At 32.6% G+C, this 72,089-nt stretch overlaps 2 long non-coding RNA genes and 1 pseudogene across 2 annotated transcripts; 1 reads left to right on the top strand and 2 right to left on the bottom strand.

Annotated features, from left to right (window-relative positions):
- Positions 1-1,963: 1,963 nt before the first annotated feature.
- LOC133178715 (uncharacterized) lies at positions 1,964-22,008 on the bottom strand. Its single transcript, XR_009720010.1, has 3 exons — positions 21,840-22,008; positions 16,773-16,817; positions 1,964-2,079 (listed from the first exon to the last, which is right to left on the bottom strand). It is a non-coding gene; the product is annotated as an uncharacterized LOC133178715 (long non-coding RNA).
- On the top strand, positions 3,046-5,726 carry LOC133178610 (uncharacterized; annotated as a pseudogene).
- Positions 22,009-48,449: 26,441 nt separating the features above from the next.
- Positions 48,450-64,837, bottom strand: LOC133178877 (uncharacterized). The gene is made up of 3 exons (XR_009720060.1): positions 64,794-64,837; positions 61,337-61,378; positions 48,450-48,490 (listed from the first exon to the last, which is right to left on the bottom strand). It is a non-coding gene; the product is annotated as an uncharacterized LOC133178877 (long non-coding RNA).
- Positions 64,838-72,089: the final 7,252 nt, after the last annotated feature.

The raw sequence follows: 72,089 nt of genomic DNA, 5'->3' as shown, positions 1-72,089 counted from the left end.
ATAAACATGTTTACAGGGCTTAAGTTGTTCATAACACCATGTTTATTGAAACATCGCTGTTTATTACTTATATTTGCATTTTTTTATGTTGTCCAGAATGTCAGAGGAAATCCTGAACTGGATAAGTACACAGCTGCTTGCAATTGTCTTCTTTGTGGAAAAAAAATGATAACCATTAAATCATATCATCAGACTTGATTAATCCACTTTAATTTAAATAAAGCACATACAATATACATGATATTTGCTTCTTAACCCCCTATATCTGGCTATAAATCTTTCTCGCAATTTTTTGTCTAATGCAGTTGTGACGTCATCATTCAAAGTAATGAAACTCTGTGAGGAAATTTACGTTATTTTGAAAAAAAGAGAATGCTTTTATCTTGCTTTTAATATACGACGGTTGATCAGAAAGTTCGCGAACTAATTAAATTACTTCCTTAAAAGAAATAAAATGAGGTTTTAGTGTTCATTATCTTTTAAAGTAGTCCTCTCCGATTTAAATGCACATCTGCCATTGTTCTGCCCATGCGCGAATCACATGATTCGTGATATGCTTCGTAGCGATCTGTTCACGGAAGGTAAGAGATTTTTCCGAGTCTTATATTTCTTACCATGCAAGTAATTTTTTTTTTATAACAAGAACAGATCATCTGTCAGAAATGGCCAAATCTCGGCAATACAGCTGTAAGTTGGGTGGATAAGGATATTCCTCCCCAGAATTAGCATGGCGACCATCATAACCCGAGTCCTCTGTCTCGGGAGCGTCGTTTATCCAATGTGGAAAAAGTATGGGCGCCTTCATTTTTTCGTATCCCATATGTTTAAATTCTAAAGTAAACGATATTTCAGAGGTTTAATTATTATATTATTGCTCAGATAATCAACCATTTTTCTTACTGTAATTTGGCGATCTTTCAAAACAAATTGCTCAACTAAGGACACATCTTTTTACCGGTTTCCTTTCGCTGGGCAATAGAACAAACATCATTTTTAACCATCTCCCTGCCTTCACTAAAACATTCAATCCAACTAATGATTGAACTACTGGTAAGTCTTTTGTCTTCATAAACCATGTACAAATTATCATATTCTACTGCAAAGGAATTTCTGAGATATACGTTAAACTTTACAGCCGTTCGTTGCTCGACTACGACTGAGTCAATCATTTTTTGTCACAAGTGACCTACATACTGACGTCATTTTCACATTGTGACGTCACAAACACGGAGCAAAACATTATTTAACATCTGCTATTTAAAGAACATGTGTATGACTATATGTGTGCCAAATTTCATTCTGATCTGAATTGTGTTTTTTTTTAAATATAGAGATAGTTGGCGAACTTTTTGATCACCCCTCGTATGTGTGTTTTTTAAATTCATCTAAAGAGCGAAAATTTTTCTTGAAATAGCAACAGAATTTTTTACTTTGAACTTAAAACATCCGGACGTGAATAATTTTTGTTCTTTAATTTGCAATTATATAGAAGCTTTGCTTAATTTGGGGGGAAAAGTTTTAGTATACAATGAAATACATTGTTGAAAATTTCTTTTAAAATAACTTTAAATACACCTGGATCAGTAATTCTTATCATAACTAATTTCTTTTCTTTTTTTCGGAGGATTTCATAAAAAATTACAATTTATTCACTTTGCATAATCTTTTGTATGTATACTTCTTAGCAATCTTCCATTTTTTTTAGCACTTTGGTCGGTGTGAGTGTGGAAAACGAAATCATAGGAAAAGGCTCTGCATTTTTAGCGATATGAATGTAACCAGTGAGTTAGGGTTTACGGAGGGAGAAAATACGTGTAGACGGTATGTATATATAAACCATTAATCTACGAATTCTCGATTCCTGTATATTACATGCAACATAAATGTAGCCATTTTTTGACATTTCTTTTTGATTTTGTATAACATAAAACTCGTTGAATAAAAAAAACATTTATTATGTTGAACAAGCTCAAGTTATAAGACATTTACAAATACACTGGGAGGATTTCCCTTGGTAAGCTCCATTTGGGCAGAATCCCCGAAGGTTTTAGGCAATAATGAGAGAAGACGAACCAAGTCCTTTCAAGAAAAAAAAATACATATTTTAAGGTGCACTGCTAAATGAAGAAATAAATATTGAATAAAAGTTATTAAAAAAAATATAAGCACTAGGTTAATGACAACAAAAGTTACAGTTTATTTACCAAAAAAATACCCCACTTATAAATATAGTTCATAATAACAGTTATTATTTTGATACTTTGATATACATGTGCATGTAGTATGTAAACAGGAAATGCTTATTCGGGTTTAACTTATATTCCGTGCCCAGATCTGCAATATCTGCGCAGTTTTGGCATTAGGATGTTTGATCTACATCATTTAACTCATACCTGACTCGCACAACTATTCTACTGATTACATTTACAGTAGTCTCACACCCACAAGAAATACTAGGGTTAGTCCTCGTATACTATATATATGAGTTGCGTCAAACGAAAATTGACCTTAGTGACATGAATGCAAAAAGTTCATTATAGCACTCAAAAAACATGACGTTTCGTCTGCATGTTTGCTGGAAAAAACATATGATGAGATTAACATGGGCAACATATAACGTTACATTTTGCTGATATGTTAATATTTACATTACCAATTATTTTTTCCTTAAGATTCTTTGCAAATATAGAAAAAGTTCATGTCCTCATGAACTACTATATCTCAATTGTGACGTCATAATACCATACTTGACGTCAAAACTAATGTTCAAACTCTTTTGCTTTAAAAATGGCATTGATCTTTAGATGACATAAATTGTGGCAAATTTTCAGAAAAATAATGTTAATATAAGATCTGATTTTAAGTTATGAGAATTCATGAGGTACATGAACTACAACGCTTCACGCCTGCATATTTATCATGAAGCGCTTCGTTAAATACGCCGGTGTGAAGCGTCGTAGTTCATGTACTCATGGATTCTCCAAAAATTAAATTCATTTCTTAAATATATCTGTCTGAAGAAAACTTGAGCATTATCTTATATACATGGATTTACAGGTAATCTATTTTATTGAGTTTAAACAATGTATAAAAGTAAAATACGCGCCTTTAAATATTGACGGTTCCTATGTAGGTCTACACGCAAAATGTACAATATTCATGTAATATACCCTTTCAAACAAAAATATATAATTTACCAAAGCTTTTTTAGACCCAGATAATTGAGGGTTATCAAAGCTTGTTCAAATGTCTAAATAATGTATATCTATCAGGGAATATTACATTAAAAGTTGTTTTCATGAGTAATTCGAAGCAGAGACGTAAAGTTTGCGCATATGCAAGGTTCCGTCACACTGTGTTCCTGATATAAACATATTGATGTTTTCTTAAGCGAAAGTCGCTTGATCAGTGCGTTTTAAATTAATATAATTGATGAGCACTTTAATTAAATTCAATAAACCTATTAGTTGCGGATCTTCCACGCCATAGATCAGCTGTAACCAGTGTATCATCTGATAATTAAAACAGCGATTTAGAAACAGAGGATTTGATTTCTAGTATCTATGTCTGTTACGAAGCTCAAAGAAAAAAAATACATGTTGAATGAAAAATATTACACTAATAAAACAACGAAGAGATGATAGTGCAGGGTAAGACAACGTTTTATGCAACGGGAACAATGCAGATTTTAAAAGAAAATGTTTCTACATCCTGTTCCTATGGAAAACACATGTCCCATTAGAGGAGGTTCTCAATGCAATGTTGATGTCAAATGAACTCTCAAGAAAGGAGAGGGACAAGTTTATAACGGGAAATCTTTCGTGTGTTGGGGATGGTCATAATACACGGCGTTAGAATAAAAAAAAAATATGCATACTACTATTTTAATTTTTAATTTTTTTTTATTTATTTATTTATTTATTTATTTATTTATTTATTTATTTATTTATTTTTTGCACGTTTACGGTGTCAGGACTACACGAAGAACATTGTTTTCCGACTGAATCAAAATTGATTTATTCCATGAATTCACAAGAACAAAAACAGTCGACCAAATAATGCGTCCAGCTTTGAAGAAATCAAGAATGCAGTTGATTATATCCAGAAGTATACAGAAGTGTTTGGTCTTCTTCAACCTTATATAAAGAACCAAGGGAATACATGTATTTTTTTTAATTTTATCTGGCAACAAGTCTTTACTGCATTACTCGTACGAAACATCATGTACTTGTCCAGAAACGAACAAAGGGCGTGTTGGTCTTACCACGTTCAAACTTCTTTGGAAGGACTGCTGTCTGCATATTAGGTACATGACTCCTTGTTCAGATCTTTGTCCAAAATGTGAAGAATGTCAGAGCAAATATCTCTTCAGCAGCTGGATTACAGGAGAAACAGGATCATCTGCAAGCTTTTACAAAACATTTGTCAATGATGGCACTGGAAATAGTTTGAAAGAAAATGAACTAATTTTGTTTTGTTCATTAGTTAATGCTTTAACGAAGTTGATTGATGTAAATTGACTACTGCAGGTCTATAATAATGTTGTTACGAATGCAAAGGAAGAAAATGGAATCACGTGAGAGGCCTACTGGACTCACGCCCTTGTTCTACCAACATTATCCATGGCTACTACACCTTCGACTTCTCCCAGCCTCTCTCCATCCGCCACCTTGGGAGACAAGAAGGGCAATCATACTTCCTTACGCCCCGCAAATTTCAAATGTTTGTGTTGTCACTGAAGGCAAGTATCGGCAAATGAATTACCTAATCGATAATGATCAAGGGATAGGGAAAAACGGAACAAACATTTAAGGTGCCAATGGTGTTATTTCAATGCTCCACCACTACCTCACAAACTACAGCTCAGTAGAAAAGACGTGCGTGATTCACTACGATAACTGCGCAGGTGAGGAGTTGTTTTTTTCTCAATATGCTGCATGATCGAGGTAAATCATCCTTTTTATGCATAAAATGCTGAAAATTTGAAAACGAGAAAAGGAAAAGTTACGTGCTAGGAAATCTGATGTGGCGAACAATTCTAGGCTTGCACATTGAAATAATGCTTTCCATCCAGGTACAATACAATGGCCGATGACTTGTTGATGCTGGTTTCGCTAACATTAAGAGGCTTTAGCACAGGATTGATGTTGACAGTCTCTCCAGTCTTGTTGATGTTGTTAGAAAGAATGCCAAATCCAACGCTCCCGTGACGTACATGAACGACGCTGGAGGACATAACTGGAAGTGATATGACCTGAAGTCCTTCACTAGCACATTTTTCACATCTGTCAAAGGCATCAGGAAGATGCGACACTTTAGATTTTCTTCATTAGATCTCTATATGCATATCTTCATAAACTATCATAGTTTTATTGATTGTTTTATAAATCTTAATAATTGATAGCAAATATTTTCTATGATACTAAAAAACAGTTTTATAAATGAATGTATTACATGTGCATTACTATTCATTTATGTTCTTCCACTTGATTGTTTGAATTAGTTTTATATACAGTAAAACTGTTTGTAAAATGTTGATGCTGATGGCATGGTAGGGAAATCCTGCTTTTGAAGTCCACTCGTAGCCCGGAGGATCTGAAATCAGGGGCAGTGATGCGAGATACAGTCTCCCTCCTGGTGCGATAACTTCAGAGAGACAGCGGTACTTGTTTTGCATGCTCCGTACCCTTCGTCGGCAAATCTCACAAGTACATTACATTTTTTAATGTTGAAGATTATAGCGATGATGCCGAAAAAAGGAAATTAATTTCATTGACTTTATATGTTCGAGTGTCAAGGTTTTTTTTATACCCGCACTTTCTAAAGAAAGTTCAGGTATATTGTTGTTACTCATGTCTGTCCGTCCGTCCGTCCGTCCGTCTGTCACACTCTTCTTTCTCAAACTCCTCTTACATTTTACACACTAGCCTAATCATCTTTTGGGAGATGTTTGGTGGTGTCATGTAGATGTGCAGTAAGGTTTCGGAATTTTCATTTTCACCCTGGGGGTCAAATGGGGGTCGAAAAATGACGTTTTTTATGCAAAAAGCCCCTGGTTCCCTGAACTCCTCTTACATTTTACACAGTAGCCTAATCATCTTTTGGGAGGTGGTTGATGGTGTCATGTAGATGTGCAGTAACTTTTCGGAATTTTCATTTTACCCTGGGGGTCAAATGGAGGTAGAAAAATGACGTTTTTTTATGCAAAAAGCCCCTGGTTCCCTGAACTCCTCTTACATTTTACACAGTAGCCTAATAATCTTTTGGAAGATGGTTGGTGGTGTCATGTAGATGTGCAGTTAGGTTTCAGAATTTTCATTTTCACCCTGGGGGTCAAATGGGGGTCGAAAAATGACGTTTTTATGCAAAAACCCCTTGGTTCCCTGAACTCCTCTTACATTTTACACAGTAGCCTAATTCTTTTGGGAGATGTTTAGTGGTGTCCTGTAGATGAGCAGTAAGGTTTCGGAATTTTTATTTTCACCCTGGGGGTCAAATGGGGTTCACTTTTTTTTCTTCTAAATATTTAACATGTTTAAACACCCTGGTTCCCAGAACTTCCCCTTAAATATATTATGCATTAGCCTTAAATCATGATCATTTGGAAGATGATTGGTTTTGTCATGTGGATGTGTAAAATGGTTTCAAAAATTGCATTTACATTTGGATGGCAAATAGGGGCAGGAAAAAAATGGCCCCTCCCTACCCCATAGGGTCATGATGTGTACAAACTTGAATCTACACTTCTTGAGAATGTTTCCATATTAATCATGCTCTTGTTGTTCCTGAAAAGAAGAATTTTGAAGATTTTTTCCCCTTTTATTCCTATATAAAACTTCTTGTGGCCTGACCCTACCCTTGGAGGTCATGATTTGAAAACTAGAAATATGTCCAAAGGACATGAATGCCCAGCCGAATGTATATTACTAATGCAACATGAAAATTTGTATGAGTGTATGAAGTTTGATGAGAATATCTTGAACAGTTTCTTTAAAATTGAAACTAAAATCTAAAAACAATTGGATATAGATGATAAATTCTCACCAAAATATGTATAAGTGCATGCTTACATAAAAATATCTTAAATTGTTTCTTTAAAACTAAGAAAAACACAAATTAAAGAGAAGGGAGGTCCAGGTCACAGGAAAGTGCAAGGTGAAAAGTTTTTGATGCAGTTGAATAGCTCTCAATAATACATATCAGCATACTAGGTTTGATAAAAATTCTGGAATGATTTATTTAAAACTGAGCTTAACACTTATTTAAGAAAAGAGAGGTCAAGGTCAAAGGAAAGGTTGAGGTCAAAATGTTGATGCAGTTGAAAAGCTAACATCAGTATGTATTTACTATTAGCATATGAAGTTCGATAAAAATATTTATGATTTATTTAAAACGTATATAAAAGTGAAGTCAAGGTCAAAGAAAAAGTCAATGTCAAAAAAGTTGATGATAATCATAGCTCTCAGCAGTATGTAAAGTCCCTGAAACGTTCTACTTTCCCATTTTTCCGTTCGCTCACCGTTCGTTCACCGTTCGTTCAGCGTGCGTTCACCGTTCGTTCACCGTGCGTTCACCGTTCGCTCTCCGTTCACAGTTTTGCGTTCACCGTTCACCGTGCGCTCGCGTTCACCGTTCACAAAGCGTTCAGCGTTCGCTCTTCGTTCCGTTCACTTTGCGTTCACCTTGCGTTCAGTGTTCACCTTTCGTTCAGTTTTGATTGTCATTCGGAACTCCGAAGTGAAAGGACTTATCTTTTTGTAGGTAAGGAGTTACAGGTTTTTTTTTTATTCAATAACTAACATATCGTGTTTGAAGAATCATTATTTAATGGGGGAAAATATCTACGATATATATATTTATTATTCTAACTTAGCTGTTCGGTTATTTATTAAATTACTCTGGAAAATAAATGTTGTTATAAGCACATTCTGTACCTATGTAGACCGATGCTGAAATATTAAATTTAACTAAGGGCAATGTGCAAATACTTCAAGCTCTGCAACAATTTGTTGTTTTGTTAAATTAAATGTTTATGATATAATTATCCAAGTAAAATAATTAGGCAGCAAAATTACGAAAATATTTATTTCTAACACCTTTTTTTTCAATTACTATAGAAAATATGATAGAACTAGTTCTGAGAGTTATACATAGTACTGCGGATATCCTGTTAATTTATTATCTTTGGAGCGAATGAAATTGATAGTGTGGTTAAAGGAAATATTTATTTAAAATGTAATACACTACAGAATTTTCTCTACTATAATATGTTAAGTTTATAGTTATAGAGAAAAAAATTCTTTCTTCACCGTAACTTTATATGTTTGCCATTCGATATGATTAATACCCCCCCCCCCCTTTCCCCCTAAATCGGTTACTTAGACAGTACTGTATTTCCAGAATATTTTAATTAACATTTTTTTAAAAAAAAGTTAAGGTCTTTTTTAGAACAAAAATTTCAGTCTCAAAACAAACATGCATCTAAAAAAAGTCACAAGACAATAGTAGTTCAAAATGTACACATGTCGGCGGTGGTATTTGAAATTGGCAGAGAGTATGTTTCAAATTCAAGTGTTAATGCCCAGTGTATTTTATTCATTTATTATCTAAATGTTGGAATCAAATCTAGAAATGATAAAAATAAATGTTATAACTTGTTGGAAATACTCGCACTTCGCCTTCGATGTGACGAAACTTTCACACCTGCACAGTGTCGAATGATTTTGATTGACAGCACAAGCACGTGGACTTCGACATATTACTTGAAGCAGGAAAATAAAAACGAGTATGACTGTCAAACAAATGGATATGATTTGTTGATAAAAAAAAGTTACTTTCACTGTCTGATATATTTAGAAAAAAAATTCAGAGTTTTTGTTTGATATAGGTACAAACATTTAGTAAAGCCTGAAAGGAGGGGGGGGGGCTAAAACGGAATATCTCTCTCTCTCTCTCTCTCTCTCTCTCTCTTTCTCATTTGTCTGTTTAATAAACACTATAACAGCATATTACTTAAATATCAAGTTCTGAAAATTGAATTTATAACAAATAATATGAATATGCATCTTTGTATTATCTTGTCCGAGTATAATCACGGCCATCTACAGATACATGTAGAAGTCTGCTCAATAAATCATCATGAAAAATAGAGAAGTGACACAATATATTATTGTATTAAACATTTAAAATACGAGCGTATAAATGCAAAACGTCCACTGACCTTTGTAATTATTATTTTTTTTTTCATTACTTTACACGAAATCGCATTGACACAGAGATATATGAATGGATGTTACAACCGCTTTAATTCATTCTGTAAGTCAGAAGTTTTCTCTGATTTGTTATCAAATGAGAATAAACATTTTTATTTTCCAACTAAAAAAACATCTTTTATACTTCAGCGTTCGGCAACAATTACAATGTTTTAATGCGATAAAAATCGTGTGATTAAAAACTTAATGTGCATGCATCGTCTTTCTTAGGACAATTTTGGAGAATTTATTTTATTGACTTATTTATTCATTCATTTATTGGTTTACCTATTTATTATTTATTTATTTATTATTATTATTATTATTATTTTGCACCTAACATTATAATACAATAAAATAGTTTCAATGCAAGGAAAAGATCAGAGGCATTCCGAATATATCGTTCATCTTGCGTTCACCGTTCGTTCACCGTTCACTTTGCGTTCGCGTTTGCGCTCCGTTCGCGTTCTGCGTTCGCTCACCGTTCACCGTTCACACATCGTTCACCAAGTTGCGTTCAGCGTTCACACATCGTTCACTCACCGTTCGCTCTGCGTTCGTTCAGCGTTCGTTCACCGTTCGTTCAGCGTTCGCTCACCGTTCAAGTGGGAAAGTAGAACGTTTCAGGGACTGTATCAGCATATGAAGTTTGATAAATATATCTTGAATTGTTTATTCAAAACTGATCTAGACACTAATTTAAGAAAAGTGAGGTCAAGGTCAAGGTCAAAAAGGTTGATCCAGTTGAAAAGCTTACATCAGTATGTATCAGCATATGAAGTTTTATTACAGTAATTTGAATGATTTCATTAAAACTAAGCTAAACACTAATTTAAAGAAAAGTGAAGTCAAGGTCAAAGAAAAGGTCAAGGTAAAAAAATGTTGATGCAGTTGCATAGCTCTTATCAATATCTATCAGCATATGAAGTTTGGATGGTTTCTTTGAAACTGAGCTTTGAACTGAGCTAAAAGCAAAGTGCGACAGAAGGACAGACGGAAGGATGGAAAGACGGAAGACGGACATGACAAACACTATATGCCTCAGCCATATTCATGGTGGGGCATATAAAACTTGAAACTACACTATATGAGGATGTTTCCATATCAAAATGACTAGCAAGCAAATTCAAAGAATTGTGGTCCCCTGCTTTCCATGTCCTAGTGGATGGGATGCCATTATTTATGACATATTGTTTCAAATATGCACGCCCTATCATATGTCATTCAAAAGTAATCACCAAAGTTAAATTTTTTGAAAAATAGGTAAAACACCAACGTCAAGGGGTAAAAAATCATAGCATGCTCGGAAACACCTTGTTACAGGTAATGTACATGTCAAATATGAAAGTCCTATCTCTTCTCAATCAAAAGTTATAAGGAAATATAACATTTTTGAAAAGTAGGTTAAACTTCAAGGTCAATGTCACAGAGTCAAAAGTCATGATATATTTAGAAAGGTCTTGTCACAGGTAATATACATGTATAATATGAATGCCCTATCTTTTCTCTTTCAAAATGATCAATTTAAAATAATGTTAATTTTTTTGAAAAGTAGGTCAAACTTCAAGGTCATGGTCATGGGTTCAAAGGTCATTGTATATTTAGAAAATTCTTGTAGGTTATGTACATATGAAATATGAAAGTCCTATCTCTTATTATTCAAAAGTTATGACCAAGGTTAAATTGATTGTGACAGATGAAAAGACTGACAAACAGACAGACTGACAGACAGATGAGAATTAATGTCCCCTAGGTCCCTTTCGCGAAAACGGGGGACAATAATGCCCTTGCTGTTCTTGAGAACAAGATTTATGATGGAAAAAATCCCCTACATTTTTCTATGTAAATTGTTGGATCCCCATATGTGGCCCCACCCTACCCCAGTGGGTCATAATTTGAACAAATTTGAATCTACACGAAGTCTATGTAAAAGAAAGTTTCAACTTTTTGGGCCCAGTCAGTGGTTCTTGATAAGACTTTTTTAAATGATACCACCAAATTTTCACTAGTTCTTGATTATCTCCCCTTGAAAGAGTGTGTGGCCCTTCATTTGAACAATCTTGAATCCCCTTTACCCGAAGATGCTCAATCTCCTTTGCAGAGTTGTCGTTCGTTACTCTCTCAGACACCTCTGCAATGGGCTCGCATCAAGATTTTCGACATAACGTAAAAAACATAACATTTCAAGGATTATTTCAAATTAAACTAATAGTTTTACATCTAATTAGTAAATATCTATCTTTATGGACTATCATTAGCTCAGACATTCAATTATAATGAATTAATACAAACGCACTATTTCTCGTGCTTATCACAGTGATATAGGCAAGCCAACGACAGAGGTGAATGTATGAGCCGATGGTAGAGAGTGGAAGGTGCTTTGTGGCAAGGTTGGTTAAAATTGGCCCAGTGGTTCTAGTGAAGAAGACAGAAATGTGAAAAGTTTACAGACGGACAGATGGATGACAGACAAAATGTGGTCAGAAAACCTCAAGTGAGCTAAAAACTTATGATCACAAGTACTTGAAAAGAGTTACAGTATTTGAAAAGCAGTTTCTTTTTCATGCATTGTTTTAAGAAGCTGAAAATGTATGACTTGTATCCATGTTGAAAAAACTGCACATTTTAGAAAATAGTATGATAAAAAAATAATAGCAAAATAAGCTAAAGTGGTATAGCTAATTCAACCACAGAGCTTAGGCTAAGTCAATTTTAAGATGCAACCTTTTCAACTCTTAATCATTCTTTAAATATTTATATCATCATTTCTGATTCAAGGGAGAACTAGAGATATGACTAGAAGTATATCTGTTGACTAATAAACATGTACATGTATATTGTGTTTTTTAAGCCATTTGTTTGTTTGTTGTTAAATGTCCCTCTTGGGAATTTTTCACTCATATGGAGAAACCACCACTTAAAAAATAATGAAGACGTACTAGTCGGATTAGAGGTTAATATTCATTTTAGGAGTTTTCAACAATTAAGACGTAAAGAGATAACTCCTTCCCCTCGCCCCTTCCCCTTCCCAGACCCCTGTTTGTTCATGTATGCAAGCTAATACTTTGTTTTGACATAAAAAATGTGAATATATACAAATAGTGTAATGGTCCATCTCTTTGAATGATTTTCATTCCTAATTCTAGGAGGATACATGGGTTGACCCAAATTATTGAATGAAATGTCAAGCAATCTTATCATTGATGCACTTTTATTTAATTTGATGTAGTCATATTGTGAACATTTCCAGTTCATTAAGAGAGTGGTTATGAGAGCGGCTAGGGAGATTGTCCCCCCCCCCCCCAGGAATTTGCAGAGTTTTTTAAATAGGACTATGATTATACTGATTTACAGAAGCAAATTAAAAAATGACTGCCCCCCCCCCTCCATAAAAAACGGACCCCACCATCATTGTTTTTATTTTGTTTGTGTGTTTTTGTTTTTGTTTGTTTTGTTTTGTTTTATTTTTGCTTCACAGGAAATTCTGGGCTGGAATTTTTTTTGACTGAGGTGTGCCCCCCCCCCCCCAAAAAAAAAAAAATTCCTGGATTTTTGCATGTAATTGAATGTAATGTCAACAACGGGAGATAACTCTTCAGATTGTGAAATTCGTCTACTATGGCATCCGATGATCTTTGATCCTTTTTAAATTTAACCTAACCATTTGCATTTCGGTTTATTTTACCCCAGTCTATACTTAAATTTGTACTTACTGACTGTCATATGTCCTGTCAACTTCATGAAATATAATCCAATTAAAACACAAAATGAATTAATTCCTACTGATATACATGTAATGATGTTTTCACCACACTGCACCATGTGTAATCATTCGGCACACCTCGGCCGATTCGTACCTTATCTAACGTTCTAACGTTTGATGAAGGTGACGGAATCAGCCAAGGTTTGCCGAATGCATGTGCAATCTAAAAATGATAATGGTAAAACTAGTACTAGTAGGGTGACGCAAGCCCAATGTGATGAAGAAATTTTCAAAAAGGTGTTCACATACATGTACAGTACAAGAACAAATTTTAAATTATCATAACAAACGATGTTTTTAACATAACTTTGCCATCTAGGCCTATTTCCAAAAACAGGCAAATTGTGTGTGTGGGGGGGGGGGGGGATTGATTGGGTATGGCTTTTCAAGATGGTTTTTGCCTAATTAAATACTAAAAAAATGTTTACACATTTTGATAAATTCATTAAAAACGCTTTGTACTAAAATAATATTATTTGTTGTTGAGAAAATAAATTTAAAAAGTTCAATTATGGGCCAAAAATTTATATCCCCCTTTTATCAAAACCTAATTTACATCATTAATTAAATTCTGTTATTTCAGACTGGTAATGAATTAAGTAAAGGAAATACCTATAAGAGGCTCACAGGTCACATGGTCACCTGAGCATTTTATGCTCGATTTGACAAATACATGTACATGTACTGTGTAAATTATCGAATTATTTTGGCTTTTTCCTTGGTAGGCCCAATATGAAGGAGTGTGCATTCAGAGGCAAACACCTTAGTGCGGGTATTACTGTCTCATGACAGCATCTAGTTTTAATTTGCATAAACAAACGAGGGCACTTTTGATTGGCATTCGTCAGGAATCTAGGTGTACTTGAAAAGTTATAATTCCAATGATCTGCCACATGATATTTAAGCATTCTTTAGGTTTATCAGGTTTCTGTGAAAAAAAGGAAATATATTTCCGATATTGTTTTTTGATTTCCTTAAACATAACTTGAATATTGGCTAGATGAGTCCTTTGGTACAAACTGGTACATTTTTAAACACATTTTTTTCCCTAAAAAATCTATTTCTGGGTCATCGCTCTATGATTTTAAAACGTTTGTTGAGTGTATTTTAATTCAGAGATACAAACAAACATCTGTAGAAAGTGAAGAGAAGACCCAGAGACCATAAAAAATGAATTTTTTTTCCAAAAACAAAAAAAAAAATCGAATGTATAAATGCGATGCTTCATTGTCGTTTCAAAAAATATATATATTTTATGCATAGCGATGATAGCTCCGTAGAATGCATTACCCGATCAGTGCAACCGGACTCTATTTTTTGGATCTTCAAATGAAGCGTTAATGATTTAAAAAAAAATACAGTCAATTCCTTTGTCAAATTTGATTTTATGTACTGATTCATTTTAAAACGTAAAATAGATATATTTTGGTTCCGCTCTATTGAGAGCGAAAGCATTTCTTCCAACCTACTATTTTAATATCGACATGTAATTGCATTTAACTATAACCTACTATCTTACATATGTTCATTATTTAAGTAAAGCGTTACTATGTTATAGTGATTATTAAGATAATCGGACTTAAACATTACAATTTGACAAGGTTTTTCAAACTAAATGAAACATTTTCCTGTCAGTGTAACTTTGTATAGTTTTCCAGTTGTGAAATTATTTTCATTAAGCAAACGTTATCACTTTATAAACCTCAATAATTTTACACTTAAGTTATTAATGTACTAGAATTGCGAAAAATCTACTAAAAATTATTAAACATTTTAAATACCTTAAGTAAAATTGTACTTCTACATACATAAATGTTGTTGTTTTCTTTATAAAGACAATCCCATGGCAAGAAGTTATCTTGTAATCCTTGCTTTCATTTCATTTTAGATTTTTTATAAGGTCAAGTTAAGTATTAAACGAAATATTTGGTATCAAATTATTCAGAAGGAATGGTTCTTTCAGAATCCATCGAAAACCAATTTTCGGTAAAAGCTAGTTTTAATTTATCCATGAAATGACCCAGTACATATACCAATTAATTGATCGAGTCACAGTGTCCTATAAAGACATCAATATAAAGTAGATAATAAGTGTTTTCATTTTCTATTATCAAGTTCCCTCTGATAGTCTAGGTTTTAAAAAAAACTGGCTTTGTCAAATTGCAATGTTCTTGAACTTTGATAAAGATCTGTGCATTTAAGCACCCTCAGCAAAGAATTAAAATACGAGCCCTACCCGCGATCTAACACATAAAAAATGGATTACATATTGCAAATGTATCACCTTCTGAACAAGTGCTTTCAGTATATAATAAAACATATTAGACCAGAGGATGGGGGCTATAAAATACATTGAAAAACAGCTTAAAGTTTTTATCATTTTTAAGAGATTTTATAGATTTGAGGATAATGACATAATTTACATTTTCATAGACATTCAGTCATGAAGAGTCCAATAGAAAATTAAATTTTTAATTTCCACTAAAGCTCAGCATTTTTGATTTTTCAGAAATTCACAGGGCCAAAAAAGGTCCAAATTGGACCTTGTTCTTGGTCTGGTAGGTCCCGCTTGACGCAACTCATATTTGACTGATTCTTGGTTTTCTTAGAACTTTGGGTTTTGTCAAAATAATATATATATATATATATATATATATATATATATATATATATATATATATATATATATATATATATATATATATATATATATATATATATATATATATATATATATATATAATGTGTGTGTGTGTGTGTGGGAAGGTGGGTGTGCGTGTGGGAAGGTGGGTGTGTATGTGTGGGTGTGTGGGTGGATGTTGGTGGGTGTGATTTTTGCAGTTCAGCGTCATTTTCATCTACTTAGTACTGATGCATATTGTATGATTTTTTTCTTAATTTTTAATTGATTATAGGAAAATGATAAGCCAGGTAAGAATGTGGCATGAACCAGGGCCGTCCTGGAAACAGGTAGTCATTCATTTGTTACTTTTCTTTACTCGTAATTCCGTCCTTTAAGTAAATCACACATCGCCACAGTATAACAAACTGACTAGACGTGCCCTACGGTGGTCTGGCTTCGTTCAAAATTCAAAATGTAAAAGTGTAAATAAATAGGATTCAGTAGCGTAATAGTAGTGCTAGATTTTAATGTTTTCATTTGTTTTGTTCTTTTCAACCTTTACTATGTCCCGAGGAAGTGACAGGGCGTCCCGAAAATTTGACAAGAGTTCACCTATGAATTTGCCTAGAAGCGGGAATCCAATCATACAACAATTACAAAAGCACATATCACTCAGTTTCCTGAAGTTTAATTTTATAGAGCAAATGCATTTTCATTCTTTGTAAAGTAGGACATCTTAAAGTAGAATTGAATTTTAAAACCTTTTTCAAGTAACCTTAAGGGACGAAAAAAGGGTAGGAAATTACCAATTGAAAGAGTCAAGCGACTTAAAAAACACAAAAGTATATTGTTACGCCATCATGACATGCAGAGCTCGATTCAATTCGCTTTAAGCGAAAGTCGTAAATATTATGTTAGACAACAAAATAAGTGAATAAAATCTTTCATTCTTTTCCTGAATAAAATTTTTGATTATCATCCAGGAAAAAAAAAAGGAAACAAAAACAAAATGTGACAGAATTTGATACCAAAAAATAAATAAATAAATAAATAAAGTTAATGAGTCATTTCTTTGATACAAAAAAAAAATTCAAGAAATTGATTTTTTTTTTCAGGAAACCTAAAAAAAACTCACCAAATTTCCTCTTTAGTTTTGCATCTAATTCTCCCTCTGTGTTTTCTAAAATAGAAGCAATTCAATGAAACTTAAATACAAATATTCGTATAAGTTTTCACTTAATGAGTCTTTATATATTTCACTAATTCCCAAAATGGTTCTTCTGATCAAAACAAATCGTATTCAAGTTTCAAAAAAAGGAGTACAGCTTCAAGTTATGATACACTGTAGAAATATAATAGAGGGGCTGCTTACTCGTATGTATCTCGTATCTTCTATATCTTGTAAATATATATATATATATATATATATATATATATATATATATATATATATATATATATATATATATATATATATATATATATATATATATATATATATATATATATATATATATATATATAAAATGATGCATATGGAGACAGATTGTAGATTGTACTTTTGAAAGCTGTAAAGCTAAAATTGTACCATGCATCAATCATTGCCAAACTCTCTCACTCTCACTCAAGGAGTAGTTAGAATTTGATGATTGAATATACATGTACTTTTTGATTTGTATCTTCACTTTTACTTTTTTTTTTTTTTTTTTTTGGTTCAATTGAAAAATAAAATCAAGCAAGATTTATTTGTAAAAAGTATGCATAGACTTAGCAATATGGCATAATATAGAAATATTAGCCTGTGTACAGGAAGATGTGTTAAAAATTGAAAATAAATTTTATTGACGTTATCAAACAACTAGTTGAAGGTCAAGCTAGGCACTTTGACTTGCATATGCAACTAATTAGCACATATAACTTTCGTAAAATAGTAAGTTTTGATATAATTTGTTTTTATCTACTATACGATACCTGTACACGTTTTGGATTGTTGTCTTAAGAAAATAGTAGCAATAGTAGCATTTATCTACGAACATTATGGACAACCCTCGTTTGTTCAATAACGTGTTTTGTAGTAATTTCATGGGATTTTCTTTCTTAGTATCAATTTGTTACATATGTATTATTTAATTTTTATTTTTTTTTTTTATCTATTTTGCAAAATGACAATGTTAATCACGATTGAAAGATGTAGTCAATAATAAAGGACATAAATTCCTTAATTAATTAAGTTAAAGGTTAAGTTCAGTTTTTGTGTCTTTAATCACAAAAAAAAATCATACATGCCAATGCAAAGCACAACAGCAACCACAGGTGTTCGTACGATACATGTATTTGTCTTCATACCTTACACTCTAAGATATATTTTACAGTGTAGTTTTGTAGTATAGGCGTGGTCAAAAACAAAGATTGATTGATTGATTGATTGTTTGTTGTTTTACGTCCCATTCGAGAATTTTTCTCTCATATAGAGACGTCACCATATACCGGTGAAGGGCTTCAAATTTTGACATTTACTCGGCACTTACGGCCATTGAGCAGTGAGGGATCTTTATCGTGCCAACGCCTGTCGTGACACGAGGCCTCGGTTTTTAAGCTCTCATCCGAAGGACCCGCAACTTTCACTTCAAAGTGCCGAGCGCATGGCGAAGGAACAGTTGCTACCCATTTTTTATCGACTTAGGTCAGTCGCGGTCAAGATTCGAACTCACGACCTCCCGATCACGGAGCGAGCGCTCTACCGACTGAGCTACCGTAAACGGTCCAAAAACAAAGAAGACAGGTTGATAAAGATCGACAATTCGAAATCTCCACATGAACAAGTGTGGCTCTTGTCGGGTTAAAAGATCTGCAGTATCCGATCTACTCACTATATTCTTTGTCGTCATGAAAAGTAGTTTATCACCCGTGGTTATTGCAAGTAGTAAATTGTGTCTTAAAAAGGGAGTTGTTGCAATTGTTCTTACCAAACCTATTATCAAATGCCATATCTTTTATTGTTTAGATTGCTCCCGGTGAAGGATTTCGAAAAACGGTATATATATATATATATATATATATATATATATATATATATATATATATATATATATATATATATATATATATATATATATATATATATATATATATATATATATTCATTCGAAATTAGACATATTTGAATTGAAAAGTAAAAAAAAAAACGCCCGGAAGGAGTCAGCAGGTATATATGTTGTTACAATTTTTTTTCTACTCTTTCTATAGCTAAAAACTACAAACATGTAAAAACTACAAACATGCACCACCAACTGGTAAACGGACACGTAGACAATGCATCATATGAACATAAGCCATATTGACAATCCAAAAAGCGGATAGATTTTTTTGTTAATTAAATAAGCATAGAATTACATTCTTATGTATGCAGGACTCTTAATGTGTATCATAAAGAAATCAAAGGAAAGAAGACGGTAACAAATATTTATATTTTTAAAATGTCAGTTTGGCAATTGGGGTTTTCATTGTATAGTACTTCAAACATATCAATCTTATTTAGAAACTGATCTTGAAAAAATGTATGGGTCAAGCTCTGACACTCCTGTATATGACCAATCTACACAGTCCATATAAAATACTACACGGAGTACAACTGTTAAGTCAGGTTCTTTTCCAAGTGAGCCAAGGAGTTCTAAACAAAGACAACCACCATTCATTCAAACACAGGGCCAAAAATTTAGTCTCCCTGAACTGAAATTAAGCTCCATGAAAAGTCAAAATTTTATTTCTCAATTATTTCCAGTAATTGCAGAGGCAATAAAACCATCCATTGAACAAGCTGTGAAGGCAGTCTTCAGTTCTTCAACTGACATCATCAAAAACCAGGCAGAAACAATATCTAAACAAAACAAAGAAATTGAAGATCTATCAACAAGAGTTAAAGGTTATGAAAAAAAAATTCTGAACCGCAGTGTCAAATATGGAACTTAGAGGACATAGTTGATGATCTCGAACAATATGGTAGAAGAAATTCTCTGAGATTTCACAACTGCCCGGCACCAGGAGAAGGAGCAGATACAGATATTAGTGTCATCGATATCTGTAAACATCATCAAGCAATCGAACTCAAAGATGATGATATCTTCAGATCACATCCAATAGGTAAACCCAACAAGGATGGTCACATACAAATTATTTGTCGTTTCAAGAACTGGAAGATAAAAAAACAAAATTTATGTTTTCTTATTAAAATTTCTTATGTCGATACGATATATCCAGGTGAACTTGAGATAAAAGATACCACAGAGTCTGACACATCTGTTTCATTTTTGGATATTTTACTTGAAAAAGACGTTAATGGTAATCTAACAACCAAGCTTTATGATAAACGTGATGACTTTAACTTTTCAATCGTCAACTTCCCTTACTTATGCAGCAATATACCTTCATCACCTGCATACGGGGTATATATCTCTCAGTTGATTCGATACGCAAGAGCATATTGACAAATAAGTTGATGAAACAAGAATATCAGCTGTCTCGTTTAAAGTCATCATTTCGTAAGTTCTATGGTCGATACAATGACCTTGTCAGCAAATACAATTTATCATTGAGTCAAATGCTGACTGACGGTTTTCATACTAATTGTTAGGCCATTGTTTACACACTGAATTGTCGACGGATTTTTCCGTTGTTTCCCGATCGTGACAGGGGGCGCGCGGCGGGTGTGACCGGTCGGCGGTGGATGCTCGCTCCTCCATGGCACCTGATCCCACCTCTGATGTTTGGAGGTCCGTGTTTGCTCTGCTCCTATTTTGTATTGTGTGATGGACTTTTTAGCTTGAATACTGTTCGTTATCTCCATATATTTCATGCAGCAAAACGAAACCTGAAGAACTCCGGCATCTTTATTACCGAAGACCTGACCAGATACAGACAGGCCATAGTAAAATAACTTGAAAATGCCAAACGAGCCGAAAGAGTGCATTCATTCTGGACTAGTGACGGTAGAATTTTCACAAAGCTCTCTGATAAAGGTCACAAATACCTAATCCGATCTATTAAAGAGTTGCACGAACTTGCTCCACCTCAGTGGACAACATCTGACCCAGAAGCTGAAACACCCGATAACCAGTATTAGCGACTTCACTATCGACTTGCGATTAAAATGTGTCTAAAATAGTTTACCATGGTTACTGACTTCAGCTCTCATTAATGAAAACTAAATAAGAATACCTAAAATAAAGTATGAATTCACTACACGGTAACAGTTTGAAATTAAAAAAAAAAAACCCTTCTCTCTCCTTTCATTATTACAGTATGACCACTGTTTTTTGGAACGCCGTGTATATAGTTTTCATACTGTTTATATTCAACAATTCTGCCCCTACGCATCTTCTTTTGTTTAGTGACACACATTTGTCACTTTTGTTATCCTTGTTTACACTTTTTATTTTCACTTTGTTTCCTTTATCTTGGTATATACGCTTTTGTTTTTTGTTTTTGCTTTATTATTATTTTTACTCCTTATTTTGTTGTCACAGTTTATCCAACATGAATTCAAATGATTTTGATATTTGTTATAATATTTGCTTGCGGCTCTTACAATCAAATTTCTTCATTTGTTCAAATTTTTTTACCAATGGCAGGTAAAACAGTGTCACAATATCGAGCTGCAATAGGAATTTATTACTCAAAAACCAGATGCACAGTAAATTCAATGCTACGTTATATACTCTGTATCTTTGATTTTAGAAATGTACTTTTGTATCTATTACAGGTGTATAACTATTACTTTCAAATGTTCAAATGTATAGCCAACCAGAATATGAAAAGCTCTATTCATGTATATTTTTGCTTGTAAATTATTCATCTACTATTATTATTGTCTTGCAACATTGAACCAACCCTGGTCCGAATGGTGTTCCTATTCATATTTTAGATATTTTCACCTTAACATTAGGAGTATTAGAAACAAAATAGAAAGCTTAACCTCTTATGTAACTGACTTCGATATCCTATGCTTTACAGAAACACACTTGGACGCAAGAGTAAGTAATTGCGAAATTTCAATTGAGGGATTTAATACACTATTTCGAAAAGATAGGAATTCGCACGGAGGAGGAATTCTTGTTTATATATCTGAATCTCTTCGAGCCATTAGACGCGATGACCTTGAACCCACTTTAATAGAATGTATCTGGTTAGATGTGTGTGTACCTACTTGTAATTTTTTTCTGTGCTGTGTATACCGTCCACCAAATAGAAACAAATCCTTTTGGAATAATCTTATGTGGTCTATAGAAAGAGCTTCTGATATTTCCAGTAAAATAATTTTAGTTAGAGACCTTAATGTAGATTTCTTTAACATTCCTAGAACACACATCATGAATGAAATTCTGTTAAAATACAATCTCACAAACACTATCCACGAATCCACTCGTATCACGAGCTCATCGAATGCACTTATTGACCCAAATCTAGTCAATCCAGGTATTTCAGTTCTTCACTCAGGCGTGTTACACACAGACAGTGCAATAAGCGATCACAAAGGGACATATATTTTTCTTAAATCAAGCGTTAATCTAGACCAATCTGATGAACGTAAAGTGTGGGTATATAAAAATGCGGACATAGACAAACTAAATTTACTTATTGAAAATACCGACTGGGCAAACCTCATTTGTAATGCACAAAATGTTAATCAGGCAACTGAAAACTTCTCTTTGGCATTCATGAATATAGTTAGACAATGTATACCTGAAAAATCTGTTATTATACGGCCGACAGATAAACCATGGTTTGATTCTGCATTGCGCAAAACTCTTCGTATAAAAAATAGACTTAAACGAAAAGCCCCAAAAAAGCAAAAAAGACTCTGATTGGACAAATTTTAAACAAGTGAGAAATGAGTTTAACAATATGAAAAAACATGCAATTGAAAATTACAACAATAATCTAGAATTACATCTTACTGACGCTAGTAAAAACAACTCGAAAATATACTGGAAATTATTGGAGGATGTTTTTAAAACCAAAGTTACCTCTGATATTCCACCATTACAATATATAACAGATACTGGTTGTAAAAATATTGCTTATTCAAATGAAGATAAAAAAGATGTACTCAATAATTATTTCACATCTGTATCATGTGTTGATGATAGTGGTTCAGAATTATCTGAGGCATATAATATATGTAACAGTGAAATTAGTAGTATATGTATTACTGAGCAAGAAATAATTGAAATTGTAACAATACTTCCTACAAACAAAGCTATTGGTCCTGATGATGTTAAAATCTGCAAAGTTTACAATTGCCAAACCCCTTTCTTTACTGTTTAATAGATCTCTGAATGAATGTATTTTTCCCTCCGGTTGGAAATGAGCAAATGTACTTCCTCTTTTAAAAAAAGAAGATCCTTCTGTGATATCTAACCATATATAGACCAGTTTCTTTGTTGAGTCGTGTTGCAAAAATCATGGAAAAAGTTGTGTTTAAATATATTTATAACTATTTTCATGACAATAATTTTTTTCTTATAAATACCAGGCTGGTTTTTTACCTGGTCACTCAACAGTGTACCAATTAATAGCAACATATGACGATGTAAAAGCTAATGACGATGGAAAATTTGGTTGTATGGTATTTTGTGATCTTTCAAAAGCGTTTGATCGTGTTTGGCATAAAGGTATATTATTTAAACTTAAAACATATGGAATAACTGGTAGTTTGTATAAATGGCTTGAGAACTATGTTGAATGTAGATATCAACGAGTGATGTATCGTAACTTATCAACACCAAAACCCTTATTTGCTGGTGTTCCTCAGGGCTCCGTTTTAGGACCACTTTTGTTTTTAATTTATGTGAATGATGTTGTTAAATTATGGTTACTTTTTGTAGATTATTTGCTGATGATAATTCTTTGCAGGATTCTTCTCATAATATGAAAATTATTGAAAGAGACTTAAACAAAGATCTAAATGCTCTGGAACTTTGGTCTAAAAAATGGTTATTGAAATTTAATCCCTCTAAAACTAAAGCAATAATGTTTAGTACAAAGAAAAACATAGAATATCCCAAGCCTCTTTTTCAACAATGTCAATCGGACTTCATCTCTGAACACAAACACCTCGGAGTATTTTTTTCACACGAGGCTAGTTGGTCACTGCATATTGAAAATCTACTGTCTAATGCCTACAAAAAATTATCTCTTTTGAAAAAATTAAAATTTAAAGTAAATCGAAAAACTCTCTCACTCATGAATACGTCATTTATAAGACCGGAACTTCAATACGCTTCAGTGATATGGGGATGCTGTCAACATAGTGATTACAATAAGTTAGAAAAACTGCAACTTTATGCTGCTAGAATTGTAACAGGGTTAACAACTATAGCTTCTATATAGCTTCTAAAGATTCACTATACTTTGAAACGGGATGGGAACCTCTTAGTTGTAGAAGACAAGAAGCTAGAATTAATACTATGTTCAAGCTTCATAATAATTTAATGCCTGAATACTTAATGGACATACTTCCAGATATGCGCTGTAACACATCTATCTACTCTACAAGAAATTCTCAAAATTATGATATTCCAAAATGTCGATTACAAAGTTATAAGTCTACAATTATTCCAACAGTATTAATGAACGGAACTCAATTCCACTCGAAATTCGAAATTTACAGTCAATGTCAAAATTCAAATCTAAAATTAGTACTAAAAAATCTGCCCCACCTTCATACTTTGATTACGGTAACAGACGACTAAATGTTCTTCAAACCACACTACGGCATAATTGTGTATTGAATAGTGACCTTTATAGATGCAATTTAATATCAAGTCCTTTATGATCGTGTGCTAAAGTTGAGGATACATATCATTATTTTTTTTGTATGTCTAAACTATGAGAAAGCCAGAAAAGAATTTTTAAATAATTTTTTACAATTTGACAAGATCCACATTCTGGATACACATGTCTTATTATGGGGGGGGGGGGGGTAGATTCATTGAATGCTGCAGAAAATGAACGTCTCTTTTCTTTTGTTCAAACATTTATTAAACATTCTGATAGATTTCCTTGTTAGCATTAATTAATGTATCAATATATGCATTTGTACAAAATTAAGTGTATCTAAATATCAGCAAAATGCATCGATTTGTAAACTTTTGCAAAAAATGTATACTTTAAAACTTCATGTTTAACTGTGACGATTTAAATGTGCAATTTACATGTAGGGAGAGGGCGTAATAATTAATAAGAACATGTGCCCAGTCCCATTGTATTTATAAACTACAATAAAATATGTTCAAACCAAACAGTATAGTAAAATCTAAAAAATGTTCGGCTTTGAGGCATTTTTTCAGTATTTATCCGATTTAACAAAAGTAAGAAAGCCCAGGTTTAAAATACTAATTACATTTGCGAAGAACTATTTCTTTAATGAATTTTTTCAACTGATAGCTGGATTGACGTCGTAATCCCTAGGCGTCAGCAAGGGCGGCAGCCAAAGAAAGAAGTAAGCGGAGGCAGTGAAATGGGAGCCTTATGCGCCAGTGGGCACAAAGAGGATAGGTAATGAGAGTTGATATTGTCATGGTGTGTTTGTGTGGTTATGATAAACTGAAGTCCTGTAAAAGAGTGTCTTAAAAAATATTAAAACAAAAATGTAGAAATATATGCTCCTGAACCTTGTAATGCAGAAATTTAAAACTCTAACATTATTTTTCAAGTATCTTTTTTATGAATCAATAGTATCTTTCATATTTTGTTGTACTCTGTAAGAGAAGGAAATCTTCATTTCTTCTGTTTATTTTGAAATGCCTCCTCTGAAGACAATAGTATTTTGTGTTTATCATACATAATGTACAATGTAGTACACATGTGTAACTCATCAAATGTTATAATTTGATTGAAAAGTAGTATTTGTAAAATTTGATTTTAAGGGCAAAAAAAACTAGCACTTTCCTGTATAATCCCATAGTACATATGCAATTTTACCTGTATTTTGAAATGGTCCACAACATTTATTTAGCGGTATATTTTCTCTAAAATGGGCATGCACATTCACTACTAAGTCAGAAACGTAACGACATTCCCATTTTTTTACTGACAAACTTAGACAATTACTGACAATGAGTTGTCTTTACTGCAAAACTTAGACAATTACTGACCTTTTTACTGCTAGAACTGATAAACTTAGAGAATGCAGCACGGTTAAGGCTGCAGTAAGGAGGCAGGGCCTAATTTTTACGGTAAATGCTTACTATGACATCACACAAAAATATAAGTTCTTCAAATTACAACAAAATGAAATGACTTGCTATTTTAAACTGTTGAATAGCTTTAAACTACATCAATACTAACTAGTGTATGTATTACTGTCGTTGGTTAAATCCCACACAGCAATATATAAACATTTTACTGATCGCATTGCACTTGTCAATGTGACGTCATATAGCAAAATTTGACACAGTTTGTATGCAGTGAGAGGCGGATCAAGTTATATTTATACAATGAAAAATGTATTTTGTAATTAAATAAAATATAAATTGTAGATATATAAGAGGCCTTAACTTGGATGCGATGTCTATTTTATGATTTTATTCATATACTTCCCGTACATTCCCTAGACAAGCGATACTGTCGTATATTTGTATGCAGATTCATTGAAGGGTAATAGAAGGGTCGTAATATATCGATCTATTGCAAGGGCATACCCTCAATGAATTATGACACGCTTTTACACATAAACTCAAGAAGAATGAAGATATTTGAAAAGTGCTGCAAACCTGTTGAAATCTTGCAAATGAATTAGTTATAACTATATTCAACGTACTTGACCAGCGAAATATTCAACATACGGTCTAACAAATGTAAGTTTAGCAATTAGATAGTAGAATCTATATAGGTTCGCAGCACTTTTCACAAACTACAAAGAGTGTTGAAAATAATTATAAGTTAAACTTAGATTTTTATCTTGGTTAAGCCCTTGCAATATTAGAATTTATAGAAGACCTCAATACTTCAGATATATTTGCTAAAATCACGTGACTGCCACATCACCTGACAAGTCTAAATAAGAAATCTAATCGTCCTCAACATGTAGTTTTCAACCATATTGCATTTGTCCGATAATAGTAAAGTCCTAAAAAGAAACGCCCATCCTTGTAAAGAATGTATTTTCTATCTTAGAAATTCGCCGATATTTCCATTTGGCACCTTAACTGTATACTGCGAAGTGCTGATAATCTTAGTCGGTGCTGATAAACTTAGAAATTTACTGACCCGGTTAACTGTCCCTGCTGAAGACCTTAGACAAGTGCTGACATTTACTGATAAGTACTGTCCCTATTGTTCTCGCTCTCGAGGAGACTGCAGATGTGTGAAAATATTTGTGTGTTATTACGCTTTTAATTTATAAACAGTCTTATTTTCTTTTACTTTTTAAAATAAAGTTTCAGTTCCCAGACAGTTAAAATATTTTAACCAAGAATTTTATTATTGATATTTCTCAAATAATTCATAACATATACGATGTGCAATTTACTATGTGTGAATCAAGTTAGAATAAATGTGTTGAATAATTGCACTTTATCCCTACCTATCCCTGTTCAATGAAATATATGGAGATAACGAACAGTATTCAAGCTCAAAAGTCCATTATACAATACAAAATAGGAGCAGAGCAAACACGGACCTCCAAACATTAGAGGAGGGATCAGGTGCCATGGAGGAGCGAGCATCCCCTGCCGACCGGTCACACCCGCCGTGTGCTCCTTGTCATGATCAGGAAATAACGGAAAAATCCGTCGACAATTCAGTGTGTAAATAATTGCCTAACAATTAGTATGAAAACCGTCAGTCAGCATTTGACTCAATGATAAATTGTATTTGCTGACAAGGTCATTGTATCGACCATAGAACTTACGAAATGATGACTTTAAACGAGACAGCTGATATTCTTGTTTCATCAACTTATTTGTCAGTAATTTACCTCGTTTTAGAAATTGTACATACGTAGAGCATGCTCTTGCGTATCGAATCAACTGAGAGATGTATACCCCGTATGCAGGTGATGAAGGTATATTGCTGCAGAAGTAAGGGAAGTTGACGATTGAAAAATTAAAGTCATCACGTTTATCATAAAGCTTGGTTGTTAGATTACCATTTACGTCTTTTTCAAGTAAAATATCCAAAAATGAAACAGATGTGTCAGACTCTGTGGTATATTTTATCTCAAGTTCACCAGGATATATCGTATCGACATAAGAATGAAAATAGCCGTTGTTAATTGACAATACGTCGTCGATATATCTAAATGTCGAGTTGAACGCCACAGCAAGTGTTTTCTTCTTTTCACGTACAAGGTTTTGGACAAATTCTGCTTCATATGAATACAAAAAAAGGTCTGCTAATAACGGGGCGCAATTGGTACCCATAGAAATTCCAATAGATTGCTGGAAGACCTGGTCTCCAAAAACCACATACATATTGTCAATCAGAAACTCAAGCATCTTTTTAATGTCAACTTCAGAATACTTGTGTGTACAATCTAAAGAAATAAATTATTTAATCAAGGAATTAGTTTTCATCATTTTATTTTTCCTTCACAGACGGATGCTAAATATACCCGTCTTTAAACATATAGTTTGAATTATTTTCCATTATATATGTTTGTATTTTTTTAATCAACAGGACAGACACCTTTTGTTAAAAAAAAATCTAAATCTAATAAGCCTTGATTAATTACTGATCGGTAATTTCATTTCTAAATGTTCTTGGACATCTGTACAAGTTATATATGCCGCTGTTTTGGATTTCCGGTTTCAATCGATCATAAGCGAGTTTTCTCTCGAGAGAAGTGTGTAAAATTTCAAAATCTTCAAAAATTAAACTGTGCCTTGTTAATTTTGTCACTTAAACCATTATGTCTAAGAAAACGATTTATCGCTTTAAAATATAAGCACACATGTATTTTCTCCAAGTTACATGAAAAACTCAATATCTAGTACATGCATATATGAAAAGGATTTAGTGCTATTTCGCATGGTGCAGTTTTTTTACCACTTCGTGCAATTTACAATAGGAATCTTTATTATAAGTGTTTATTTATTTATTTGTTCATTTGTTGCAGTTTTGATTAATATTTTATCACTTTTGTTTTTTTATAATATTAAGAGTATATACAGTAGGTCCCCACCATCTCCCGTGCGGAGTTGCCGTTTCTCTCTCTCTCTCCCTCTCTTAAAAAAATCAATATTGACCAAGGCGAAGTGAATGTAAATAGTTTTATATATAGTATAACTCCAACTGAAAATAACTTTTTATTGTTATGATCTGGTTGCTTGTAAATTGTTTTCGAATAATTTTTCTTAAATTTTTAATGATGTTTAGAAAATATACCTGGAATTAATTTCGTTTTTTTAATTTGATACACAAACTTTACGTACAGTACCAACCAGACCCAACCTGACACAAAGCAGTCCCAGAGCAGTCCCAGAGCAGTCCCAGAGCGGTCCCACTAGTCCCAGTGGTCCCAGAAAGCAGTCCCAGCAGTCCCAGTGGGCGGGGTTAATTAATTTAATGGGCGCAGCTTACTCAGAAATGAGATTATCAATAAACAATGTAACTATAAAAGGCAGTTGAAATTGATGATCATTTCTTTTTGAGTAGTATCAACAAATATTTACAATTCTTACACGACAGTCATTTCTGAACTCTTAAGAAAATTACAGTACGCGTATAGAAATAAATAATTATTGAACGAAGAAGACATTCACACCCATTAATTACATGAATATTTAAACACAATTATTTGGTATATTAATTTTTCACCAAAATAAATCAATATCTTAATTTTCTGTGATTGATATTGGTTTTTGTATTTATTTATTTTTTTTTATAGAAAATCAAATTTGAATTGTTTATTTTCTACCACAATTAGCATCAAATAGATCTTATAAATATAGAGCAAGGCCAGTTCCCATACTATACTCTGAATGTATTTTCCTAAGTATTGGAGCTTTTGAAAAATTCTTTTATAAATTTTGCCGAGTATTTTATTTCGGTCATGTTTATTTTCAATGACTTGTCATTGAATTATCGTTAGATTCTCAGTTTTAAGTGTTTTACTATATAAATATTCAAGTGTACATCTGTAAATCACGCGAATGGAACCCTCAGGTTATATTCAAAATTAATTAATCCTGAAATAAATTCATACACAATTATTGAAACAAAGATTTTTTGCAGTACATAGATTGAAATTGTTGTCATTGTTGACAAGCGTGATCAGTGATGTGTAACACTGATACCCAAGTAACATGCATTGACTTTCTGCTAATCATGCCCGAAGACGATTGGAACCTCAGGTGTTGACACCATTTTATACCATATTGTATTGCTTTTTATTAATCGGCCAGGTAAAAGCAAACAAAACAAATAAGAAATAAGTCACAATTCCCGATATTTTCAAATGTTTATTTTTTAAATAAATGTACTCTTTTAATAACTTGTTTATAAATTAAAAACTAATTCATGAATAAATCCCCCAATAATTATTCACATTGTTTATGTGACAGAAGAATGGTAGATTTTTATTTTTTTATGGTCATTTAATAAATTATTAGGTTTTATTTGAGGGCGGTAAAAAATAGCATGGAGTGCTCTTTTTAAGCATGGTATTAGCTTTTTCAATTAAGAAAAAAAAATCCAGTACAGTACGTCCCTCTGAATATCTTACTGAAATGACAAGTTTGTTTGTTTTTGTTTGTTTTTTAATAGTGCTAATGCAAGCTTTGAGTACATAATTTAATAGCATTGATTTATTAAATAGGCCTAGATATTTTTTCTTAAAATACCTGTATTGAAGTTTAATTCAAGGGAAAAAAAAATCATCCCCTAATGTCCCTTTTTAACTACTTTCATTTTTTTAAAATTAATTCTAGACTACAATTGTGTAAATTTGCAGCCCATGAAGACATTTAGTAATTACATGTATAACTATCTCTTCTTATTTAAGTTTTGTAAGAAATACTAGTCTTTTTTTATTTTTTTATCTTAAACACCTCTCTGCAGAAAGTAAACAAAACAACTACAGGGAGCCTGCAAATTCAGAATACACAAGGGGCGGAGCTATCTTGTCACTCAGAACCTTTTTCACGCATGAGTGAACAAAGCAGTCCCAGGGACTGCTGGGACTGCTGGGTCTGCTTTCTAGAGCAGTCCCAGGCAGTCCCATAGCGGTCCCAGAGCAGTCCCACAGCGGTCCCAGAGCAGTCCCGGGGACTGTACATGCATGCATGCGACAACACATTGATTCCCTTATTGTCCTGTCATTCTACAGTTTTACCGTCCCTTGAAATGTACATCGCACTCTAACCCGACTTAACAGAAAACAGGAGGAAACTCGTAAAAACCATATTTGTGCAAGACTTTAGTAGTGATTTCCTTTCTTTTCATCTATTTAGTTTTGTTTGTTAGAAATTGCAGCTAAATTTTAAAAGTTTGTGTCTTTCCAAAGTTGGATTTTCACATTTTATTTTTAATCAATCATTCATTTCATTTATCTAATATAAATCTGGTAAATTGTGTTTTTTTTTTTTAGAATAACGTAATATTTATTCTAAAAAGAGGGAGATTGTAAATTGCATATTAATATGTATGTGTGGAATTGCTCAAAATTGTGTTGAAGAACAGAGAGGCCTTCCTGTCGACATAATGTTGCGTAAAACTTCCTGTGATATCTGGCGAGTACCCTTCTGTATAATCAGCAGTGACACCAATTGTCTTATTTTCATGATACCGTACAGACTCAGATTGCCTCAGGCGATTTCTTATACACACAGGTGCTTCACAGAGTTTCCGAATGTGTTATCAGCTAACAGACTTGAATCATTTTGGACGAATAATAAGCACAGTGTTACCGTAAAATCAATCTGGTTTACATAGTGAATAAAGTTCCCAACCACGCTATGAAACGTCGATTTAATTTTTCTGTTGAAATGGCGTTGAGCTTGATAAAACATTTACTGGTAATTCATAAAATTAATCTACGGAAATTAAAGTTTAATTAACCACAATATATTAAAATAATGAATTTTTAATAGAGTTTTAAAAAAAAAATATACAGATATAGGATATGAACATCATCTGTTACACATGTAAATACGATTTGTTTTGAACATTTTATCATTTTATATACAATATCTAATTAGAGACATAAATATTTGTATGTCTGCATGCACATGATCTAATGCACCATTTTTTGTGTAAACTAACAAAACGTGCACTCCTCAATACAGCATCAAAACCTTACCATTCAATCAACAGAGAAACTATCAAAATAATGCTATAGATTTTATTGACAAACCAATCGCTCGCACGCAATTAAAAGATACATATGATTGTTTCTGGCTCAAAATTTTTACAGACCTCGAAAATTTTCACCTAAACACTCTTGAAAAAGATATAATCGGAATACTCCCTCGTCCATGTATTTTATTAATTCAAACCTTACAAGGTTTACGCCAATTTTTTCTCGCTTTCTGTGTTATTAACAGCAAATTCTACCACCTTTAGGATATCATTGAGACATTAAAAGATAAAACGTAAGTACTAATTAAATTATTATACATCTTTATTTAAGATCGCACGTGTCGTACATCCCCCCCCCCTCCCTCTTTAAATTTGATAAGAAAATGGATATGAATTTCTATCACCATTCTATTTCAAGACGCCGCATCTACAGCTTAACGTTTGAAAATATAAAATATTAAGCAATTCAAAGAGTATAATTTTAATTTACTTGAAAAGCATGAATAGCTTTAATTCAGTCAATATATATATGTATCATTTTCAATCAAAATTGAGTTAAAGTATACATGTTAACGATACTTTGTGTCAAACCGATGAACTTTTAATTTTTTTTTTTTTTTTTTTTATCACTTAATACCACTTAATACCAAATGAGTTGCCGTGCATTACAAATCATCACGGTAATAATTAATCCTAAATAAATAACATTCTCAAGTGGGGATCCAGAAATTCCAGATATGTAAATAAACTTTAAAAAATGTATTCTATTCAAAAGAATAAAACGGGCAGTAACTAAATCAATGAATATCAAGGATCAATGAACATCAATGCAGACCTGTAGCAAAAAAAAGTAAACTCTCCAAACTTTAAAAAACTAAATATCCTATTTCGGAAGGGGTGAAAAATGGGGAGGGAGGGGGGCAAGCAACATCCACATCAAAATTTACGTATGAAAAGTACACCAAAAGACTATTCTCAGAAAAGGGGGGGGGGGTCCCCGGCCCCACTGCATACTACGGGTCTGAAATAAAATTAAATGCATATAACACATCTAACCAGCCAGTTTATTATTTTTTTGTACATGATTAAACAAAAGAGGGAGTACGTGGTAACTAAGGGAATACACAACAATAATCAATTTTTCTTACAAGTAAGAAAACTCACGGTAAAATGCCATATTTCGTTAATAAACGTCACTTAAAAATTTTAATTATTATTTTGAATATAAACATGAATAGTTATGTTTTTTTTAAATCAAATAAACCTTTAATAATAATCCACATCTCTGCAGTCTCTCCGAGGGCGAGAACAATAGGGACAGTACTTATCAGTAGATGTCAACACTTGTCTAAGTTTTTCAAAAGGGATAGTAAACCGAGTCAGTGATTGTCTAAGTTTATCAGCACCAACTAAGATTGTCAGCACTTTTCTAAGTTTATCAGCACCAACAGTACAAAGGTCAGTAATTGTCTATGTTTTGCAGTAAAGGCAGCATATTGTCAGTAATTGTCTACGTTTGTCATTAAAAAATGGGAATGTCAGTATGTTTCTGACTTGATTGTAATCAATATAAGTTAAGGATGGGATTATATATATATATATATATATATATATATATATATATATATATATATATATATATATATATATATATATATATATATATATATATATATATATATATATATATATATATATATATATATATATATATATATATATATATATATATAATTTTTTGCACAATTTAATACAAGTCGACTTCCTTTATTATATTTTTCATACTATATTTTTCATATATATATATATATATATATATATATATATATATATATATATATATATATATATATATATATATATATATATATATATATATATATTAACTTTCATTAAAATTTCATATGAATTGAAATAACAGTTGATATTTCCATGTATTAAATACGGATTTGTGAAATGATTTGATAGTCATGTGTTGTTTATATGATATAATTTTTATCACACAAATTTCATTATGAAGCAACTGGAGTTCTGAATTTCACAAATACTTTTTTCAAACCCTTGAAGTATCTTGAAAGTGTTGTTAATTGAATTAGAATTTCCATGTTTGCTTTAGTTTAAATTTCGAGGAATTGGATTCAGCTTGAAATATGTGTGACATTAACAAAAGCGATGTGATAGAACCGATGTTTTCTCTTTCATGAAAGCGGCAACTCTTCTCAAATCAAGAAATAATATTTTATATGTCACAATAGAAAAGAAAATATAAAGTAAGATCTAAAATGGGGTAAGCTTTTGCACTAAAGCGATGTAATGACGCCTCACCATTATGGAAATTTATTTTCTGTACACAAAACAACGTTAAATTAATTCACTCGAATGATAAATCGCAACGTTTTTAAATTGTAACGCATTCAAATTTATGGTTGTTTAAACATGGGAAAATGATATACTGTTTAAATATGAAATACATTTTAATTGTGAAAATTACTAACTTTGCCTCTCACCGCCAGTTAAATACGTCAGATTTATTTGATGATGACATCACTTTGAATCAAGGCATTGTGATCAGTGAAATGTTTATACTCTGCTTAGTGGTATTTAATAAAAGTTTTGGACGTTTCAATGTTGTCACTCTTAAAGTAATTATTTTCCAATGGTATTTCGGAAAATTGTTATAGTTTTATATTAACTCACATTTATATTTGGTATAATTTACACCCGTCTTCCAAAATACAACATTAACAGTGCACTGCATCCAAGAAAAAATAAAGTAGAAATCCAAATAAGAATATGATCAAAAGAATCTGAAAGTACTGAATATTTTAAGCCTGAAAGAAAAAATATGAAACCGTTCATAATTTTTACATGTTATTGATTGACAACTCACTTAGAAGCTGAATTATATCTTGGTCCACTGTCCCATCTTCATTCTCTGTAATTAAATAAAGCATTGCAATTAGAATTGACTTTTTCTTTTATTTTATTCTGCATAATTGGTGTCAATAGAATTCACATTCATTTCTGCCATTTAGATCGTTCAAATATTTTTAATAATGCATGACATTTGCTTTCAATGATGTGGATTTATTTGTCTTACAAGCTGCACACTGATCATTGTATCAGGTATTAGACGGTCTAAGGGGCATTTCGGCCAAGGAACATCTTATATTCTAAATAATGACAAGTTTTAAGCCTTTGATTTGCTTTTAAAATATTAGGGAAGAACCTTCTATTATTTTTATGTTTCTTTTTTTTATCCTAATAATTTTTTTTTCTTTACAAATTTTGTGCGGATGGTTTCTCCGAGGTGGCTCTTTCGATTTCATTCGAATTTTCGTGATAGATGAGTTGACATCTGAAATTAATTCCGACAAGTTAATTAAGAGATATTTACTTCAGATCTTAAGTTATAGCCCTTTTATCAATTTTCAGATGACTTTTTGTCAGTTACAGATCTCACAAAACGACTAAAGATAGAGCGTTGAAATTTTCAGTGTTTCCGAGGATATGTTGCCATTATGCACTTTTGTTTTAAAATCTTCCAGAAGTGCCTAGTATGGAAGCTCTGTAGGGGTTAAAATTTAAGACATGAATTAGGAGTGAATGTTTTTAGGAAACATTTTTTAGCATATCTTCAAAACCATGAATATTTAAAAAAAAAACATATACAGAAAATTGCGTAGAATTACATGTTTTTTTTTATGATAAAAAGAATAAAGGGATGATTCATCATATTAGGAGCCAGTGGGGCCGAAAGTCTATAATCCATAAATCTTCAATGATCAATATTTTGTAAAACATCTGAAACAAAAATGTTTATCGTAACACTCTAAAACTATATATTATTATAATATTTACGTTATAAGCTACATAATTAGGGGCCATAAGTGGTCAGAATATTAAATCTTTGACTCTTCGTATCTCAAAAGTGAAAAAATATTTTGATAAGCATTATTAAGCAAAAGATGTCAAAACAATGTTCTGAACAAAATTCAACCTTTCAATGTCACCTAAACATACCCATTAAGGAGTGAAGGATCGGCCACTAAATATATCTCGGAAACTAAAAGGAATCTCTGAATAGTTGGTGAACAAAAAAGTGTTAAAAAACATAAGAGCTCTGAGGTGATATCAGGAAAAAAGGGTTTGTCCCTCAAAATAAGGACCAAGAGGGACCGAAAATCTTTAATCAATAGCTCTTTACCGATCAGTGTTTTGTATTACATTACTAAAGCAAATGTGTTTATCTTAACAATCTGTGACAGTATTTTATGATATTTAGAAAATACATATGTTACATAATTATGAGCCATACGGGGAAAGAATGCTTAATTCTTGACGCTTTGTATCTCGGAACTGGGATATATTTGAACAAAACAATGTTCTGAACAATATGCAACCTTTCAATCTTTGCTAAATGTACCCGTTAAGGAATTGAAGGAGCTGCCCTCAACATTTCTTTTGCAAATATCTCGAAAACAATAAAATATCTGAATAGTTGTTGAACAAAAAAGTATTCTAAATCATAACAGCTTTAAGGTGATATCAGGAAAAAGGGACTGTTTCCTTAAAATAGTGGTCGAAAATCTTAAATAATATCTCTTAAATAATCAACGTTTTGTTACACATTACTGAAGCTAAATTTTTCGTCTTAACAATTTATTTATGTCATTATCTTTGAACGAAAACCCCAGGCAAATTCTTATCTCATCTTAACAATAATCGGACGGAAGACCCACTCGTCGCTCGCAACGAGATCTCATCTAGTTGTTTATCCTCTCCAATGTGTATAGATACTGTAGCTGTTTCCTAAGATTTAATTTTTAAAGAGATACCGTTGAATGTGGAATAATAACAAAATCGTTATGCATTATGCAGATAAAACACGAAAAAGCTTTGACGAATTGAGATTTTATCAAGAGCAATGTAGTAAATGATCATCAGAACTTAATATTTAATTACAATTTAACAAAATACTCTTACTGAAATACGCATAATTTTTCAGTCCAGCTGTACTGAATTTATATGTATAAAATAAAACATTTCCAGAGATTATATTGTCTTCACTCAGTTAGCCTGTTTTTGTCCAATATGATAACAACAAGAGGGTTTGGCATCGAGGATATTTGTGAAAAGCCATTAATTTGACCGTGCGTACTTTGAATGATGTTATACCCAATACAATATTTACAATTTAAACTTCTTTGTCGGAGATAAAACTACAAATTAAGGATATCAACGAATCGTCTATTAGACTATCAGTCGAAGACAGAGTCGATAGTATTATTTTTCTCAGCAAAACATTTTATTTTCCACGTACACGTAGAAAGTACAGCAATAATAATTGCTTTACAACCGCGATAATCATTTGTTTATTACCGTCCGTGTTGTTTTTGTAATACCATAGATATGCTTCACTATAAGGGCTTTGCTGGAAAAAAAAATATTAATTAGACTAGATTTCATACCACGCATTCATTATATTGATACATTTATAATTTTAAGAATGTTTAAATGCAGGAACCATACAGCTGTCGTGTTCTGACACAGCGACAATTATCAAAACAATTCGATTATAAACTGTAACGATATGTTTTGATAGTCGGGGCAATCAAATAATAAACAAGCAGTATTTAACTTTTTGCAATTTCGTGTGGATAATTTGTGTTTAATCCCCCCCTCCCCAAATTTATTTAAAAAAAAAATAAGAACGTGCTGGCAAATTCCAATGCTTACTAAACATGCTTAAATTTTAACTATTTTTAAAAATCGATTTATAAATGTGATTTACGGGGAAATGATAAATTTGGAGTAAAAAAAACTTTCTTCATAAAGGTATTAGATCATCAAAAGGCCATGTTAGAAAAACACGTGCTTTGCTGGAATGAGAGACATAGAGAGCTAGAGAGAAGTGGGTAGGCTTAGATCGAGCACGTGGATTTACGAAATCATGTAAATATAAGAAATAACTGGGGAGGGGGGGGTTTGGGGGGAGGGGATCGTTGTTTTTTTTTTTTTTTTTTTTTTTTTTTTTTTTTTTATGGAGATCCAGCAATTGGGTTACTTGGAAATTTTATGCAATTTATCACGCAAGGCAATTGGTTTATTATAGGGAGTCAATGAGTACCCGGTTGACCGGGTACTCGATCGAACGTCCGAGTATCGAATACTAAAATCGCTACTCGATTACTCGGATGTATATATATATATTTTTTCTATATTTCAAAGAACAAAGAATATTTTTTTTTTTGTCAAAAAAAAATATCAAAAAATGCAATTTCAAAATGATTTGTCCTTGTTAACCTTGTAATTAGCGTCACCCACAGGTCTGTTAACACCCGTTATAGTCTGTGACTGTGTACTTTTTTATACAGTAATGACCGTGACCAATCACCTGGTACACAGCTGTTATCACCTCTTGTGATCCGTTAGTTTTTTGGATAGCTTTAATGATTAGTATTAAATGAATATCGCTTAATTAGGGTTTATTATCCTAATATAATTTAGTTTTCATACGGTAGCGAATTCGGACAAACAAAGAGATACCGCAACGCAGCTATGTTAAGGCTGTCCGAGGGCTTAATTTGCATTAGATACATGTATATACCATTTTATTTTGAGCTTTGGTTTGATTTAAATTTGTAATCTGTGTAAACATACACAGTTAATTTGTAAAGAGAGTTGAATAAGGTATTAAAAAAAGCATTTCTGTGATATCACATGACTGTGTTAATCACATGACGGACACTTATAAATGTTCTTAAATGTTGCACAAAAATCGCATCGGCACAAGTGAAAAACAAAATTATTGTGAACGGCTTGTTACATAAATCAATTAAACGTATTCTTGGGTATATATAAAGTGCTGGGGGCAAGTCTGAATTTTATTTCTTAAGAAAATATTTCACGAGAAATTCAACTTACCCACTTATAATGGGTTATTTTCCACTCTGCATCACAATTTATACAAAATGGGATAAAATTCTACATATACATTTTCAGCAAAAATGTCTAGAAGTCTTAGGAAATGAAGATACAATAATGCATATAATACAAAAACTGTACGAAATAAATGGGTTTTGAAGAAATATTAATAGTAAAAAAAAACTATGTAGGTCCCTTTTATCAACATTTAGCAAAAGAAATGCATTAAGAATTGTAAAAACACTAAATTGACAAAATCTAAAAAAAAAAAAAGTACATTTAAACCTACTCAAAATTTCTTGAAAAAATTTATACAATAACCAGGAACCAATGTCCTTAAATTGAAAAAGAAATAGAATTTATTCTTTGTGATCTCTTTGAAAACACATTTTGGAGCAGAGCATACACAGACCTCTAAAAACTGAAAAAAAGGTAATATCATGTGCCAAGGAGAAGAAAGTATTCCTAATCGACCTGTCACACCCGCTGTCTGCTTCTCGGGCAAAGAGAAAAAAATCGTTGACAATTCAGCGAAAAACAATTTGTATGAAAAACGTCATCTCTCTTTGTGTCAATTATTTTCTTTTTAAAAAGGAAATTTTTGTTGCAATATTGTAATAATAACTATTTCAATGACAGAAAAAAAAGAACATTTATAAAATTTTGTTGTTCATATTTGCGATGGAAGAACTATTTATAAGCTTTGATTGAAGCAAATTATATTACTGTCGTCCTGTACAATATTGATTTTTTATATAACACTATGCATTCCATTGTGCAGAAATCTTTCTTCTAAAAAATAATTCTTTATTTCAGTCTAATTGATCATAGAGGTTTAAATTACATACAGATTTATCATAACAGCACATTTAAACAGCAAAATAAAATTCTCAAAAATGCAGCTCATATTGCTTTAAATTTAATTACGATATTGTAATACATCCACATCCATGCTACTGGGTTTCGTCAAAGACCTGCTTCAGATTAGCATTACGTTTGACAGAGAAAATTATCCTTATCCCAGAGCTAAATTTTCTTATGATTTATTTTAAATTCATCCGAGTCCTTTTCATACGCATGGACAACAATACATCAGTTTGTATTAAGAGAAGCAAAAACATAAAACAAAAGGCCCAAGGGCCTTAACGGTCACATGAGTATAATACAACACTGTAAAGTATCCACAGAAGTATAGAACAAAATGAATGCCGAGTAAACGTCTAAAGTTGAAGCCCTTCACCGGTATATGGTGGCGTCTCTATATGAGTGAAAAATTCTTGAATGAGACGTAAAACAACATACAATCAATCAATCAATCATAAGAGACCATCCCTACCACCAGAACCCCTGAACCAAGGGTCATGAAATTCAAAATTTTGAAGAAGACACCCATCCTCATCATAACTATATGTATGTACTTAATTCATCAACTTACATGTAATACCCAGGAGCAGAGAGGAAGATTTGCAAAGAATTATTGCATTTTTAATACATAATGATTAGAACCCCGCCCTAACACCAGACCCCTGACTCGGGGGCCATGAAATTCAAGAGGCACTCTTTCTCATTACATCATAACTATATGCTTACTTCATCGGCTAAATACTAAGGAGTAGAGGGGAAGATTTTCAAGGTATTAATGTATTTTCATTATATTCATTTATGCCCCAGCCTAGCACCAGAACTCCTTACCTAGGGGCAATGAAATTCAAATTTTCTCATCAATACTACGAATTTAGTTTGTTTGTTTCATACCGTAGCGACAGAGAAGAGGATTTTCAATGCATTAATTTATTTTCAGTATATAATAAATACCCCCCCCCCCCCCCACACACACACACACACGGAACTCTTGATTCAGCAAAGAAAGAAATGAGACCTTTTAGTTAAAACTTAAAGGCGGTTTTCAGTGATTTTTCAGTGGCCATTCAGTCACTGAATGGCACGTAGATTTCAGTGACCTTTCAGCCACAAGTAAGGCACCTGTCAGTCACCATTCAGCAGACACATTTCAGTCGCCTTTTAGTGACCTTTCCATCGTTTTTCAGTCGTCTTTCAGGGACCTTTCCGTCATCTTTCAGTGACCTTTCTGCGCAGCTAGGTTAAGGAAGCCCATGAAATATACGCCTTGATATATTTAGGGAAAATGAATACAATTTTAATTTTTTTTTAACAGCATTTGTTTTGATAAATGTGAATTGTGGTGTTTGCACTTGTATATAACGGGTCTCTCCTGAGTTCGGCCAGAGCGACATCGCTTACATCAGCTGTTTGTCACGTGACAGGTTTAAAATTAGAATATATATGTACAACTACAAAGATCGTAAAAGTTCAACGATATACGGGCATTTTTCCGCTTTAAAATTTATTCTGTTCTCTTTGAGACAAATTCCTTAACACGAAAAGTGTTGGGAGCAACTTCCTCATGCTCGGGAATTGTTTAAAATATAGCCGTCTTTCTATAAACTCCTGACTAAAATGTAAATACGCATTGTTATAATGTTACATAACGAAATATATAAACAATACACAACCAGCTCCCAGCACTTTTCAGAACAGTAGGAATAATAACTACACGTATTTAAAAATTCAGAATTTATAGTGAAGCGGATATCGTTGAACTTTTGATATTTCCGAGGGGCTTGACCTGTCATTCTAGCACGTTACTGTGCAAACCTGCTCCCTACGGCTTTATACAAAGTCTACACATTATCAATTTAGTTTGACAATAAAATGTGGATTAATATATTTCAGAATATGTTTGGTCTGACTACGTGTGTTTTGTATTTATTTTTATTTTTACAAGCTACGATAAATGCTTGATCCACGCCTCAAGTACAGAGAAACTGCGTGTCAAACTAACAAATGACGTCATCTCAGTAAGTACAGCGAGATCAAGCTGACTTTCATTTTACATACGCTGAGTGCTATTATGGCAAGATAAGTTGTATATCCATTTATCTTCATACTATTTATGAGGAACAAAAGTATTTAGTATGTTTTAAAAAGAACATATAGAATTTATTCATCGAGATTCATTTGTATTGTTTTAACGTGACGTCATAATAGCTTTCCCGAACCTCTGCATAGGCTGACGTATACATTGGAGTCCTTAACATAGCTGCGTGTCGCAATTTATCGACCTTTTCATCGACTTTTCATTAGTTTATCAGTAATTATTGCTAAACAATTTTCAAACGAATTTATTCACACCTTTATATGTGTTTCTGTTTTCTTAATGTGATAAAAAAATTCAGGTACGTAGAACTGACAATGGTAAGATGTTCAATAGTCTTTAATTTTTTACTAAAATGTTAATTGTCATTATTAACTATAATATGAATTCATTATTAACTATAACATTTATGTATAAATACAATTTTATTGATATTAAAGATTTTAATTCAACTGTGGACTAATGATTTTCGAATTCTCTAATTGTTGCATGAAAACTAATTTAGAAAAAGAAAAGTAGTCAAATGATGAAAAATGATCAAATATTTGTATCAGAGTTTAATTATCGGACATAGAATCCTTATTTATCTTATTGTAAAATCTCTAAATCAGTAATAAATATTTTCACAAACTTATTCAATTTAATATGTTGTTAAATAAGTAAAGAGTCAGTCAATCTAAAAATAAAATCGAGGATGTAGATACAAGCTTTAAGATTTAAGTTTTTTTTTCCTTTTTTTTTATAGCCCTAATATAGTTTTTTTTAATATTTTTATGTCCATCTCACACATTATGTAATGCGGTCAGTTTTCATGGAAATATCTTGTAGTGAAAGACACGACAGAATTAATTGTTTATGCCTTTTCTGGAAGAAACTTAATTTTGTAATATTTTAGATTTCATTACAGCACCACTTATAATGTAGATTTCAAATATTCAAATGGAGGTTATGATACCATAATTTTTTTTATGATTTTTTTTTTACACTTTTATCTGATTTAAGTTAAATGTTTTATTTTAAGATAATTATTAATAGAATTGCAGAAATTTCAGTGTCAGGTGATGTACATCTTCTTAAGACATGTACACAAATGGCAATACTTCATAACATTTAATATTATATTTATTGCAAAAAGAAGTTTTCTAAAAAAAAAAAAATAATATCAATCTTCTTAATCTGTGCATGAATAATTTGGAAAATCCTTTATAAATAGACAAACAGTCTATTTTAAAGAATAACATTTGACAAATTGAATGAAGAATTTTTTAACGAAATAAAAATTCCAATTAAAAAAAAAAGATATTTGGTTTAAAAAGTTCACTTGCAAGAGTTATCTTTATTATTTCCCCCAGACAAAAAAAAAACAAAACAAAACAAAACAAAACCAAAACAAAACAAAACAAAAAAAAAAACAAACAAACAAACAAAAAAAACCACTTAGGAACGTTTGAACATCTAAAATTCAGAATGAAGATAAAATTTGTAACGTATAGTTTAAAAAAAAATAAAGACAAGTATATTAGTCAACAAGACTACTGTAAATAGTACGTCAATTATTATTTATTTAAACAAGCTTAAGGTTGTAGATTTCAACTCGAATTTCCTCCACACATACATGTTGTCTTTGGTAGAGCTCGCCACTTTCGCTATAAACTGAACATTACTTATTTAGCAAAGATTTGGCTGTTGTTCTCTTTAGTCTCTCCTTGAAAACAGTTCTTCTTCCTTTATGATTCATAACAAATCCGTTACTTTGTTTTCACTGTTTACAATTCCGCATGTTTGATCTATTTTTAAAGAGTTTTAAAAATTTAGATCGTATAACAAGGGAACATGTACAATTCCAAAAGGTAAACGGACGAAACAATGGAGGTTTATTTTTTGTGTAGTACGTCATCAAAAAGTGATGTAATGAGCCTCCTTAAGCATTTACAAGAAATCATTCCAGAATTTTTGTACACAAAAAATGAATTATTTATGCCTCTTGTGGAAGAAACTTTTGTTTCTTAATTGCTAAAATAGATATTTCAGTTTTTTAGGAGATCGTTTTCAAATTATTTTACATAATTTTCTAGATAGAGAAATTTACTAGATAGAGAAATTACAATGTTCTCCAAGGTGAAGATCTATTTTGATTCTTTTCTTTGAAAAATAAAGCACAGGTTCCTGTCACCGATAATTGTCATCATCCCAATAAGAGATTTGTAATTAATTAGACTGTCCCAAACATCCGTGCAACTATCATAGAATGTACATACATAGGTAATCAAAGATTACGAAGCTCACCTCGACGAAGGTTATCTATAAGTACTGCAAATCTCACATCATATTTTTTTCTAGTTAGTGTTCATTCCAAGATCAATATCTATACAAGTTTGGTTTAAGGACTTCTAGTTACTTGGAAATAGACCTGCTCAAAAACTTTAACCTGTTTACTAATCAAGAAAATTTTGGTCTGGAAGTTTTCATCCTTAGATGCACCATCCATGCAAGTTTAATCATAACATGCCATAATATTATATAGCTACTCCTAAACATTACCCTGGTCACTAATCTGGAAAATCTAGGTCAGATTCAGAATCCAAAACAAGTCTGAAAGTGTCCATTTTAAGACACATTATCCATGCTAATTTGATTAAAATATGGCTAAAATTTACTCATCTGGAAAAAAAAAACTAGGTCAGATTTAGCATCCGAAGCAAGTGTGGTAGTGTCCATCCCTATATACATCATCCATGCAAGTTTAGTCCTGGTAGGGCTTAAAGTTACTTGGGAATGGACCTGCTCCAAAAACTTTAACCTGGTCATTCATCTGGAAAATCTAGGTCAGATTCAGCACTCAAGGCAAATGTTGTAGTACCCATCCCTAGATGTATCATCCATGCAAGTTTGGTCCAGGTAGGACTTATAGTTACTTGGGAATAGACCTGCTCCAAAAAATTTAACCTGGTCACTCATCTGGAAAATCTAGGTCAGATCCAGCATCCGAAGCAAGTATGGTAGTGTCCATCCCTAGATACATCATCCATGCAAGTTTGGTCCTGGTAGGGCTTATAGTTACTTGGGAATGGACCTGCTCCAAAAACTTTAACCTGGTCACTCATCTGGAAAATCTAGGTCAGACTCAGCATACAAAGCAAATGTGGTAGTATCCATCCTTAGATGCATCATCCATGCAAGTTTGGTTCAGGTAGGACTTATACTTCCCTTGGGAATAGACCTGCTCCAAAAAATTTAACCTGGTCACTCATCTGGAAATCTAGGTCAGATCCAGCATCAGAAGTAAGTATGGTAGTGTCCATCCCTTGATGTATCATCCATGCAAGTTTGGTCCAGGTAGGGTTTATAGTTACTTGGGAATAGACCTGCTCCAAAAACTTTAACCTGGTCACTCATCTGGAAAATCTAGGTCAGATTCAGCATCTGAAGCATGTGTGGTAATGTCCATCCCTAGATGCATCATCCATGCAAGTTTGGTCCTGGTAGGGCTTATAGTTACTTGGGAATGGGACTTGCTCCTAAAACTTTAACCGGGACGCCGACGCTAACGCCGACGCCGACGCCGGGGGTATAGCATAAGCTCATCTCGACTTCGTAGAGGTGAGCTAAAAAGCATATCTACACATTGCCCAGCTCCTCGATAAAACAAGGGAACTGGGTGTCCCTATTTGATTTCTACAAATTTATTGATTTTAAGTCATGTAATATTCATCAAGCCGCCATGGCGTAATGGATAAGGTCACAAACTACCAAGTTGGAAGACGCAGTGCAACCATGGCTTTCTTCATTTTTTTTTTCCTTACATTGGTTTTTTTCAGTTTTTTTTTTTTTTTTCGAAAATAGATTAATCTAAAACTATTTTAATACGAAAACGTGAAATAACATTTCTGAGTTAAAATATAAGCCGATTATTTGGTAAAAAGATACAACTGAAAGATAACTGAAAGGCAAAAGAAATGTTATCTGCCATTTAGTCGACTGAATGGTAACTGAAAAATCGCGGAATGGTCACGGGAATGGATCTTCTCAGTGACCTTTCAGTGACTATTCATTAAGTAGGCATTCAGTTACCACTCCGTCGACTGAATGGTGTATTTTCATCCTGTGCATGGGCAATGAAATTCACAATTATAGAAGAGACACCCTGCCTCGTCATAACTGTGTACTTAATTTATCGGCTTAATACCAAGGAGCAGAGTACATGTAGAAGATTTTCAAATAATTAATGCATGTTCACTATATATTCTTTAGAGCCTCACCCTAATACCAGAACCCTAACCTAGGGGCCATAAAATTCATAATTTTGGAAAGGACACTCTTCCTCATCATAATTATATGTAAGCTATGCCCTTAATTCACCCGCTTAATACCCAGAAACGAGGAAAAGATTTTCAAAGAATTAATGCATTTTAGAATACAAGTGTATAATCATTAGAGCCCCGCCTTATCACCAGAACTCCTGAACCAAGGGCAATAAAAATTCACAATTTTGATAAGGACACTCTTCGTGATCATAAATATGTACTTAGTACATCGGCTAAATTCCCATAAGCAGAGGAGAAGATTTTCAAAGAATAAATGTATTTTCATTATATTCATTAAAGCCCTGCCCTAACACCAGAACCCCTCAATCAAAGGCCATGAAACTCACAATTTTGATAGAGGCACTCCTCCTCATCATAATTATGTATTTAGTTCATCGGCTGAGTTTCCAGGAGCAGAGGAGGAAATTTATAAAGAATTAATGCATTTTCACTCTATTCATATGAGCCCTGCCCTAACAACAAAACCCCAGACCCAGGGGTCATGACATTCACAGATTTCGAAGAGGCGCTCTTCCTCATCATATGTATGTACTTAGCTTATTGCCAAAATACCGAGGAACAGAGGAGAGATTTTTTAAAGAATTAATCCATTTTCACTATATAATCATTAGAGTCCTGTCTTAACGCCAGAACCCATGATCCTGGGGACATTAATTTCAAAAATTTGGTAAAGGATTCAATGCTTATTACTATAATCATGCCATTGACTGCTTGATGTCCAGGAGTAAAGAAGAAGATTTTAAAAGATTACATTAATTTTGATAGTCTTAGCCTCACCCGTCCGGCCCAAAGGGGGACATGGGCCAAAAAAAATTCCTCTTCACCCTCAGATACTATATGCCAAAATTGCTTGAAATTGCTTCAGTGATTCTGGAGAAGAAGCTAAAAATGTTCAAAAGTTTACGACCGATTGAACGACGTATCACGAACGACGACGGACAAAAATAGGTAGCAATACATCACCTGAGTGATGCAGGTGACCTAAAAAATTAAATTACACATTCAGTTTACCTTGTATTATTTATGCAATTTATCAACTCAGTATTTTGGTAAATACAATGTATATGAATTAATCTAGGTAGTTAATTTTCTTCAAAAAAAAAAAAAAAAAAAAAAAAAAAAAAAAAAAAAAAGTTACCTTTGATTTATTAAGCTGTTAGTGTTTTTTATTTTTTTTTCTAAATCAATGACCATTTATTTTTATTTCAGTGTAATTTGCAGCTTTCCACTAAGTTGAATAGTATCGGATACCTGGATGCAAGCAATTCCACATTCGATTTAACAAAGATGATAAAACAGATTATGACGTTAAAAAAGATGTTTAAAAACTTCATTCATAATTCCCTTAGCGAATAAGGAGATCATCTGAGCAAATAGCAAATAAATCAAAATTTTCCTGTTAACTGCATGCAGTGCTCTTAGCTTAAAAAGGCGTTTCACGGGAGCATGATAAACAAATTTTATAGAAAGACAGGAAGCAGGTATAAATTTTAGTTCTACTAAAAATGTACAGCAAAATATGAAGATAACGAACACTTATCTCAAAATTCAACCGGAACAATGCAAATTGAAAGCAGAGCAAACATATTTTTAAAAAATCAGGGAATGGATCAAGTGCCGAGGAGGACTACGCATCCGCTGTCGAACTGTCTCACCTGCCATGTGCTCTTTATCACAATCAGGTAAACAGAAAAATCTGTCATTTCGGTATGGAAAGGCCTAATAATTTATGACACATGGGAGTCAACATTAGCATAACGAAAAATTATAACTGCAAACAGTGTCATTCTATCAACCATAGTATAAGAAAAATATTGGCTTTAAAACGGATGGTTTGGATCAAAACAATAATAAAAAAAAAATATCCTTCATTATTAAATTATATCCGCAGTTCAGAATATCAAAATGTAAATCTATCAACGATTTTTTAAAAGAGGCAATTTTTTACAAACAGGTTGATAAAACAAGGATTTCTACATTCCCATTTAAAATCATCGCACGTTCTATGACCTTGTCAGCAAATACATTAAATCGAATGCTTACTGATGTTTTCATACTAATTATTAGGCCTTTATTTGAACAATTGGTTTTTCTACGGACTTTCTCGTTTCCCCGATCACGCCAAGGAGCACAAGGCGGGTGTGACCGGCCGGCAGGGGATTCACACACCTCTATGGCACCTGATCCCGCCTCTGATGTTTTTAAAAAATACGTGTTTTCTCTGCTCCAAATTTGTATTTTTTTCTATGGACTTTTGAGATTGATTACTGTTCTTTATCTTATATTTCAAAGCAAACTCACGAAGGCGCCTTATTATTTCTAAATCCCATGTTCCGTCTGACTTCTCTGTAAAAGAAAGAAATGCAATTAAAACAAGTAAATTCAAAGAATTGTGCTCCCCCGCTTTTGGTGACTAAGTCGATTGAATTTCATTATTTATGGCATACTGTGTAAAATTTGATCGCCCTATCATACGTCATTCAAAGTAGTCACCAAAGTTAATTTTTTCGGAAAATTTGGTCAAACATGATATCAAGGTCAAGAGGTCAAAAACATAGCAGCGGGCTCGGCAACATTTTGTCATAATTAATGCATATTTCAAATATGAAATCCTTACCTCTTTTCAATTAAAAGTTATAATAAAAAATAACATTTTTGAAAAGTAGGACAAAGTTCAAGGTCAAGGACAAAGGGTCAAAAATCATATATATTTAGAACAGCTTTGTCACAGGATATATTATATACATATGTAATATGGAAGCCCTATCTTTTCTCTTTCAAATGTTACGACTAATTTAAAGTAATGTGAAACAATTTTGAGAAGGTCAAAATGAGGTCAAAAACCATAGTATATTTGGTAAGGTCTTGTCACAGATAATGTATATATGAAATATTAAAGCCCTATTTCTTTTCATTCCAAAGTTCAGACCGAGGTTAAAGTTTTTTTGTGACAGAGGCGCAGACTGATAGATTGACAGATGGACAGACGAATGAGAGTTAATGTCCTCTCGCTTTCGCGAAAGTGGGTGACAAATATATATATATATATATATATATATATATATATATATTTATTCCCCTTAGCCTAAAACATGTTCATAGGATCAGCTTCACTTCTGTTCCTTCACATCTGTACATTTGATTATAAGATAAATATTTTTAAACGTTTAGTAAAAGGCTTGATATTTTATGACAAAAGAAACTAGATGCTGTCATAAGACAGTACATGTAATACCCGCAAATAGGTGTTTGCCTTTAAATGCACTTTACTTCATGATAAAGTGGCCAAGAAAGAGGCCAAAATAATACATGTATAATTTACACAAAATATATACAGGGATTTGTCAAATCGGGCATAAAATACTTAGGTGAACATGTGGCCCAATGGCCTCTTACATGTATGTAATTAGTTCATATACATGTACTAAATTACAGAGAGGGCCTGCCCCCCCCCTCCCCCCCCCCCCACGTTTTTCGAAACAACTTTTTATTATTGAAAATGTTCATGAACGGGTGGTTCCCCCTCCCCACTTTTTGTGGCATTATAGTCAAATAAAGTCAACGTAGTAGTGTATATTGGAGTACTGAAAGAAGTTGGAATCCCCCCCCCCCCAACCCCCAAGAAATAGGAATTTTGAGTTTTGAAAAAAAATTGGGGGGCTTGTCAAATTTTTTCAGGTAAGTTGAAATTTTTTTTTCTTGCTACGTCCCTGAAATGTGCTCTGACTGCTCTCCTTCAAATTCTAGTAACCAGGTAAGAAGCACACATTCAAATCAAGCATAAAATGCTCAGGTGAACATGCAGCCCATATGGGTCTCTTATGTAAATTATGCGGATCCAGAATTTTTTCCAGGGGGATCCAACACAGAAATTTCTTGACAAGCAAAAAAAAAAAAAAATTCTAGTTCATGGTGGTGGTGGTGGGGGGGGGGGGGGAGAGGGGGTTTTACCGCTCACTTTTTAAGCTTCGTATGTACTTAACATCGGTCCGTGTTTTCTAAGGGTGGGTGGGGGGGTCCTTTTTAACTTTTAGTGAAACACACACAACTTTTAGTTGCTTTAGTATATAGATTTCGTGTATAGGTTCCGGATCCCCTTCCCCCTTTAGATCCGCGCATGTAAATATTTCATTACCAGTCTGATACTACCGAATAATGTAAATTCTGATAAAGAGAATTTTTGAAAGATTTGTGTAGAAAAAAAGGGTGGGGGGTAATTTTCTACGCATAATTGGAACTTGTTGAATTTATTGTCAAAATAACAAATATTATTATTTTAGTGCATAGCTTTTTTTGATGAACTTAAAAAAAATAGTTGCCAACTTGTGCAAATTTTTATCAGTATTTGGGTAGGACTCGGAGAACCCCTTTCCAAATCTTGACGCAATCAACTTTGTCAAAAATCAACCCCACCAACGATTCACCCGTTTTCCTGTCATTTTTAGAAAAGATAACACAAACTTATGAAAAAAAAAATTGTATGTAATTATAATGTAAATTTTACAAGTGTACACCTTTTTGGAAAAAATTTAGACTCGTGCGTGGAATGACGTCACATTGCGAGCACTACTTTTACCGTTATCATCATTGTTTTGCACATGGTGTATGTACATCATTATTACCACTGGGATTATTAATATTTAGTGTGTGCTTTAAATGGATTTATTATTCTATGAAGTTAATAGTACCTATAACAGGCTGTAAGTACATTATGAATATATTATTTTAAACGTTTAGTATAGAACGGGGTTTGTTTGTTGTTTAACGTCCTTCTCGAGAATTTTTCACTCATATGGAGACGCCACCACTTGCCGGTGGAGGGCTGCAAATTTTAACCTATGGTCGACACTAAGGGCCATTGAGCAGTGAGGGATCTTTTTTCGTGCCAACAACTACTGAAACACGGGACCTCGGTTTATACAGTCTCATCCAAAGAACTGGTCTCCACGTCCCGCAGTGGATTCGAACCCGCGACTTAAGGATCAACTCCTTACTCTACGACTCTAGAGCAGACGTTCTAACCACAGCGCCACACGGGCGACTAGAACGGAGTAAAATAATCACAATTTATTTTATACCAAAACAACTTATAAATAATTTGTATAAATAAATGAGCCTGGGGCTGGGAAGGGGGAAAAGGGGAAGGAGTTATGTCTGCATGGTCTTAAATGTTGAAAACTCCTAAAATTTGTGTTTATTAACCCGGCCGTTTCCCACTTGTCATCATCATTCTTCTCACAACATACATGTGTCTTTATTAAATCAATAGATCATGGACTTTTTTGGTCATATGCCTAGCTCTCCCTTGAATCAGGAATGGGGATATAAATATTTTAAGAATGATTAAGAATTAAAACAGGTCTTGCACAATCTCTTAAAATTGATTAAGCTCTGTAGTTGAATTAGCTATACTGGTATAGCTTGGTTTTGCTATTCAAAACACTTTGATTTAGCTATTTAATCATACTTTTTTTTAATATACATTTTTATCAATATAGAAAAAAGTTGCACTATGTTGACATGGGTGTAAATTTCAAATTGTCAGCTTTGAGTTTTCTGAAAACAATGCATGGAGGAAAATTGCTTTTCAAAAATTGTCTCCTGAGAATTTGCTATCACAGATATATATATATTTTGCATGGGGCTATATACATGGAGTAATCTCTCTCTCTCTCTCTCTCTCTCTCTCTCTCTCTCTCTCTTACATCTACTTGAGTCAAAATTAAAGTGGAATTATAAGATAATTTTTTTTAATTGATGACTTTTTAGGATTTTACACTAATTCATACTGCAGCAAGAATGTTATCCCTCCCAGAAAAAAAAGTTTACTCACTATCTTGTCTTTGATATATATCTATAATTACAAAAGGACGCAGCCAGAAGTCTTTTAACATGGTTTGTTACAAATTTCACTTGGAACTCTTATTAATTTGCTCAAGATCAGTATTTTCAGTAGGCAGAAATGAACTTGGTCATAACAATTATGCTTGAAAAGTACTCACTGTGAACAATCACCTGACTTGTTGAAGACAGGTAAACATACCCCTCAGGGTATAATTATCATACAAAGGCCTGTATAAAATTGAAGTCATAATCAAATCATCATTATCTTAGTTAAGATAAGAAGAAACACACTAGAGGTGTGATGAAATGTTTAGAAACACAAAGAGTTTTATTTCTCATGCAAAATATTCTTTCTTGTGTAAAACATAACAATTGTTCAAATGAAGGGCCAAACCTTCTTTTAAGGGGAGATAAGAATGAGTGAAAAATTAACGTTATTTCAAAAATCTTCTGAAGAACCACTGGGCCAGAAAAGTTCAAAATTATGTGAAACTTCAATACTTAGTGTAGATTCAATTTTGTCCAAATCATGACCTTCAGGGGTAGGGTGCGGCCACAATAGGGGTTCAAAGTTTTGTAAACATGGGAATGTACAGTAAAACGCGCTTATAACAAAGTGCCTGGGATGGATGATTTTGCTTTATTATAAGTGTAATTGCTTAAATCCATTAAGTTTACAATATATTATAAAGTCATGGGGAATGAAAATCGCTTTGCTGTAAGTGTCAATTCATTATAGGCTTGTTTCGCTTTAAGTATGCTTTACTGTATAAGAAAAAAATTCCTTCTCAAGAACCACTAGGCAAGAAAAGTTGAATCTTATGTGAAAGTTTCATTACATAATGTAGAAACAAATATGTTCTTTTAAAACTACTCCTCCTACAGGTTTGATGCAAAAAGTAGACTATACTAGTCTACATATTGTTTTTGTCAGATTTTTTTTTCTTCAATCAAATTTTGTCCGAGCCTTAACTTGACAACCCTTTAACATTAAGACTTAAAACTTGGAACATGGAGAGGCGGTATGGAATTGGGGTTGAGGCCACCAAACTCTTTTTACCTTGACCTTTCGATAAGGTCAAGGTCAATCTTTACATAAAAATATAGTCCAGGCTATAACCTGAGAACCCTTTGACATTGGGATTTCAAATTTCTAACATAGAAAAAAGACATTTACAAAAGATGCACTGCACTAAAATGTTGACCTTGACTCCTTTTTTCATTCAAGGTCAAATTGAGAAAAACACTTCCAAACCATAACTTAAGAACCTTTTGACATTATAACTTCAATTTTGGAACATGAAGAGGTGGTATGGAGAAAGGGTGCATGCAAACAAAATTTTTTACATTGTTTTTATATATGAATATGGCCGGTGCATATAGAGTTTGTCATGTCCGTCTTCCGTCCTTTCATCCTTCCGTCCTTCTGTCTGTCTTTCTGTCACGCTTTGCATTAAGCTCTGTTCAAAGCTCAGTTTAAAAGAAACTATCGAAGATATTTTTATCAAACTTCATATGCTGATAGATATTGATGAGATGTTTGTAACTGCATCAACATTTTTTTACCTTGACCTTTTCTTTGACTTTGTCCTCACTTTTCTTAAATTAATGTTTAGCTCAGTTTTAAAGATACCATTCAAGATAGTGTAATTAAACTTCTTACGTTGATACATACTGATGTAAGCTATTCAACTGCATCAACATTTTTTGACCTTGACCTTTCCTTTGACCTTGACCTGACTTTTCTTAAATTATTGTTTAGCTCAGTTTTAATGAAATCATTCAAGATATTTTTATCAAATTTCATGTGTTGATACATACTGATGAGAGCTATTCAACTGCATCAATATTTTTTGACATTGACCTTTCCTTTGACCTTGATCTCACTTTTCTTAAATTAGTGTTTAGCTCAGTTCAGTTGTTTTATTGAAGCTGTGAGTGGTTTATACTATAATTACTATCAATTGGAAGTAAGAATAAATGATTTTGTGGCATGTAAATAATATATTGTCAACTGTTTAAAGATCAAACATACGATTTCACACATAATTTGTATCTGTCATAAAATGCACAGAAGCAGACCAGTTACTCTATTGAATGAAGTAAAGAAAGTTTTCTTTAAAAAAAAAAAGAAAAATAGTCCGAAAGAAGAATGATCAAATACTTATTAGCTTCTAAGGAAACAATTAAAATGATTCAGGTCACAGCTTAAAGGTCAAATTCATAGGAAATAGAAATACTTGTAAATGATATATGTTGTAAATAATAGTTAAAAAGAGGGAATCCCAATATTCGTAAAATTTTAAACCTCGTTGATTTCTTTATTTACCTGTTTAAAAATCGCTAAAAATAACGTTTATCAATAGAGTTACTCCCCCTTTTTGTGACGTCATAAGAGACAATCAACATCAGAAACTGACAGTAGTAATACTATAAATATAGTATAAGTAGTATATAAAATATAATATAGTGCTCTCGATTATCTTAAAAAATTGCAAATTTTAGGGAACGGAGATGTTGATATACCAGAGATAGATCTTTCATTTGAGAATAGGCTCTACATGTTTGAGCCAATCAAGGAAAGTACATGAAAATGATTCTTCTTCTTCGACCGATTCTGTTTCGTCCGAAGTCTCCAGGCGCGTAGCTGCCTAGATATGCAAATACGCAAGTGTATATGCATCACCCCTCCCCCCCCCCCCCCCCCCCCGAAAAAAAAGCAAATAAGTAAGGAGATAGGGAGAGAGATCCGGAAAAAAAAATAATTCCCATCCAACAAATATTCGTGTTTCGAATTATTTTGCGTCATACTGTTTTGATTTGAATTTTAAATTATCATGACTCTATAATAAAATTTGAAACTCTTTATTAAACTATTGCCAAGTCATTCATTGATTTGTAATTGTTCATTAATACATTAACTGTTTTTAAAAAAGATCTTCGAGAAATTAAAATTCAAGCGCATTGTTGAATGATATGATCTATTAGTATATGATTTAAAAGTTTTAAACATTTAGTATATATACGTGCTTTAGATACTACATGCCCAATAAGTTTCCAGGAAAGTATTAACTTTGCGTTAAGATAATAAATATTACTACGTCTTTTATTTTGTAAACAAAAACTACATGGCATAATTTTTATTTTGCCAGAAAATGAATGAAATAACTGCTAAAAGGCAGAACCTTCCGTGCCTTCACCAGGAGGGGGGGGGGGGCACCCCACCTCCCCCACTTATTTCCAAACCTTATCTTTTATTATTGAAAATGTTATTTGAAAGGGTGATCCCCCCAACAATAGTGGAAGTGTAGTTAAATCATGGTAATTTGGTAATGTACGAGGGTTGTTCGAAAAGTTCGTGGACGATTTCAATCTATGTTATACTACTTCCAAGAAATTTGAAATAAGCACAATATCACGTGTAAAAATATTTGTTTTGTTGATCTGTGAAATTTCGTTACATTCGATTTGATAGAAATTAATTTACTTTATTTTAAAATCAACATGTTTTGTAACCACGGCGCACACTTAAAAGCAACGTAACGTCAAAAACATAGCGTCAAGAGTTTCTTAAAAATTCTATCCCTATACATTCACACAGTATAGTCCAATACCCACGTATTAAAAACCTTTTCCAATCACTTGACATTTATTTTTCTAACAATTGTTCTCGTTTTATAATTTCCTTTGTTAATGTTTAATTTCTTTTACCGCTTAACTGTGCTTTCACAAGATCAGAAACTCTGAAGCGCCTACGTCTTTCCATGACGTCCCAATTTTTAAAAGTTTTCGTTCAGATTTTTACAGTCAAACCTTTTCTTCACAGATTGTCCTCGTCCGATACAGAGTCTCTGTCAGTCAAAGCCTCTACCATTTACACACACATGCACGACTCGCTTGTGGCATATTTTCTGATTCCTCCAACACTTTAGCGTTTATTCAGGATTTTCCCCGAGCATAACACAAAACTGCATCGCTTTCTGCTGCTCCGTGACGTTCTATAACGTCATCGTTTTTGTCGTTTTCAATGAGGACTACCTATCTTCTCAAATTGATTTCTTTTTACCGAAGCAAAATATGAAGCCATAATTTGGAATACGAATCGATATAACAGTTCTTAATTTAACCGTCTAGGATTTTTTCGTTTTTGCTCCATTTTACAGAGAAGATGACTACAGACATTATTTAGTGTATTGTTTGTAAATTACTAAATTTTCACCTGCGCCGCGATCCGATTTTGCAGTTTTTAATTCTGGATAAGTTTTAAATAAATCATGAAATTTTTGAAAAATTTAATACAAATTGTTTAAATTTATTGATAAAATATTTCTACAAAATTTGGATAACATATGACGTTAAATAAAAAAAGATATGACAGAAGTCCACGAACTTTCCGAACAACCCCCGTATAAATACCGACCCCCTGCCGCTATTTGCGTACACTTCACTTCATTCTGGCCACGCCATAAGACGCTTTCATTAATACATATTATAAAATCAATTACATCAACCAAAATTGGTTTTTAGATTAAAGAAAAAATTAATATTCAACTATCTATTCCGATTTCATGTGGTAATTGTGTGGTAACTGTGTTGCGATGCCGACAGCAAGAGAAAATAAATGCTGCAGAAAAACAAATATTGTGTACAGTTAAATTGAGGAACAATCACTCTGTTTATTATCCGAGGAAAATGTTTTACGTACAGGCAGGAATTATCGGGAGAGGAGATGCTCCCCTGACTTTTTCCTAGAATCAATTTCTTGCTTTTAACCCTTACTTTTTTTTAGAAGTAATTTATTACTTTTAAATTTTCATGAAAGGATGGTAGCAAACCCCTCCCCAATTTGTTACAGTAAGGTCAATTTCCCACACCTCAATATATCCATTTTTTTTTTTATTCAGAAAAAGATTACCCCCTCCCCCACCCCTTTTAAAGTTTTTTTTTTTTTTTTAGTTTGGATTTTTTTCTTTGAAAGAATAACATTTACGTACACAATAAAAAAAATAACAACATGCACATGGTATTTCCTGAATCATTTACTGAATGCTGACTGACGTTTTTCATACTAATTGTTAGGCCATTATTTACACACTGAATTTGACGGATTTTTCCGTTATTTCCCGATCATGACAAGGAGCACACGGCGGGTGTGACCGGTCGGCAGGGGATGCTCACTCCTCCATGTCACCTGATCCCACCTCTGATGTTTGGAGGTCCGTGTTTGCTCTGCTCCTATTTTGTATTGTATAATGGACTTTTGAGCTTGAATACTGTTCGTTATCTCCATATATTTCATTACTACATCAGCCCCTCGGGAAGGACAGATGAATTCTTGTGCGCAGCTCCTGACGAATTGTTAGTCTATATACCCCCATCCCCACTGATTTTTTTTAGACACGATAACTTAGGAAATATACATAAATTCCTTGTCTATTACACTAATACTTTAATCTATCATTTTCCGTTTTTGTCAAGTGTTAGAGATTGTTCCTTAACGGTATATCAGTCATTTTACGATAAAAGGACCAATTCAGGGTATAAATCATGAAAATATTATTGTTTCAAATATCCAATTGAACGTCATAATTCTCTAAAGGACATATCAGTGAACTTGAAAAAAAAAAGAATTGTCCACAAATCTGGTATAGTTAACTTTTTACATCAATTTCATTTTACCGTTGATTTTTAGGTAATTTTACGGAAGTTAATGCTTGAACAAGTCTTATTATTTTTTTTAAATAAAGCTGAATTTGACCAATTTTGTTCAGTTAGAACGCCGAAGTATGATTCTTGAAGTCTGGCATGAATCCGATATCAAGTTAAAATTTCGGTAAAAACATAGTTACGAAGGTTAATTTCCAGCAATAAAAGTTGAAATTCTAGTCAATTATAGTTAAAATTAAAATTTGTGTTAAGATGTAAAATAAAAGTATGAAGCATATCGCTCCCAAAATAATAAAAATGTTTTATCTTTAATGCAAAAACAGTCCTGAATAAATGACAGACAGGGAATTCATGTATATTTGATAAGTTAAATTCTCAGTAGGAAGGGGGGGGGGCAATGTACACAAACCATTCGTCAAGTCCCTGTAATCTTGTCTACTACCAAACTGTAACGAAAATCCTAAAAAACCCAAACAGATATATAATATAAATTTGAAATAAAACCAAGAAATTCGTGAGTCATTTTATGTTTAATAAAACTGTAAACTGGTCCATGTAAATTTTCGCTCAGATAGCGTCGCATGTTGATTGGGTTTAACACCATCTCTTTTTAAATTTAATGTCCATATTTTCCTCAATTTCGAGTCCTTAGAAAATAAATATATACTCATGTCGTGTTCCAATTTATTGGTACAGTTAAAAGCGCACACGGCAACATCTTGCCAACTATAATGTACCAAACCCGGCAATATAAAGTTTGTAGTTTCTATTTCTCGTTGTCTCTTATAACTTCACGCGTCAAGGGAGAGAAGCGACTAACAATACGCGATCCACTTGTCACACAGGTAAATTTAAATGACGATAAGTGATGTAATTGGTGGCAAAAAAATAAACAGACTATATAATGTTATTCATATTGTTCCAAAGGCTGATAATCATGAATAATTATGAATTTTCAAAAAAGTATTATACTTGACCTTTAAATACAAATGTATAGTATTCGCTTCAGAAATGTTCCACGTCAGACGAAATTGAACTTTCTTTTTCTGATAATTGTTTCATTGCTACCTGCAATATAACAGTGTAGTGTGAAATCTGACCTGTTGTTGGCAACCTTATACCTGTTAAAATCGGCCAAGTTTTGTAGTAGTTTATACTGAAACAATTTAAAACAATACCTTTCATTTTATAAATAAAATGCGTCCATTGGCATGCACATATTTTGAAATATTGCGTCCTGAGGAATTCATGCGTAATTTAGGCAGGACGCACATCAAAATGAAACACTGAGTTTCTAATTCGCAACACCTATGAGAAGATTAACTACGATCAAATGTCAAATGAAATCAGTCAGTTCTAATGTAAGAAGTAGCAATAGTTTATTTGATTTGATTTTTTTTTCTTTATTTCTTTTTGTTTTTTTTTACGCTTCTTTCCTTGATCCACTACTCCATAAAAAGTTATTCTCAACATAACTGACCAAAAAAGTCGAATACATTTTGCAGTGTAGCAATTTGCTAAATCTCGATGCAAAATGTAACAATGCAAAATATAATTATTCAAAATTGTGCTATAACGATTTGCATTAATTTTGACGCAAAATGAAAATGCAAGAGTAATAATCCCAAAAGTCTCTTATTACATTTTGCGTTGTAATCCTGGTTTATTACATTTTGGGTTGTTATTACATTGCGCGTTGTAACAATGGCGTATCTGATTTAATATAAAAAAATAATAATACGAAACTGAGTGTGGATACACATGATATTTTTTATTCAAACTTGAAATATTAAAGAAATAAAAATTTTCAACGATTTTGAACTAGGATAACATAACGTCGCTTCCATAGTTGAATTGACTTTAAACTTTGCTATTTAAATATCTATTATTTTTGTGGAGTGGGCAAATAAATCGGTTATTGTTTTAAATTTTTGATATCAAATTGCAAAATTATTTTGTTAGAAAACATTCTAATTGTGCATACAGGTACTCTGAAGTTGATTTTAAAAAGATGCTTGAGTTTCCGATTGACAATATCTATCATTAAAGTCAAATGCTGAATGACGTTTTTCATACTAATTGCTAGACCATTATTTACACACCGTTATTTCCCAATCATGACAAAGAGCACACGGCTGGTGTGAACGGTCGGCAAGGGATGTTCACGCCTCCTTGGAACCTGATCCCACCTCTGATGTTTCAGAGGTCTGTGTTTGCTCTGCTCTAAAATTTTTATTGTTTAATGGACTTTTGAACTTGAATACTGTTCGTTATCTCCACATATTTCATCACTGAAACGCAGTTGACTTATTAAATTATGTAATTTACAGAAAAGATCTAGCTTTATATAAAGTAATGAAACAAATAGAAAGATCTTTTTTAATTTTGTTTCTCTGAATTTATAAACAATACGCTATACACTCGCTTAGTCCGAACACGAATATAGCAAAAATACGGATATAGTTAATTTTTTTGTCATCATATCAAAATTCTTAACAAAGTCTTGTAAAAATTTCAAGGATATAACGAACTAGGATAAAGAGAATTTACGGTTAAAGCAAACTGATTTTGTGTCCCCTAGAAATTAAAAATAACGAAATTTGCATTTTTAGCGAATGTTCACACGCCTAGTTTTTAAATATTGTAATGACATTTTTTTAAAGTATCTTTAAATGAAAACGAATTAATGAAAAAATAATGTTGCATTCAAGGTTAATTTTGTATTTTAAAGTAATATACATCCCAACCTACACTTGATTGTCATACTATCAGGAAAAAAAAATGTATTGCGAATTCCATATGTATAGTTTTGCGAATTTGGAATACGGATATAACGCATTACAGAATTGGCAAAGTAAATCCACATGTCCCCAAAACTTCGTTATAGCATAGTTTTACTGTATATAACTTTAATACACGATTTATTCTTTGCATTACTTGTTTCAATTATGCCATACAAGTTACTAAGAAAATACAAACAATGGAAAATATGAATCAAGTAAATGGATTGTTTTGTTTCATATTTAACGGAAGAAGTGTATGGAACGGTCGGCAGGGGACACTCACTCCTCCATGGCACTTCAACCCACCTCTGATGTTTTAGAGGTCCACGTTTGCTCTGCTCCTGATCTGTATCGTTTAATGGACTTTTGAGCTTAAATACTCTTCCTCTTCGTTATCTCCATTTATTTCATTATATTCAAAATGCTTTATCTCTCAAAAAATATATCCCTCCAAAAGACAAATGCACATATTAAATTGGTACAATAGCAATGATGAATTTGAAGAATAATTTCAATGATGAAGATCCGCATAGTTTCACTTGAAAACGACTGAGACACCTGTCACTCGTTATCTATATATTGTATACATGTAAAAGTATACATTTTTCGTGACAGCAATCACGAAGAGGCAATACTTAGCAATGCATTAATTTTAGTCATGATACAAACATTTTCTCCCCATAAGAGATAGTTAACACAAAAAAAAATGCCTTACTTTGACTACACGAGATAGAATTTGGTGTATTTCGATAAACCAGCAATTTATTTTGATTTGACGAGATAGTTATCTTGACTTGACGCGATATTATATGTTGGCAGACTTATCTGAATGGCATAAATATGCCACTATACATATATGTAAATAACTGCATGCTTTATGTGACTTTTCAAAACTTACTTAATTGTATCACTGCGTTCGGTTGTTTTTCATCTATGGTTTCTGAAAATAAAGCAATATAATTAGACTTTAATTAGACTTTTGACTTAAAGGCTACAAAAATAAAATACACTGATGGGAATGAAACACCCGCTACTATTTATTGAGGATGTATTGCTAACCTGCATGTGCGAGGTTTTCAGAAAATATGTGCATTCGTGCGAATTTGATTTTCTGAGTAGTTATCGTAGAGATCTGATTTCTTATGAAGAATTGCTAATATATAATAAGAATAATAACTAGAAACTCGTTGCCATGACAACAATAAGGTCTTCCGTCCCTTATTCTTCACAAGAGAATTCATTCCTCCTTCATTATACCGTTGGACAATCCTTGTAACTCATTCATACATGAGTGGTGCAGTGGTTAGAGCGTCTGCTCTAGAGTCGCGGAGTAAGGAGTTGATCCTTACGTCGCAGGTTCGAATCACACTGCGGGACGTGGAGACCGGTCCTTCGGATGAGACTGTATAACACAAAAACCATTGAAGAATTTAAAAAAATAATAAAAATAAATGATTTTTGAATTTCCCTTCCGGTGGAGACCAGAAGCATTGACAACGCACGATAATTTTACCAGAACATCAACAAGACATGTTCATTATCTTCGACTTGTCTCCAGTTCATATCTTTAGCCGTTCTAGAGGAGTTTCGAAGTCAAATGTCCAATTCCAAATCAGAAAATTGGCCATTACATGATATTGGAAGGGAATTTTAAAATATTCTCCTCTGATTCTCAAAGTTCATATAAATGTTCATTGTCCCTGAAAAATACACTGAAAACCACGGTTTCGAGAAAACGCCTGTACAAAATATGGGAAGAAAAATAAGAATTACAATAATAATAAGGCGAAGAAACAATAAAATCACACTAAGGTCTTCTGTGACAAAGAAAGACCTTAGAAAGGAGAAGAAAACAGGACATCGATTTAAACTCTACCAGTTTCAATAATATCATCAGGACTTTTATTCTTCAAAATTATGTATTACTGAAACCTGAATATTAATAATCGGCGTTATGCGATTTTTTATTATTTGAAAACTTGTGTGGATTTTTTCTCATTCTTTGGAATATATTTATGACTATTAGAGTCCGAATTTCCTCTATTTATTTTTCTAAAGACTACTTGTTTTTAATCTAATAAAACAAAACTATAATTTATATAATCTCTATACAATTCATAGTATCAATTGAATTACGTTGTCTTTATTTTGCTTGTATTAAAATTGCATGAGGTAAATGATCATGGAATATGTTGTCTCAAATGGCTTTTATTAATCTTTTGATATCCTTCTTTGTGTACCATTCCATTACTCGAAGTTATGATAGATAATCTTAAACACACATGGCATTGTGAAAATGTATGATCTGGATGTTGTGCGTTCCATTATCTTGCCAACTACGATGTATATTGAAGTCCCTTCTAGCAAAATCCTTAGTTTAAAATGCGGGTTTAATCTTGAATACTTTCTAATCAGGCAAATTTCTTTGGAACCAGTAGTGTCCGGATTATAGAAGATTTACTCTATATGAAAAATGACGTTACAAACACATGTATAGAAATTTTCCTTTTCTTGGCAAAATAATAAAATATCAATCTTTTGTCGTAATTTCCTCAGTTTTACAGAGGATTGTACCGTTGGTTTTGCATATTCTCTTCAAATAATAAAAAAAATCTGTAATCCAGAACCTCAGATGAATGCGTTACTATAAATGGATGAATCAGAATCTGACATTGAATTTTCATTTTAATTTTGAATAGTTTTTCCTTTTGCCAACTTATCTCAAGTTGTTGAATTTATTGTTGTTTAAATATTTGATAGCTATATGTGACCTATTCATTGTATCTTTCAATGGCAATGGTTTTCCCAAAGACTGTTAATTAAATGAGGCAGATGATTGTTATTTTATTCATTATTAAGCCATTGTTTCGAATTTTGGATTTAGATATAATTTCATTGTTTGTTTTATTCTTAATTGCAAAAAAGGCATTTCATTAGTGGAAAGAGGTTGGCGTCAATTATTATTGGAAGTAATTTGGATTTTTTCCTTGTCACAATTGTCATGTTATTCTATGTAGAAAAGACCATAATTGATAAATTAATTCATATAAGAAGAAAAGCTCTGAAGTGAAATATGCTTATGTTGTATTTGTTGTGCAGAGAGATCATATTATATCCATGACAGCGCTGAATGATGCCTTGGCCCCCTTTTCGTTTTGGCTTGTAATTTAGATATATGTACATATATGCAAAATATACTTTATAAAAACAATCGAAAATCTGATTAAGTTGAGCATATATATATATATATATATATATATATATATATATATATATATATATATATATATATATATATATATATATATATAGAAAGCACAAAGAAATTCACTTTTATAAGGATATCCACTTCCGCCCCAGCCCGGGGTTGAACTCTCGACCTACGGAATCTGTCTCCTAGCAGTACAGAAACAGCGTGCTAGACCCCTCGGCTATCTAGGCAAGTCAAAAATCTTGCTTTCGATGCCGATGGAATTCTCGTGACACTGTCCTTCACTATCCAGTCTTTGAGAATGGGAGTGAGATACAGTTATTTGGACATTACTTTTATTAGAGGATCGTTACCAATACACGTTGTAATGAAATTAATTTTTATTTATAAAGGACATTTTACAACAACTCTTAAACTAACATTACTGCCCAAAGTGAAGATATATTTAGAAAAATTATAAGAATATTAGAAAGCAAGTTTCTTGACTTGCCTAGATAGCCGAGCGGTCTAGCGCGATGTTCCTGTACTGCAGGGAGACAGATTCCGTAGGTCTAGAGTTCAACTCCGGGCTGGGGCAGAAGTGGGTATCCTTATAAAAGTGAATATCTTTGTGCTTTCTGTATTAATATTTCTTCACTTAGGGCAGTTATGTTATTTAAAAGTTGTTGTAAAATGTGAAAGATAGATAGATAGATAGATAGATAGATAGATAGATAGATAGATAGATAGATAGATAGATAGATAGATAGATCGATCGATCGATAAATAGATCGAGAGAGAGAGAGAGAGAGGGGCAGAGTGAGTGAGAGAGAGAGTGTGAGAGAGAGAGAGAGAGAGAGAGAGAGAGAGAGAGAGAGAGATAGATGTGGTCTGCATGGCTCTTGCTGTAAAACAATGGATCACACAAGCAAAAAACAATGTATATAAAGATCACATCTGTAAAGTTAACACGCGAGTGAAATAAAATATTTGTAAATCTTAAAAAAAAAACACACACATTTGTATCAAGAAAAAAATATAAGTTATAGCCATAATAAGAAATAAATCAGACATTTTACATATATACATGCATATAAGTGAAATATGCAAGCAATACAAAACATTTTTTTAAATCATTGTCAAAAATAACCTATTCAAAACTTACTAAGATGCTTCAATAGCACTGGATTTACTGTTTCTTCTTTCTCTGAAAATAGTAATGTTATTAAACCTCATTGTTTTATGACCATTTGATACAATGCTGCTTCCTTACCGCCAAATCAAATTTACTAGTAAAAATATAGTACGTACTATGCTGAGCCGCTTTTGACACAATACAAACTTTAAAATAAACAAATCAAGTATATTGAAGAATTTTCTAAACAAATCAACATTAATGGTAACGCACTATCTACATGTACGATGTTCTTCGATGAATTACTTGTTTAAAATATGCGAAAGTTTTCATTAAATCCCTCTATCTTCGTCACTTTCTATAGAAAGAGGTCGTGCTACAAGGCTAACACTAATGAGGAGTACGTGACCTGATGTACTACTTGCTGTAAAACTCCCTGATGCAGACTCATCTTTGCACAAACGTTTGATCTTGCTGCATCAATGTCATATGTACTTGGGTCATGGATAATACATATTTTCTATATAATGTATTGTCTAGGAAATAACAGCTATATACGGAACATTTTTATCAAGTGCCCATTGCTTATTTTTAGTTTTCTACAAATGTTTCTGCTTGATATACACTAAACTGCCACAGAAATTATTTACTATTTTTAGGTTTTAAAAATGACATCTTCCAACTGTTGTATAACGTTCATGATTGTTGTTCGTAAATTATCGTACAATTTCTACTGAGAGAGAAGTTTTATTCATTAATTGTGTGTGGTTCTATTTTTTAAAAGGCAGAATGGTAACACATTACCTGCACAGATTTCTGATCGCGAGTGTAAACAAAGTTTGTTTTTTTTAATTTTATTTATTTATTTATTTATTTATTTTTTTTTTTTTTTTTTTTTTTTTTTTTTTTTTGCAAATTTAAAGTGGCTACAAAATATCTAATAGCAGTTCATCATTCTGACGAAAAATTCTATGTGTTTTTAACATCATTTAGCAATTATTATATACATTAAAGCTCATGTACAGTTGTATTATTTCAAGTAAGTCAATGGCACGCAGGAACATAAAAAAAATAACAAAATTCATTTCAGGCAGCATACATCAATAATTTGCCCTCATATAATTTTAATAACAGCAGAAAAAGTACATATTACATAAATTGAGACGATAAATAGTTCAAAGTTCCTATCATTCATATTTTTGTCATACAAGACCAAAAATGGGTACAAATTAGAAAACTGACAGGGAAAGTTTTGACTGGAACTTTAAAGAAGGTTATTATTATTTAAATTCTTTTTTTTTTAATTCTATTTAGTAGCACCATTACATTTTTATAATTGAATATATTTCATTATCAAAAGATGTGTTACTTGCTATATTTTGTTAAAAAAGATAATATTAGTTATAGTGTAACAAAATTGTACATTTTTTTAAGAAGTAGTCAGTGGTCGCTATAGCTAGACTGAGAATCAGGTCAATAATCTAGATGATTGAGAGTAACTTATTACGCTAAAACCTTACGACTCTAATGTGCAATTAGTGTTTGTGGTGTTATCATGTGGGATTTTATTATCATCTGAGTGAACGTCATCCTAAAGAGAGCAATTATTAATAGTCATCAATTATTTTGTAGACAATATTGAGCTTACTGATTAAAAGTTTGATTATATTCTATACTTGTTTTGTTTTAAACCTTGTTTTCCTGGCAGAAGAACTGCATGTATAAACAAAATGTGATTGTGAAACACCGAGGTCCCCATATGTCAGCTTATGACGAAGGTCAAAGTTCTAAAACGCAAGTTAAACTCCAAGGTAAAGGTCGAAAGATAAAAGATGTTGTTACCCCCCCCCCCCCCCCAATAAAAAGGACTAGTGTCAGTAAATATACTTGTGAAATATGGGAGCCCAGGCAGCAACCATTCAAAAGTTATGGCCGAGGTTAAAGTTATTTGAAATTTTAAAAAGTGTGTCGGACTGCCAGTTGAAGGTCAAAAGGTCAAAATTAACGACACCCAGGAGAAGGCCTTGTCATTCGAAATATAGATGTGAAATATGAAAGCTCTAGCATCAACTGTTCAAAAGTTATGACAAATGTTAAAGTTTTTCAAAAGTAGGTCAAACTCCAAGGTCAGCGTCAAAAGATCAACACTGTTGGTATTTTAAGGAAAGGAACAAAGAATACATCTGAGAAATATCAAACCTCTAGTTCTAACTATTCAAAAGTTACGGCCAAGGTTAAAGTTTTTCAAAAGTAGGTCAAACTCCAAGGTCAACGTCAAAAGATCAACACTGTTGATATTTTAAGGAAGGAACAAAGAATACATCTGAGGAATATAAAAGCTCTAGTTCTAACTATTCAAAAATTACGGCCAAGCTTAAAGTTTTTAAAACTTGGGTCAAAGTCAAAAGTCAAGGTCGAAAATTTCATACCAATGGATATGTTTTGTCACAATAAATACACATGTGAAGAATTAAAGTCTTAGCACCAATTGTTCAAAAGTTATGGCCAAGGTTAAAGGAAAATGTTTCTAAAGGTGTGTCAAACTCCAAGGTCCAAGGCAGGTGGTCAAATATTTTGGCAACCAAATGAAGGTCTTGTCACGAGGAATACACTTGGGAAATATGAAATTATTATGCTTCTTGTCAGTTTGTCTCTATATAGTCAATACCCAACTATTTTCCCATAGTGGTCTAAGGATTTATATAGCGTAAGCATGCTATGCCGAAATAGAGCACGGCTTCTTTTTCTGAAGAAAATCCGACAGCGCCCACGCCGGGAATCGAACTCACGACCCCGAGATTGTCAGTCCGACGCGCTACCGATTACGCCACAGACGCCGTTATCTATAGCACTGTATTATAATATATATAAACTTAGTTTCAAATATTTTACACTAAAAGAAAAAAAAATACACAAAATATTTTTTTATAAAATAGTATCTTGCAATTTTTTTACCCTTCACAGAACTAAAATTCTCTGAAACTATCTGTACATGGAACATTCAAAATTAAAGAAAAAAGATTATGACGTACATGTAGCACAACGTGACGTCATAATAGGGGTGTACTAACATGAATGTAAGAGGTGATGAAACATTGGAAATGGAGAAAATATTGTCATTTTTATACAACAGTCAGCATAATAATAACAATAGTGTTGTACTTTGCATGCACTATGCCTAAATAGTAGTCAGGGTTTGACACATAGTGCACTCGCCTCCGGCTCGTGCACCATGTGTCAAACCCTGACTACTATTTAGGCATAGTGCATGCAAAGTACAACACTATTATATAAGTAATAGCTCTAACCAATCAGAATTTATGGGCAAGGTTAAAGTGTTTGCGGACAAACACGCAGACAGCTAGACAGACAGACAGCTAGACGGACAGGGCAAAACTATATACCCACGACTCTTCAATAATGGGGGCATAATTAATAATATACAAAACTTTAAAAACATTAACTTTGTTGCCAGTGCATAATCATCATATAATTCTACTTTATATTTTAGTACCTTTTGCTTGTTTTGTTGATTTAGTATCTGTCTTTTTTGGCTCTCTCCCATGTTCCTTCAACGTAGCATCTGTTGGTGCAAGATCATAATTATATATCAGAATATATTAAAATGGTTTGTGTAAAAAGATACATTTATTAAGCTTTAAGTAAAAAAAAACAAAACAAAAAGAGCAGAAGTTTCTTCTCGGGATGTAGATTTACAATGTACCGATGTATACTCGGAAGAAAACAGCAATTGGACTTGGTAGCCATGGCAACACAAATAAATAAAGATTATGATTCTTGATTTTGTTTACTTTTGTACAATGTTCCATTTTACAATAAAAACAGTGGCGATTTGAAGAACCTTACTGTGTACCCAATAAAAAAATAAGAAAAAAAGCATCTATATCTAGCCTTAATTGTACAAATTCCTACATAAATCAGACAAAAAGGTTTTACTGTATAGTAAATTTTAATTAAATTGAGCAATAACTAGAGAAGGTGATGTATTTTCTTAGTATTTTTAGCCATTTCAACACTGTTCATGGAAATCAGAAACTTATTAAAGACTCTTCATGTGTGAAATCTTATCTAACCAAAACAGTAGAAGAGGTAGTATTTCAAAACAATCTCAGGGAAATTTCGAATTTAGTTACCATGAAAAGATTTCATCGAAATCACGAACCGATACAAAGAATTATTTATCTTCTAAGAGTACATCTGTGTACCAAATCTTACTGTTCATGAAGTCTTATGGAAATTCTACTGAATCAGTTCAAAACTGCAGGAAGAGTCGAGTTTTAAAGGTATTTCACAGCAATTTCTCCTTTTTTTTTTACGATGGCAACATCTTTCAACTTAATTAGAAATGATATAAAAGTGGTATTAAAAAAAATCATTTATAAACGTTTAGTTTACTTGTGTACTAAGTCTTATTAAAATCAGATCAAACCTGAGGAAGAAGTGTAGCATTTTGAAAGAATTTCTCTGAAATATTTTTTTAATGTTTACAGTCAAAACCGCTTTTTGAATTCAAAAAAAAATACAATGTAAGGAATTATGCATCATTGTTTAGTCTAGATGTTGTAGTGTTTAGAAAACTTTTCAAACAAAAAAAAAACAAAAACAAAAAGAAAACCAAAAAAAAAAAAAAAAAAAAAAAAAAAAAAAAAAAAAAAAAAAAAAAAAACAGACAGAAGGACGGAGAATAGTGATCTAAAACAGTCGGAATTTAGAGGTTGATATACCATTTAGACTTTTATTTGAATGTACTTCAAGAAATTAGCTAAATTTAATTATCAACAAACAATTAATATTAAGAATGAAAGAAATAAATATGCGATAAACCAAAAGCTTTCCCATGAATTGCCCTGTTCATTGATTTGTATTGTCTGTAGATTTTTCAAGATCGTTGAAAGATCGTTATCTTCATTTTTTACTCATTCGTGATCCTTGATGTTTTATTTTACTAACTAGAGTATCTAGAGCAATCAATGAGGATGTTTTATTGGAATTATCATACTTATGATAAGATGAAATACATGTATGACGCTTTCTTATAAGGACGTCTTTAAAACAATATTTTCATATTATTTTCGTTCTCTAAAATTCGGTTGGATTTATCAGTGCTATACATGTACATGTACACCAATCTAACGATGCTCTCTCGCTTATGTAACAGACAAAAAGTTCAGATTATGTTGATTATTACATTGTTGAAAATGCCCATCAAGGATTTTTTTTTTCGGAAACCAAAATTAAACAAGAGGCCTAGAGTTTTAAAGATCACCTGGTATTTTACAACAGTGAAAAAGATACAAAGATGTACAACATAAAAAATCTTAATTATTTAATCATACAAAGATAAGGTATTTTGTTTATTTATTTTTGTATCAATAATTTACAATTCTTTCTGACCACTGAAAAATATGAAAGTAACCTTTCTACTCTACAATATTTTTTTGTATTCAATTCACCTATCGAATACATTATTTACAATAAAAGTTTATCACAGAGTGCACATTTCTCTGCTCAGCAAAAGAACAATTGACCAATGCAAGTGGTCCAGAATTTCCCACATCTGGTTAAAAAAGTCAATTGCTAATTTCAACCCTATCCTCTGTTTGCTGCTGAAATGTCCAGAAGCAGAGAAAAAGTTTTTCAAAAAAAATAAATGTCTTTTGAATATATCATCGATATAGCCCCGAATTAAACTAGAACCCCTATCTTTCCTGCCATGAATCTAACAATTTTGAAAGACGCACCCTTGCTCAACATAACTATATACATGTACTTAGTGTCTTTTAATGCCAAAGAACAGGGAAGACAATTTTCAAAGTCATAATGCATTTTTAATTATGATCAGCAGAGTTCAACTCTGAATATCTGAACACCTGAAAAATGGGGCATGAATTTAATAATTTTGAAAGACGGCATTCAAAGAAAGAAACTATATTATCAGTAAAGCCATATTATAAGTATGCAACTTTTTGATTTCTAAATATTAGTAAACAAGGAAGAGAAGAAGCACTTTAGAGAATGTGTGCTTTTTTTACTTTATTATCAATAGCACCCAACTTAAACTCCAGAACCCCTGATAAAGTGCCTTGAGTTTCACAATTTTGGTAAAGGGATTAATGCTTATTACAATCATGCCAACAATTTACAATGTAATTGTTTGATAGACAGTAAAGAAAGATTTTTGAAGATGTTCAAATATAAACACACAGCGGAGGACACACGATGACAGAAATAAAACAGATGGCAATCGGTCTCTTTTGAGTGAATAAGATGTCCTAAAATGGAAACAACAATTGTAAAGCATACAGAACTGTAAATTCACATATACATAACTGGAACAAAATCTTCATGTGCAGGGTTTGAGGTAAATACATGCGTTCGTGGGGATTTGATTTGCTGAGTTGTTATTTTGGGGATTTAATTTCCTGGATGAAGAATCGCTGACTCGACCTACCGAACCCGTTTCCTAGCAATACAGGAACAGCGCGCTAGACCACTCGGCCATCTAGGTTTAAGTTTTAAATTTGCTTTCGATGCCGATGAATTCCTCGCACCGCGGCGCCGGCCTACAGTAAACGGTCATTAGAGAAATACCGACATCTTACGAACGAAACATAACTCGCCCTAACTTCCCGTATCTCGGTAGTTTTCCCGGGACCAGTTATTGCTCCTACATGCATATATAGTTAAAACTCGGAACAATTAAGTATATGAGTATAATAGAACGGATAGTGTTTTAACTACTTTGTAAATGATAATTTCTCCTGTCTAATTTTCTGTAATCACTTACAATGTAATTAAAAGCGGACAAATAGAAGAACATACTCCATTATACCAAAGACGGATTAGGAAACACGTTTGTGACATGCGTCAATGATTATACGTATATACATGTACTATTGTGCGATGTGTTCATTTGAGGGAAAAGTTACGTTTTATAGCATGAAAAAATCTAACCTCATACCCTGTATGTATCCGTGCAAAGACAACAAGTTACTAGGTGATGCGCATATATATAGTGTCTTGTATTAAAAGTGTACATGTATGTGTTTGTTAAAAAAGATAACATTGGTCATAGTGTAACAAAATTGTACATTTTTTTAAGAAGTAGTCAGTGGTCGCTATAGCTAGACTGAGAATCAGGTCAATAATCTAGATGATTGAGAGTAACTTATTACGCTAAAACCTTACGACTCTAATGTGCAATTAGTGTTTGTGGTGTTATCATGTGGGATTTTATTATCATCTGAGTGAACGTCATCCTAAAGAGAGCAATTATTAATAGTCATCAATTATATTGTAGACAAT

Source organism: Saccostrea echinata, unplaced genomic scaffold, assembly GCF_033153115.1.
Source record: "Saccostrea echinata isolate AGI-Se365-2 ecotype Australia unplaced genomic scaffold, CSIRO_AGI_Sech_v1 ptg000003l, whole genome shotgun sequence".
NCBI lineage: Eukaryota > Metazoa > Mollusca > Bivalvia > Ostreida > Ostreidae > Saccostrea > Saccostrea echinata.
This window is presented reverse-complemented; position numbering and strand designations above follow the sequence as displayed.